Raw genomic sequence first — 72,089 nt, 5'->3', positions numbered from 1 at the left:
AAAGACCCTCCACCTCAGCTGCACGCATCAAGACACGGCAGCAGCACAAATCAGGTGGCAGCACAGAGGAGGGAACATCAACAGGCACCCCAGCAGCCAGCATGCCCACAACACCACCACCACAGGTCCCCCCAACGGATGCCACAGAAGGCACTGCCTCTGGTGGCAGCAGCACCATAGGTGACACCCCATTGATGGCAGCATGCTCCGACACAGAAGACGGGGATGTCGAAGTCAGATCCATCCATGACCTGTCCCAATCCCCCTGTCTGCCCCATCCCGTACAACATGAGGATACCACGCAGGGGCACCCACAAGACGACGACTGGCCATCCCCCACAAGCCCTGTGGCAAGGCAACATGAGGACAACAGCCCCTCTGTGACACCCCCACAAATGGCCATGGCCCAGCAGAGGCAACAGTCCCTCGACCAGTTAATCGTGCAACAGCAGCAACTGGCCACGCTCCTCAAGGACCATGCCGATGAATGTGGGGGCACTAAGGCAGACATAGAAACATCAACTGAGACACTTAGGGCAGAAATGGAGAGAGGTACAGAGACACTAAGGGCACAAATGGAGAGTAGCACCGAGAGCCTGGGAGTCCAAATGGAGAGATGCACCGAGAGCCTGAGGGGGGGAACTGCATGCGACGTCCAAGGACGTATGTGCCGAACTTGCCGCAGTGCGCCGTGTGCTCACTGAGCTCTCGCAAACCCTTAGGGACATGCATGGACGTGAGCAGGCAGAGACATCATCCGTTGCAAGTTCCGTCCAGGGCAGCCCCAAACGTAGATCTGGGAGGAACCTGCGCTCCACAGGCAGGGGTGCCCCTGATACCCGCAGAGGGGGCTTGCAATAGCGACTGCCCACTGACAATGAGCATCTTTGGACACTGGTGTTCGGGGGGGAGGTAGGAGGGTGGAGGGGGTGTGTTGGGCTCACTTGGGTGGCGGGTCGATAGGGTGTACAACATGATATCACATATGCCATAAACAGTGCACGATCAACCAATGAGATGTGTGGACATTGATCTTTGTGTACTAGGCCATCATAGGCGTACAGTCCATATTGTGCATGTCCCAGACACACACAGTGCCACGAGTCCCGTGTCCATGTATCAGCCACCAGGCGTGAGTGCTAGAAGCATACATCAATGAGATGCTGACGAATGTCACGGCCCTCCGGTGCCTCGCAGACTCCATGAGGTGCTGCCACATCCCCACCCTCATCATGACCATCATCAGGTGCTTGCAGTTCTGCGTCAGGGGGCATGGGCACATTTCTACGTACGCACATGTTGTGGAGCATGACACATGCCATCACCATCTTTGCAACCTTCTCATGGCAGTACAGGAGTGCCCCGCCAGACCTGCTGAGGCAGCGGAAACGACCCTTCAGTAGGCCGAATGCCTGTTCAATGACTACACGGGTACGTGAGTGGGCATGGTTGTAGTCCTCCTCATGCTGGTCCCGTGGGTTCCGGACTGGTGTGAGGAGCCATCTCTTCAGTGGATATCCAGCATCACCTGTATGTGGACGAGAAACGTTTGATGTGGAATGCCATTGCTACGTACGCACACCCCCCCCCCTTCCTGCCAGGTCATTGCCGAATCACATACCCCACATTATCATGCATGTAATGAGACTCACCGAGTAGCCAGGATCTGTTCCCTGCGTGTCGCTCCATGTAGCGTGGTATTGTAGAGTTCCTCAAGACCATAGAATCATGGGTTGATCCAGGGAATCGGGCACAACAATGTGTAATGATCCTGTTGGAGTCACACACCATTTGTACATTCAGAGAATGAAATTGTTTTCGGTTGCGGTACTGGGCCTCCATGGCATGTGGGACGACCAATTCCACATGGGTGCAGTCGATGGCACCAATGCAACCCGGTATGCCGGCAAGTGCATGGAATCCCACTTTTGTGTTGGTAATTTCCTGCTCCGAGCGTGGTAGAGAGATGTAGTCGTCTGCGTGCTGCAGGGGGGCATCGAGCACTTGCAATAGTGTCCGTGAGAACAGTGGCTGAGAAATGCCATGCAACTGTCCGACTGTGTGCTGGTAGGTGCCTGTGGCCAGGAAGTGGAGTACAGACACCACCTTCAGTAGGGGTGGGATGGCGGTTGGGCTATCTATCATGCTGACAAGGTCAGCCTGTGTCATGTCCACAATGGCGGCTATGGTGTCCCGGTCCAGACGGTAGAGGGTGTGGATCTGCTCATCAGTGAGGTTGAACGGATGTGCTCGGAGGCGTGGGATTGCGGGCTGCCTGCGTGGTGGTAGTGGCTGTGCTGGCGGCCCTTGCTGGCCCTGCCTTGGCCTCCTCCTCCTCCTGCGTCTCCTCCGTGCGGCCGGTTGTAGTTGGTGTTCGTCTTCTTCTTGGAGTTGGAGTACTTGCAGTGCTATCAGGTCCCCCAGGGCCAACATCGCGAGTCCTGCCGGTAGCATTTCGGTGTGGTTGTGGGAGGAGACTGGCTGTGCAATTTATGTGTTTTCAGGCTGTATGGCCTCCACCTGTGGTGATTAATTCCACCTGTGCAAACTGCTCTCCCCTTTGGCCGAGCACATCCCGCGCACAACGCTGCAATTCGGGGAATGGCATCTTGCTATTGCAATCATGTATTTGTACCCGATGGCCGTGTAAGATTGGTTGATATGTTCATTCTGCTGTGGTCCCATTGTTTCACATACTATCTGTGCAGTCGCGAACAGACTTGTGAAGGGTCAGTGGAACGTAGTACTCGAGTAACGGTGGGCCCTCATGCATCACTGTACCGAGTTGCAACGACGGGCGGGGCGTCCCATTTGTGGGTGAAGGCAGTTGCCATTTTCACACACAGCCGCACTCGATGGAATAATTAGTGATTTCAAACGGCCACAGATGCCTCTTCGACGTGATGTTGCAAATGAGGAATTCGAAGGGCGGCGCTTTCGGTTTTCAGCTAGCGGCGAGGAAATGCCCACAGGTCTGACTGCAAATATAACGTACTATTGTTCAATGTCCTTGAGACAGGGGCCATGGCGAGGATGCAATGATTGATATGAATAGTTTGGGATGCGCAATAGCGACGTGGGCGATGAGGCCGGACGTTCCCAAATACATGTTACTTCACTACACTGGAATTACGGGCTGGGGCACTGTGGATTTTGCAGGCTGCATAACGCACAGACTCAATGGATATTTCTAATGTTATGTGAGTAAATATTCAGGCGTTTTAATCCCGGGATGAGGGAATGATGAATGGATGCATGGGCAGGTGATTTGATACAGAGTTTGCCATGTACAGGGCTTCTTGGGATCTATCCGCCTCCCCTACGCTATGTGATGCAGGGCTGCCATAGTGGGACCATCGTCTATCTGGCCTTGTTGAGCCCTCCCTGTCTCGACGCGCCCTCAGACACTTGTGTCCATGCACGTTAACATTCCCATCTGATGGATTCTGTTTTGACAGACGCATGCACAGGTACACTCGTTTGTGATGGTGTTTGCACCTCGATATAGATGGTTATGAGTCGCAAGTGGTTTTGGGGTGGTGATGATCCTTTGGAGTGGGCTAGCATGCATATGGCTGTGGATTTAGTGTGATCATTGAAGTGAGTTGTTCGAATGTAGTTCTGATGGCCATTCTGTTCTTTTTCTTTTCTTTTGGTTGACAGGTATCTCCTCCCCTTTTGCCACTGCCATCTGTATGCCACTCCTGCAGATGGGTTTTACTCCCGACACCTGCTGCTTCGTGTTAATCAGTGGAGCAGCATTACGATCTTATGGGACGATCGCCAATGGCCCACATGCCCTTACGCAGTACTGGTGGCTCGGAGAAACATTTCGGCTTTTCAGCTGGACTAGTGCCTCCCCATTGGGACGGCCCTGCAGTTCTGTGCGCTTCCATGTTGCCTTTTCGTACGTGAATGTGGCTCTGTGTACCATGAGGGAACAGGGCGTCACACAAGTAGTGGCTGGTCATTTCTTGCGGATGCAGCCCACAATGGTGAAAAGTGTTTTGGAGTTCATGGCCTGATGGCTGTATGGGCTTGGTGATTTTGATGTGCATTAAATTTCTATTCTGATTTGGCCCGTGTAGCGTTCTTCTTTGCAAGTGATGTGGCATATGCCTATTTGGGGGGCGATGTATTGTGAGGAGATCTGCATTGGGTTCCAGCTTCGGAGTTTAGTTGCGTGGTACTGTACTGGGCGCGTTTGCCTACGAAGCCCGTGAGGTCAGGGATGGGGGCTGCCAATATGACAGTTTGAATGTTGTCATGCTCAGGGGCGGGGGATTGGGTTTTGTGTAACAGATGCCGGTCAGCCAGGTGGACTGGTGGAATGATGTGATTCTCGGAATATTGCTGGTCACAGGTGCCTGTGTTTGCGTGCGTTTCTTGGTGGGGGACTGTGGTCATGTCCATTGGGATGGCTTCTGTATTCGTGCCATCTGTGCCCTGCAGCTCCCATTGGCCCCTGTTGTGTTTCTTTTGTTCGTTGGCATGCATAGGTGACTTGTACATTTCAATGGTTGCATTGTGACTTCATTGCACCTACGGGGAGTTGTACTTTGTGGCCAGGGAGCGGTGTACAGGCACTCAGTGGGGCCGTTTACGGTTGATTCGCGATGCCGTACTTCTCACCATGGCGGAATGGTACATTCCGCCATGCTTGATGGCGTTAGGTACATGTCCGCTAGGGTCGGAATTGGCGTACCCTTGCGCCATGGTGGTGTTTGCGGTTTGGCATGGCGCGCGCGCGCGTGCTTGGTGCAGTTAGCGTTGGCGTTCACTACGGTGTCGCTAATGGCTTCGTACTTTGCGGTGACGGGTCATAGTCGCACCGAGCGCTATTCGATGGCGGTATTGCATTTCCGCCATCGTTTTCCGAATTCCGCAAGGGTCGTAATGAGGGCCATTGACTTGAGACGAGGAGCGTCAAGCAATTAAGGTATATAGACAAGGAAGGATCTATATGATAAGCCACAGATCCTACATCAATGGATGTTTAGAAGGAGCTGTTTCAGAGTCCCAAGGTGGATGACGTAGACTACCAACAGAATGTTCTGTTATAGGGAACAGCTCACACTCCGTAGGAGTAATTTTAGGGGCAAGAATAGTCACGAGGAGCGTGGACTGAGATATATGTGGGACTGGGCCGGTCAAGTCTGTCAGTATTGTCTATCTGTTTATATGTTGTATGACATGTATGTGGTGAATAAATAGTTAAAATTGAAGAAACGATAAAGAAAGCACAGAGATTTGAAAGTTAATTATGTATTTATTTATTTAATTGATGGTGTTCAGTGAATAAATTAGATTTAAATAGAACGTGACATAAATGTCTTGGAGCTGCGACAATTGGTGAACGCTCATATTGTGTTCTTTTTCTGTAAAGCATTTATAAAGTGTAAAAACAACAGTGACTATTGACAGTCAAGTGTGACTAGTCAAAATGTAGGATATTACTCAGCCTGTACATTTGTGTAAATAGTTGCCAAAACACGCACCGAAGCTTAAACAGTACAGTGTGGAATGGGGTAAGGACATGACAGATAAATCGTTCATGCCATTGCCAAAAGGGGGATCACTAGCAAAAGCAGTTTTGCAACACATGATGACATACTTGCACGCAGCATACATGGGAAAATAGTTAGAAAAGAGGCTAGCGAGCTTAGAGCTCTGGAAAATGTATTAGGAGGAAAGGGAAGACCCACCTCCTGAAGACTGGATGCTTAACCTGTGGAAAGAGGGGATGAGGAGCCTTCTGCTCCCCCTCCGCGCCTGAAATAAATGGTGAGAGTATGAAGGATGACAGAGTGTACCCATTAAGAGAGCTTAAGGCGGCAATAGGTACAGCAATCCGACATATGAGTCGCCTGCCCAGAGCAGCGACGAACGTCCAGAAAAGACTCCAGAAAGAGATGTGATTCCTAAAGTCCCACGGGACAAGGAGGGAAGTGATCGACCAAGTAGGTCCCTAGACATAGGGCAGGAGATAAAGAGATGGAAAGGAGAGAAAGATAAGACTGATGAGAAGGCGGTCTTACAGAACAAATGGATGGGCGGTCAGGTTTTGCTCAAACTTAATGGAAAGAGCATTAAGGAACTAAGGCAAAGAGAAGATCAAGACGAGCAAGATAAAAAAAGACAGGGAACGAGAGAAACGAATGAAAAAGGACAAGGCTAAAACTAAGGATAGACAAAGACGGGAAAAGCTGTATCAAGATGAGCAGCTGAAAAAACAAGAAAGAGAAGAGGAGCAAAGGAAGTATGATAATAGGTAGAGAGCAATCAAAGAACAGGATAAGCTAGAAAGGAGAAGAGAGGAAGAGGAAGAACAGAAATTAAGAGATAAAAGAATGCAAAGACGCAGTGATTAAGAAATACATAGGGCAACCGAGAGAAGAAAGATGAAAAAACAGGAAGAGGACAGAGTTAGAGAGGAAGCAAGGAAACAAAGAGAGCTCGATGAAGAGATAGAACTCAAAAGAAGGCAAAGGGCACGTGACATTGATCGCATAGAGAAATAATTAATGGAACCTAATCCAGTAGTAGCATAGGAGGACATAGAAGAATTCTTCCCGACACATCAACCAATGCCAGGTCCCTCTAGAGCAAATCTAGAAGATGATTTTGACTTAAGAAGCATTGGAGACAAAATCGATAAGGTCTATCATGATATGAGGACCAAAAGAGAATAAAAAGGGAAGGGAAAAGATGATCGATTTGAAAGTACGCAGTCACAAGGCAAAGAGGGAAGTCTGTACAATCATGAACATAGAGCTTTGTCTTTGGACAAGCTCACTCTTAACAGAGATGAAAAAGAGGGAAGTCACACGAGTTGGGGACAGGATATGTCAGATGAGGACAGAGAAACCTTCCATGGGGAGGAGGAAGCTAATGCATGTGATCCTGAGGGATGTTCTCCGATGGACAGAGAAGTAAGATGGTCTGAACTGGACCTACCCAAATTACGGATGTCAGAACCTCTGACGCGTGCAGGTCGACCCAAAGGGCGGTCCCATTGTGAGAGCGGGGACTCGCCACCTTATGTGAGTAGGCTAAGGTCACTACCGGGAAGAAGACGGTGCAGAACCATTGTCCCTGCTGTGGACAGACAGAGATGATGGGGGATGAATGCGATTTTGGGATCTTGCAATTTCCTTTGTTAGAGAAAGGAGGGGCCAGACCGCAGTATATACTGTGGCCAAAGATGGATAAGGATAATCTAGGGTGTAAACTCCCCAGTTTAACTTCAGGGGCTGGGAAATGGATACATGAATTAGAGAAAATGACAGGAGGAAACACGTTAGCTATAGGAGACATTAAAGGTCTTCTAGCCACGATGGAGCACCGTTTACTAATTGTAGAGCGGCAGTCTGGAAAGCGCTTAGAGTGCAGAATCCAGATACGTCAGATATGGGAGCTATAATGACATGAAAGATGCAGGAAGGAGGGGTCCTCTCGTTTACATTCAGAATTTTCAGGAAGAATGGAGTTTGTAAACGTGGGAACCCATGGGGGAAATCTATACATGTACTTTACCATATATTATGTCAATGGCTGCCAGATCAAGTGCAGAGACAGCTCAAGAAGCTGGTGGATATGGAGGCAAAACCATGGTCTGAAATAGAGCTGACTATTGCACATTATTGCCGACTGTTGCAGGAGAAAAATCGAAGGAAAGATGATGTTAGGAGAGTTGAAGAAGTAAAGTTAGTACAGACAAAATCGTCAAAATACGCCATAGAAGGGGCGATGTTGACTAGTGGAGAAGGGCCTAGATCAAAGCAAGCAGCAGGCATGCTGCAGGTGAATAAACAAAGGCAGTTGGATCAAGGTAATAATGGATTCGTACCAAGGGGTAGGGGAGGTTTCTGAGGAAGAGGCTTCCAGAGTAATCAGGGAAATTTCCAGAATAACCAAGGTGGGTTTAAGGAAGGATATGCAGAATGATAATCAAGGCATGCAGGGAGGGTAAATTAGGAGATTCCCTCCTGTATGTTGGACATGTGTAATGACAGGGCACCCAGCGCACACCTGTGGGAGCCAAAGGTATGTGCAGAATGGGCAGTTCTCAAGAGGGGGGACTGCTCATCCACCAGCATATAGCCAACAAAGTAGGTACGGGTTGGCCCAGAATCAGACAGTGCAACAGACACAAGCGCTGAGAATGCAAAAGGCAGATATAGCAGGGCCAAACATGGGCAGTTATTGACTCCTATGATAGGGGGTGTCACCGTCGAGGGAGGGAATCCTTTCATGGGCACAGGAGTAAGCCTGTACCTACACTAGGACAGCTCACTGGGTGACTTGATGTTTTCAGTGCCATCTGTGACTCCCAATCCTCAAGAGGAACCGACGGTTGACCATGCTAAAGGAGGCAAATCTTTTTATTTTTTGGTAGACACGGGTGCAACGCGCTCATGTATATGGGAGGGCAAATTTACATTATCGCGAAATGCCATGAATGCTCAAGGTTTCACAGGAGCTACAAGTAGAGTTCCTGTTACTGAAAGATTGCCAGTCTCTATAGGAGAATGTGATATGCATGTGACATTATTGTATTCAAGGCAGACACCAGTTAATATATGAGGCTGAGATTTAATGACAATGTTAAATATGACGATTTCTTTAACTGATGAGGGTATAGTGTGTTCAACACCAGAAATGCATTATTTAAACATGAGTGAATTTATTATGGCATTTACAGGGCGAATGGTCATATGAGGGGTACCGTTAGAGCCAGAGGTCTTTCACTATAGGGTACGCATCTTGTTAACATGGCTACCTGGTTTAGTGGGCAAGACTGTGAAAATACCTGATGAATTTTTGTTCAGGCCGAGGATACCTATGGATGAAGAGGGGGGACAAGTCTTTCCCTTAGAATACAAGCAGCTACACTGCGAGGAGAGTTAGCTATGCTTGGAGGAGTTGATATTGATGGCACGACATGGAGCACAGTGATTGCCATTGGAGGGGGTTACAGATTGACTGACGTCACTGACGAGGATATGTTTAGAGACCACCTATCAGATGACAAAGTAGTATTTGAAGTGAGTATCACTTATTGGATTAGGACAATAAGACGTGAAGTTTCCCAGAAAATCATGATAGCACAGCAGCGTCCCGCATTTTTTGATTAAGACATGGCGAAAGTGCCAGTTTTATTATGGACTACAGGGCCTTATGACGTAGGCCTATTAAAAGGGGTTGGAGAAGTTAAGATTAAACTGAAGCCAGGAGCAATTTTGCCTCGAGCACAACAGTATCCCATGTCTCGAGAGGCAGATGAGGGTATTTTTAAGACAATATCCGCCATGATGGATCAAGGAATCTTAGTGACGTCAGAGTCACCATGCAATACCACAGTGTACCCTGTGAAAAAATCAAAGGGGAAGTTGTGGCGTTTAGTGCAAGACATGCGCCCAATTAATCAGATTGTAGTGGCCAAGTTCCCTCTAATTCCTAATCCAGCGATGATCCTATGTAGTATCCCTGTTGAGGCACGATATTTCACTGTGATTGATTTGAAAAATGCATTTTTCTCAATCCAATTGCATGAAGATTCTCAAGATCTGACGTCATTTACATTCAGACAGACTATGTTAAAAAGCACAAGATTACCCCGGGGGTACTGTGACTCCCCATCGACTTTCAATAGAGTTCTGCAGATGGACTTGAGCAATATTGATTTGCAATGTGTTGTGTTGCAATGCGTGGATGACATTTCAGTCTGCAGCACATCAGAGGAGAAGTGCAGTCATGACTCAATTCAGCTAATGATTATTCTAGCAGAGAAAGGATATGAAGTGGACAAGGAGAAATCGCAGTATTGCCAAGAAGAGGTGTTATATATAGGTCAGTTAATCTCGCATGAAGGAATGAAAGTTACACATGAAAGGGCTGAGGCCATTTTGAAAATGGCGAAGCCACACACGTAAAGCATATGCAACGATTTTTTGGACTATGCAATTATGTTAGAGCATGGGTATTTAATTATAGTTCATATATAAGACCCTTGTTACAGGCTCTGAAAAAGGCCCAGGCAATTCAGGAAAAGATTGTCTGGACTGAGGAAATGGAAGAAGGGTTTGACGAGTTGAAAAAGGCAATTTGCACAGCTCCAGTTTTAGGGATTCCCAATTATGCTGAGGAATGCTTTTTGTTTTCGCACACAAACGGCACAGTCATGACAGCAGTCCTCACGCAAAGAACTATGTTGGGGTACAAGCCTTTAGCATATTACAGTGGTATTCTGGACCCAGTAATGAGGGGTCACTACCCTTGCGTACAATCTTTGGCAGCCGCCGTGTTCGCCATTGAGAAAGCTGCCAGCATAGTGATGGAGTGTTCCATGACATTATTTGTCGAGCGTGCGTTATTTGCTATTTTGGAGAAACGTAAAGGTACTTTGACATCTCAAAGGGCTTCTGCTTATGAGGTGGTCATTTCGAATCCAACAATAAAAATAGTCAGATGCAAAGTAGTGAACCCTGCCATGTTTGTAGCAGAACCACTGGCAGAATATGAGCATGTGCATGATTGCTCAAATTATAAGGAATTTTTTGATGAGATCCCAGGGGTGAGGGAAAATGCTTTAGCAACTGGGGAAATTCTCTTTATTTACAGTTCTTCAGAAATCGATCAAAATGATGGGAAGAGATATACAGGTGCCACTGTGGTAAAACACAGGGCTAACAGAGAATTGGAAGTATTGATAAGCACATGACTACAATCTCACTTTTCAACACAGGCTGCAGAGTTAGTGGCGTTGATTGTCTCGCTCGAGAAACATGCAGACCAGGAAGTAAAGGTGTACAGTGATTCTGCATATGTGATGTCGACAGTACATGCAGGGCTAGCACGTTGGAAAAGGAGGGGCTACCTCCAAGTGGACGGCACGGCAGTGCAGCACGCAGCATCATTGGAAAGACTTATTAGAGCACTACAGCTCCCAGTAAGCATCGTGGTCGTCAAGTGCGCAGCGCACACTAAAGTAGCAGACTTTATTTCATGCAGAAACCAAGCCACAGACGAAGAAGCAAAACGAGTTGCATATTCAGTGGAAATAGTGAGCTTTGATACAGCTGATGTGAATGAAAGAATGGTGGTGATGATGAGTGTGAATGAAAGTTTGAACAGGTTGTCGAAACTCAATTAATGGAGGCTCAAGAGAAAGCACCACAGGATGAGAAAGTTCTGTGGACATGGAGGGGGTGTTCATTAACTCCTTCTGAAGCATTGTAGAGACAGGAAAGCACTGGTAAACTGGTGATGCCTGTAGCCTTATTAAGGGTGGCTTTGTAACAGCTACACTACCATGTGCATGTCACTAGAGAAAGCTTTGCATCTGCTATTGCGGAGGACTGGTTTGTACTGAACCTGCTAGAACACATTGCATTTTATGTAGTAAATTGCATTGCATGTCAAATGTTTACTGCTGGGCACACGCTGCAAATAATCAGGGAAATTATCCTGCGACCTAATGATCTCTTCTAGCATTTACACATCGACTATGTCAATATGCTGCAGATCTGTAATGGATATAGATATATGATAGTGGTAGTATGTCCCTTTTCGAGAAGGATTGAAGCATGTCCTTGCACATACCCAAACGCCACTTGTGCTGCAATATTTTTAGTACAAGAAGTATTTCACAGATGGGAAATATGTGAAGTATTAAGATCAGATAATGGCCTGCATTTTGTAAATGAAGTATTCGAGCAAATCAGCTTGCTGCTTAGTATAAAGCATAGGTCACTCTTCGGCTTATCACCTGCAAGCCAATGAAATATGCAAGAGACTCAATGGCCTGCTTAAGGAAAGTATAGCTAAGTTGAAGCTTACATTGAAAAAAGGATGGTAACATTGCCTGCCTCTTGCATTATATACGTTAAGGAATCAGCCAGACTCTGACCATCATCTTACACCCCATGAAATAGGCAAATGAGGACACCCCTCACTCCTCCAACAAGAACTAGAAGTGATGCCCAGACAACAGCAGAATTGTTAGGAAATTAGTTACATGCCTACGTAACGTGTATGACTACAAGTCTCTCTGGCATTTCAGAACAGCTCAAACGGATGGGGTGTCGGGCTCAGAACACAGATGAGGACCATACAGCAACCAGACAAAAATAACTATTACTGCCTAAGATTTTCCCAGGAGAACAGGTGTTGATCAGGAACTTCGTCCGCAAGTGGCATGAGCCACGATTTAATGGTCCTTTCATTGTGGAGGACATCACACCATCGGCAGTAAAAGTCTTGGGAAGACAAACTTGCATATTCCTCGATGACGTGAAGGTCTACACCGGAGAGTCCTCCTCACCCCCACCCCAGTCGGAAGCCAACAATGTAGAAGAAGTTCAGCACATGCAGACTAGATCGATGATGAGGAAGAAAGATGCAGAGACTGTCCAATAGACAGATAAAGAGTGCACTGGACTGTGGTTTGTTCGAGACACTGTTTGTAGCTGCTAAACAGGGAGTGAAAGAAGGAGTTATTGCTCTTGAGCCACAGGAGCTTGCTATCATCGGACTGAGACATACTGAAGTCTTGAAAAGAAAAGGAAATGCCAGATCTAGACTCCATCTTCAATGATTGGAAGAGGGAACAGTTCTCGGATTCCTTTCTCACCGAGTTTTGTTTTGAAGGCACCCATGGTAGTGCCTGATGACCACGTTCACCGGATCATTCTTACTGTTTTTCTCTTCATTCTTCGTGCATACCCTGCACTTGTAGGGAGAACTGTTAGCGTTCATCTGTTCCTGCAAGATCCTAAAAATGGTCCAATCGTGAGGAGATTGCTTGCATCTTAATAGAGCAAGTTGTCCAGCTTCCTGAGTACTGTTTGGAAAACATAAATGCCGCTATCGGAGGAAAACGCTAATAGACTAGTGGGAATGGTATTTTATTTCTTGATTGAAGAACGTCCTCATCTTGTTGGAAGACAAACTGACGTTTGTACTTTCCTGAGATATCCTAGGAATATAGTGGCAATCAATCAATTTCTACGTGACATTATAGAGCAAGTCCGTCTATTTTCGGAAGCAACACAGAGAGCATCGTGAATGAGGCTTTCGAGTGAAGACATTCAGAACTTACTGTCCTTGGTCTTCTATTATTTACTGGAAACACATCCTCATTTTGTTTGGCAAAAGGACGACTCCTTTGTGTTTATCAGGAATCATGTTAATCGTCCTGCGATCAGCAAGCTGCTTGTGGAGCTCGTGGAGCAGATACAGTTATTACCAGAGTATTTTATGATGTTGCCCGATTAAAAGTTGTTTTTTCCTTCCTTAAAAAAGATTGAGAATGGGCAACATCGACAGCAATAACAACGTGGCGAACAACGAGAGACCACCATGCCATGCAAGAAGCTATTGCTGTGTGAAGTGGGCCTACTGGTATGTTATTTACACATGCATCCTATTCATTGTGATTCTTCTCTCACGCACAGTACGTACTGTTTATAATGTTGATCCAAATAAAGCAAGGACCCCTGTGTATCTTCCTATGCAGCAGCAGGGTACAGATGTGGCAACTACGAGACAACAAAGACATTATGTAATTGTTCCTACTCCAGTAACTTATGTAAGGGCGCCTGATTCTGTGGCAAGTATCACTAGACATCCTTATGCAGGGAAGAGTATTTTATATATTGTTGCTGAGCGCCAGATACATATTCTGAAAGAAAGACAAAGGAAGAGATCTTGTGTGATAACCCCTAAACTAGTAGCACATGTAAAGACACCAAGTTCACTGACACAAATGTTCCTATGATTCCCCCAGTGAGGAGGAATTATGCTGATATACTTAATGAGAAGATTAAAAAAGCTCATGAGACAAGAGGGAGACCAAAGAGGAGTACTAGGGAGGATGCTCAAGACTTGAATGATTACCTGGATAGTACAGCACATTTGGGAAACAACATGGGGTATCAGCACATGAAAGAAGTGGGAAGGAGAGGGGAAGGAGGAATGCTATGTATGTGCACTCCTGCCTTATGGTATGGGGAAGTGATAGTTTTCATAGCTATCGAAATAGATGTCCAGACGGCACATTGTCTATATCACATTGCATTCTGCCGAACAAGAGGTCAGTTCATGGGCCGAAAAGCCTATCTAAAGTGGGCAACTGAATGGACAGGTCCAAAAGAAGACAATTATGTTCAAGACACAAAGACAAGATTAGGAGCGCATACTAAAAATCACATGTTAAAATACGAACATCCTGGAGTGAAAGGAGCTGGAATCAGATGGGAAGTAAACAGAAAACTCGAGAGTCCAGGAAATTCAGCAGAAGACATTCGAAGATGGAAGGAAACAGGACAAATGCAGATCTGGGTTTCAGTACTTTCTCCAGATGGATGAGAAGGAGTGGTTATCTGCAAAGATTGGGTAATAGTTGGTCATTACCAGCCAACTGTTGAAAATGCGAAAAAACTGTGTAAACCATTATGGTCAAAACTTGCAAAACTATTGACTTGGGTCAAAGAAAAAGGAGGGCCATTGCAGATAGTGACTCTGGAAAGTGCAAAGCTGTGTTTCAGAAACAATGGCACAATAAAAATTGGAGTGTAACAGAATTGTGGTCAAATCTTTGAGGCACCAGGAATGAGCATTGGAGTAGCAGTGATAATGGATCACTACTGGGCTTGCGGATCCAGAGCTTATATGAAGCTGCCCAAGGATTGGGGAGGACTATGTTCTATAGTGAATGTTCATGTTCCAGCATTGGTGATTCCTAAAAGTGACTTGAACATTGGTGACTTTCCAAAAGCAGATGCTCATCTCAGGAAGAAGAGATCTGTGGAGCTGATACATCGAATGAAGAGAGAGAATTATTTCTCAGCCAAGTCAATAGAAGCTTTTGACTCCATTCCATATGAGCACAGATTATTCAGTCAGACTTCATCGATATTCACGATAATCTTCATGCCAAGGATCCAGACAGCAGCAAATACTAAGTGGTTACAAATAATCAGATGGGAGTTCTTGCATACGATCAACAATACCATAAAGGGATTCAATGCTATCAAGGAAGAGCTGAGAGCCATAGGACTGATGACTCTTCAGAATAGCTACCTTTTGGACATGATTACAGCCATGGATGGAGGTGTTTGTGCCAAAATTTGAGAATCATGTTGCACATTCAAACCTTCTCATGATGACGAAAATGGCACCTTCAAAGAGGCCAGAGAGATGTTGACAAAGCTACACGTCCAAATGGTAGACGAAGTGTAAGACATTACTGATGATAGTTGGTTTGGATCACTCTTTTCATGGGTTCCACAATGGATGGCAGATATGTTCAAGTTCCTTGGAGCCCTGATAGTGATGCTTTTGCTTGGATTCTGTGTAATCTGATTAGCTATCTCACAATGCAAGAAGACTGCAAAGAAAGCAACAGGAATGAAGATTATGATTGATGTTGAATCTGGATGGAAAACTAAAGAGCTAACAGATGAAGAGATCAGAGGCTATAACGAAGTTCCTGTACCCAAAGAATCACAAGAAGTATGTGGGGGAGTGGTTCTACTGCAGTCCAAGCAGACAGTGCATGCTTATGACTTGGAACAAGGATGAGCATGTGAAATCAGCTGGATGCATGAAGGGAGTCATAAAAATATGGGTCCCTAAGAAGAATTTCTTCAGACAAGGATGTTTATATCTGAAGGATGATGGGAAAGTGGTCGATGAATCGCCCAGAGGGGGGAGTGTAGAGAAGGAGCCAAGTACCCCCACCTCAAGCACTGCTCCCATGTTGCCTATATGTTGGGAACCAGAGTGTGAAATAGATGCAGTGCCAGTGATGATACCAATACCAAGGAGAATCCTGGAAGCAAGGTTCCCATTGAGAAAACCATACCTGCATACACGCCAATATGATGGCCATTTGAATGAAATCCCGGAAGAAGTGGGACAAATGAGCAAAAGGGAAGATTGGTGACATCACATGAAGCAAGGGCTGACATACCCAGAAGAGATGAAGAGGCAAGAGAACATAAACATGCTATATGCGTTAAGGAAGTGTCGAAGATAAGCAACATTTCGAGTTCGAGATGAAGATGTTTTTGCACAGAAACGATGAAGATATTAAGTCATTTTACATGTGTACAGATGCAAGAAACACAAGCAGACAATGTATACTTAAGGCTAGCTATGTAGTGAATAGATTGCGGCATGCGCCAACATATATATATATAGCAGTGAATGAACTATGTACGATTCCACTATGCATTTTAGCAGAGCTGGACCCAGAAAAAGTAAAGGCTTTTCCAGTGTGTCGCAGCTGAAAAGCAATCGAATTACATAGGTGAATCAAAGAAAGGTGAGGCTGGACCAGCACCAAGAAGCCAAGGCCACTCTGGGCCTGAATAACCAGACAGTAATAACAAGCGTGTGAAAAGAACAAACTCCTGTTCCGAAGACGGGCACGGAAACAATGAAGATGTCAGAGGTTCATTAAATAATAGTTTTTTAAATGCAGCAGAGCTCTAAAACATGGTCTTCAGTCACGTGGATGAGTGAAAATAGATCATTGTGATATGCTACACCAAATCCAGGAGACAGAGTATGATATACTCCCTCTTATTCCCAGGCATGAAGAACAAACTCAAGGCCAATCTTCAAAGGGCTAATTGACTGGCAGACAGCAGAGTGATGATGGATAGTAGGCTAATTGGTGGGAAGCTATGGTCAAGACCAACCCACCAGCACCTGAATGCCAGCATGCGTACTGCTGGCGTATGTGGAAAAGTACTGACGGATACAAGAGTGCCAACCAATTATAGAGGGCCACATAATAAAGAGCCCTATAGTTAGTGTAACCGTTGGGATGTTGTGTATTTGATGACGTTCATAGTGACCTGTATGAGAGGAGGGCTTAGTTGCCCCACCAGATGTTAGAGACCCAATCACCTTCCCAACATGTATGGAATGTATACCAAGATGTTCCCTCTGACCTCATCACTTTTCCAAAGAGGTTTTTGAAGTTTGCCACATAGGATGACGTCAATAGTGACAGGATTTTATTTAGTAAATAACCTGCTTTTTTCATATGGTGCATCGAGTGAGAAGATTGAGAGAATTGTTGATGTTCATTGTAACTCCCTGTTTTCGATAATTACAAATAAAACAGATGTGATTTGACAACTTCCTGAGTTAGTCTTATTATTGATGTTTGAGTATCTTCTGCATCCCCATCCATCTCAAAGTATTGCTATCTCGTCTTAAAGGGCTGGGTCGATAACCCCACTTCACACACCTTCCATGGAGGAGGCAAAAGTAGTTTACTACCAAAGGCGGGAAGAAATCTGACAGCATGAGGTTCATATAGGCTGATTGCCCTAATTAATGTGGAATACAAGATTTATACAGAGGTGCTAGCGAATTGTTTAGACCAAATTCTCCCTTGTATCATAGGTTCAGACCAAGCATGCTTCAACAGGGGTAGACAGACGACAATACAAGGAGGATAGCGCATTTTACAGAAAAAGTTAACAAGAAGGAAATTCCTGCCTTTCTTGGAGCCTTGGATGGCGAAAAGGCCTTTTATAGGGTAGAGTGGTGGTTCTTGAACCTCACTATGAAGAGGATGGGTTTCGGCGAAAGGTTTCTAACAATGCTCAAGGTCAGCTATCAGGACCCATCCTTACGGTTAGCAATTAATGCCCAATTGTCAGAGTCCATTAAAGTACAAAGGGGCACAAAGCAGGGTTGTCTCCTTTCACCCCTGCTCTATGCAATTCATTTGGAGCCACTTTTGGCTGCAGTAAATGCCAATGGGGAGATAATTGGGATACCATATGGGGGAAGGGTCCACAAAATTGAGGCCTTTCCGGACAGAGCCAGAACTCTCTCTTAACGCTATGGAGAGGGAGATGCAACAGTTCGAGTCAGTAGCAGGGCTAAAAATAAATACCCACAAATCAGAAGTCCTGAATCTGACGATACAGAGAGAAGCAGAAAGGGAGCTCAAAAGGGCACTCCTGTATAGATGGGTCATCTATTGAGATTATATTTTAAAACCTATTTTAAAAGTTATCAGACGCCTCACTACCTAGAGATCCCTTATGCCTTGCAGTGGTGTGCATCGTCTGTATTCCTTAAGGGGAAGCCACCAACCTAGTTGTTGTACAAAGAATTAAGTGAACAAGTCTTTTTTAATAAAAAAAAAGACAGATGTAGAAAGACCTCTCTGTGACCGCTCAGATCGGTCTTTCTAAATCTAACTGTCACGCCCCTGACACACACAAGTGCGCACAGGGGCGGACAGGCATGGCCGAGACGAGCACAGTAAGAGGGAAGATGGAGCTCAGGTAAATGTGTGTCTGTTTGCGTGTCTGTGTGTATGTTGTGGGGTAGTTTGGGGAGGGGGCTGGGCGAAGATTTGTGTGTGTATTGGTGTGTGTAGAGGTATATTTATATATGTCTGGGGGTAGCATAAGGACGTTTAGTAGTGGGAGATAGTGCAGGATTAACTGGCAGGGTCGGGGTTGAAACGTCCCAATTTCAAATGTGAGTAGGGTGGGGGAGTGGGTGAAAAGAGATTTGTTGAATATTAAAGGCTGCACCAAATCGGCCGTCAAAAAAGTATTTTTAGTGTGCAGGCTTAAATATTCGACAATATCACATAAAACCGTTGTACAGTGATATCGAGGCTGGACTGATTCTTTGATTTAGGGTTTTTGCTTAAATATCTGTGAGATTTGGTTGACAACAACAAAATAACACACTGTAAATGAAAAAGACAACTATTTTCTAGCAAGTTTACACAGTATGACAAGAAATCATAATGGATGTGGTCTATCACACAGGCTTGTTTCAGCAATAGCAAAAGAGCAAGGGAAAGAAGGTTCCTGACCACTATCCCCACTTCAGAGTCCCAGGACACCACAGACAAAGAAAGGCGTGTGATTGCTTGTTTAGTCAAAACAAACAAAATCCCCTCTCACTATATTTACCACCACTGGGTTTCAGATGTATCAAAAATAAATGTTCTTTATTATAGTTAATTTCTCTTTTGTATAAAACAAGTATATTTGGAATATTTATATGTTATCAACATATCCTTGCAGCACATCCCAAAACACGTAATGTGAACCATTAGTGATGACAAATTTCCACCACCACCACACCAAAATATTCTTTATAAAAACATCTAAAAAAAAAAACGATTCCTATGTCTATTTCTTCTAAGCAATCCAAATGCCCGACTCGTTTTAGATTCAAAAAGCAATAATGGATGTTACAAGACAGCAGCATGCCCCATATTATATCAGCCAGTTACACTAAGACCACTAGTATGGCTGGCAGTCTTAAAACGAGACGTTGCTCCAAACGTTCTAGCCTTTCCTGTCAGTTGGGTCCCTGCATCTGAACTAACACTGTCCATGTCACATCATCTACTATGTCATTATTCGATATAAAAGGTGGTACGAAAGGGGCATTGTCATTGGCTGTCCTTATGCAGCTGTGATGTTCCACTATTACCGTACACATGTTGCGTGTAGTCATCCCAATGCATTTCAAGCGACATGGACAGTTGGCCAAATATATCACCATGGCAGAGTTGTAGATAGTATACGGTCTCTGTTGCCATAGTCATGGCAACCCTAAATCCACCTCTGTGGATTTCTTGGTGAGATGGCAAACACTACAATAATGGTTTGTGGGCGATACTTTTGGACGCTGGTGATATCATTTTTCACTAAGCTATTTTTTATGTTATTGTTTTTTGATGACTAAAGATGTGAAAAAGTCGAAACACAAACCTATCTGTCATTCTTGTCACATTTAGTGTTTTTGTTCCAACATGATTTTCTGGGGTTATTGATAGCCCGCTTTTTAGCCATTCTGATTATTCTTTTGGGGTCTTTTTTTAACTTTCTTTGTAAGTTTAGCTTGTTCAAAATGGGCTGGATCGCTGCTATTACGTCTCAACCTAATGAACTGGCCGCATGGTACATTTTTCTTGAAGAGATTTGGGATGGAAACTGTGAAAGTTCAACAAAGAGTTGGTGGCTTGATTTTAAGTAAGTCTGTATCGCAGTATCTGGTAACATCAATGAAATCTATCATTGAATTGCTGCTGGACATAGTGAAGTGTAGCTGAGGATCTAAATTATAAAGCCAGTGCACAAAAATGTGAATCTTATCCATCCGTCCATCCCAAATTATAATAAATGTCATCAATATAACATTTCCATATTTTTATATGTCTCTGCAACTGATTATCGATGGCATAGATGTGGTGTTCTTCAAAGACTTCGACATATAAATTCGCCAAATTGGGTTCCACTGTGGAGCCCATGGCTGAGCCTTTAATCTGATGGTATAACCTGCCTTGGAAACGAAAATAGTTTTTATTTAGAGTCACCTCTGTACACCAAGCGATGAATTCTCTGTGTTCGGGTGTCAAATCATTGACATGGAGTTCCAAATGTTGGTTGTTCAGTCCCACTGGTCTGCATGCTAACGTTGATTCCTCATTTTGAAATGAGCAGCAGACACAGGGGTACTGCAGTGGTGGGAGCAGCTGGATAATGTTTGGAAAATCTGAGCTCATTTTAAAATCTAGTTCATGTTTAAGAGCGGTGATGGACAGATTTCTAAGATGTCACTAGATGAGCTTTGTAGCGCCAACGTGCAGATGTTTCAACTATGCTTATTTAATGGGCTGTAAACTCTGTTAAGTAACAATAACAAGATTTAAGAAACAATGTAACATTTTCAATCAGAAAAGAAGAGAGCCTAATATCCCCCTTTGAAGTTCATGGAACTGAAGGGATTGCTGAGAGGGACAGGAAGAAGAATGCGTAAACATGTTCGTGAATGCTAGTCCTGAACATTGAGAAGGCAGGGCAGTTATTTGGGCATCGTTTGTTGAACACATGTCAGATTTTTTGCCTTTTTTTTCTAAACCAGAAAAAAGTCCAGAAACATAATTTTGTTGGCTAGACTAATCTTGCACACGTGTTTGCAGTGAAGCGCTGAAAGTAAATCCCTGTGTCTTCAATGAGAACTATAATTATACAATCATCCCAACAACATCTGGCGTCACCTCAACCAAGCAACCAGAAAACTAGCCTGCCATCCACCCGCCTCATCTGTTTTTCAGAAGGGCCACCAACTCTGTGCAATACCTCAAGGAAGCACGCCTCAACCACGTCCATGACCATGCCATGTGATTAGACTGGACAGAACATGTATGTGGCTCACAGCCTTGGGTAGCAGGCAAATGAGATTGTCGGGTTAATGTCTACCTGCTTTAAGTAGCACTTGATTCTACGCGAGGGCCACTGGAATAGAAAGGTTTTTGTTTTATACAAAAAAAAGCGTTTTGTTCTTCATGTCTGCATGTGTACTGGGTGTTTTTGCAAGTTCCTGTGTAAACAGAGGGAGATGGCAAAGCATTTGTCTCCCCATGGCAGAACTGTTTATTTTTGTGCATTACGTGTTTTGTGGGATGGACAGAATTGGCTGGAGATTTGTGATTTTGATACTTTGTTTCATACTACACACCCAACACACATTCATATTAAAACATGCAACGAAATAAATGGAAGTCCTACCTTTTCAAAAACAGCAGACACATGGACAGTGGTGCGAGGCATACCCGTATGTGGCGCCATAGACAACAACATATAAATACATATATATACTTGCTGTACCAAGTTGCATTTTTAATTTGTGCATTAAAAACATGAAGACTTTGGGCCGGATTCCTGGACTATTTGCACGGTTCAAAGTGACTTTGCACTGCTGAAAAGTGATTTTGCACTGCTCAAAAGGGACTTTGCACTTCCGAAACAACCCCTGCTATGGAACTGTGCAAAGTGTATTTTTGCAGTGCAAAGCCATGTTGTACTGCTTGCACTGACTTTTCCCTGCAAAATTACACTTTGCACAGTTCCAAGAAGCAGGGTTTGTGTCGACAGTACACGTTGAACCGTGTACCGTGTAAATATTCCATGAATCGGGCCCTTTAAGTTTGCCTTTTTATTTTATTTTATTTTTTAAAGTTTGGTATTGCATGTGTTTTGAATGTAAATTGTAAAGTATGTGTGGGTATTGTGCACCACAGTGCCTAGCCAGCATGCCCGGGACCCAAGCATTGTATATTATGCAGCTCCTCTCTGCCTCGCCCTACCTCTATTCATCAAAATCAAAAAGCTCATAGCATATTGTCCATAACCTGTGACACAACCCCACGGTGCCGACAATATAGTGAATGGCATAGATAACCTGTTATGGCAAATAGAAAAGCCTTTATAGCCACATTCACAAAGTTCGTGTTGAATGAACTGCGCCAGGTGCACCCATGCCCCTTTTCATGACCTTGAGTTCCTTTCCCTGGCCCCAGCATCCCCCACTCTCTCTATTCTTCTGCGCCAACCATTGGCCACTTACAAATAGCCAATCGCAGATGCTCTGGCCTGTATCTAGGCTGCATTCTCTTGTGTTTTTGACAAGGTAGGACTTCCATTTATTTCTCTACAATTTGTAATATAAATGTGTAGCGGTGGTCCCAAAATCCCAAACAGACCCAGAGGAATCGAACTCAGTCCAAACAAGACTCAATGACGGAGTAGACAAAGTGCACGGCAAAGCCCAGCTTTATTCAAACAACAAAACAAAGCCAGGACAGCTTACAAGCATTGAGGTCTCGTTGCTCTCTCCATGTTAATCAAACAAAAAGTGCTTAAGTACTGAAACCTTGCCATTAATGATGTCACAACATGATATTAGTTCACAAAACATATGGGGAATGGGGATAGGTTTGTGGGTTTGGCTACCCTTTGCATTGCATAAGGGTCAAACATGTCATTGTACTACATCTATCTGATGGCTCAACCTGGAACCAACCCTATATTGATAAAGGTTATAATACATCATCTCTCTGACAAGTGATTGGTTGGAATAATACTTCATGGGTGGCATGACACCAGGGATTTCTATTGGTTGGCACTTTGATAACCAGCCTTGGCCACTTGGCAGATCATCAGGATACCAACCAGACAGAGTAGGGGACGAGAGGCCTATGGGCTGCTCTTCTTCCAATTGATAGTTACCATCCCTCATTCTCAAGCCATGAGACAGGGCAATCCTGTTGTACTTGACTTTGTGTGGGAATTTGTGTATATGTGTGATTTTAGGGAGCATTGCAGATGCCCTATCTGTGTTTGCTTCTAATGAATGTTCAGTGTTCTCCATGTATGAGTCACGTGCTAACAGACCGTGTGTGAAATTGACTTACCTTCTATTTACTGAGGTTTTAGCTAATATTGATGTGCGTGTCATGTTTGCCACTGGGGACACACTTGGGTTATTCTTCATGGAAAAGACGCCTACTGCTCTAATGCACTTGACTTTCTAAGGCAGTTTGTGCCTGTCTGAAACCTCAATTGATCTGGGAGTATGCTGCTTGCCTCTTGGCAACCGTTATCTTGTGCTTTCATTTCGCCGTCCCAATCCTCCCTTATTTCACTCCAACCTTGGCAATTGTTGCCAGCTATTGTCTGAGCTCTGCACAAATATGTGTTTCTGTGGATTCAGCCTTTGAGTTTTCCAAGTCCTTGAGGCCCTTGCTCATTCTGGAACATGCTGCAGCTTCCATTTTGGGAAATGGCTGTCCCTTTACACTCTCGCTTCCATGTGAGCAAGCTATATTCACGTGTCTTTCATGTTGCATTCACTTTTATACAGTCTTTCTTCTCTGCCTTTTAGCAATTCATCTGTGTTGTGCTGTGCTCCTGTTTACTCGATTGGGGGAACAAAATGAAAAAATACTCTTTGCCTTGGCTCATTGATGTCTTCTCCACTGCAGTCTTCAGTCCTGGCTACAGCCCCTGCAATGAGGGAAACAAAAGAGAGAAACAAGAACAACAAGAAACTCATTGTTGTCCACCAACAGACCTTGATGGGGTGAAGCAAGCTCGCAAATTAATATCCGGGTCAGGCGAAAGTAGATGAAGCAATCTTGCCGGGCTCCTACGTCACACGCTGCTGTCCACTGCAGCAGGTTGTCAGTGCACCAGGCCCTGTGCGCCCTCTCCTTGCCACAAGTCTCCTCTTTTCCCCAGCCTAGAGGCCCATGCCCGGTGGGCAGAATCCTATTATTCTCTGATACCTCCTCTGAATTCATTCCTGCCTGGGTATAGTGCAAGGCTGCGACCGGCTCAGTAGAAACCAAAAGCACCAAGGCATATTGGCATTGTGGAGTGAGCTACCATACACATAGTGACAGGCCATGAAGGGAGGGGAGATCAGTGGCAATCGCCCCTACTCTATATTGCCACAGGATCTGGCACTTAGCCACTTACCCACTGGCTATGGAAGAGGCAAAGGGCCACATCTCGTCTCCCTCAGCAAATAGAAATATTAGAGAGACGGGAATGCCCCGTCTTTGCGTTTGTATACAATTGTTCTTGTATTTTAAAACACACTTGCTGATAGAAGCCACCCTGGATTTCTACAGCTATCCCAGTAGTTTCATGAGCAGGAGATAAAGATATTTCTCCCTTGAGTATTTGTGACAAACGGATAAAACAGGTGTAAAAGGAGCAAAAGTGAAGATCTCCACTCAATATGTATTGTATGATATCAGCGTCGCCTGTACTGGATATCCATTTCTGCCTGTTCTCTCCCGCGGCCTCACACTGGCCTCTGGTAAAAACAAATGAGAGTCTCATTCTCAGGACCACATTTCACTAGACCAACGGCAACCCACATTCCTGTCTATCCTGCCCATGAGCACACCTGTCTCGTAAAGGGTACGGTTTCTGGTTGGAGAACAGGTAAACATCCCTGGATGACAATCCCAAAGCACCCGGGCACCCTCTGAAAATTGTAGGGTCCCTTGAAATCTGCTGGTACAACTTGTCCCTGGCATCTTGCGCAGTAGTGCTCCAGCTCTCTAGCGTTGGTGGGTTCCGTAGACTCGCTTTTGACCTCTGCAAGAGACTTCCATCTGCCAAGCCCTCAGCCTTGTGCCCTTGCCCAGTGACCAGAGAACGGCAAGGGGAAGTAAGACCTCACCCGTTTCCATCAACTTTCCTCTTGTTCCGACCTTGACATCCACCTTGACTCTCTTAAAAAAGGGCTCTCTGCCACCTCAACATCTGCATGACCCATCCCCACCTTGCATGTCACCAAGCCGAACCTATGATCAACATGGACAGCTACCTGGACTAATGTATCATTATTCTCATGTGTCACCTTGACACGCTGAGAGGGATTGCACACCTTGCCATCAACACCAAGTCCATCCATGCACCCCCTGACATTATTTCAGACACAGGCACATAGAAAGGACGGACAATAACACAAAGCAAGGCACTGGACGAATGACTCGTCATATTATTCACATCCACCAATGGCCTAGGTCCCCACCACTTACTCAAATCGTGTTCTCTTCAGCCCTGTCACTAAATCCAACAATGTGCTGCCTCCATAGTCTGGCCATACTCTCTTCTAGTATTCCTCCAATGAAACACCCTCTCTCTTCACCAGTGGGTATCATTCTGCCTGCCTTCACGGCTACTAAACTACCATCAAGTATCACTTCCTACTGTCTGAAGCTTCACAATGGATACATAACCCAACAGACCCCTAACCGCAGTCACTATTTGCATTGACATAAGCAAACCTGTGAACCTCTATTTTGAGAATGTTTCATACTACAACGCCTTACTCGCCACTCCTCGGCTATCGTGCTTCGGCTATCGTGGTTAGTGTTCCACCAATAGCATAGGATTCTATGTACAACTTTATCTAAACCATGCTTCACGCATGGCAATTCTGGTCATAACGTCCCTACCTGAAGTAAATATGCGAAAAGCGTAAATTATTTCATTCTTGTCCCATGAGGCCATACATATGAACCATGAACCAATGTCTCCTCTGCGAGGGTGTGTGGTATTACCCTTTAGGTGTATCCTATAACAGCAATAGAAACGAATTACCAGCAGGCATTTGCCCTATGCCCCCGCCAATCGCTCAGGAGAAACCTAAAGACTGAAGACTTTCCTCTTCTGCAAGTACTACTAAAGCTCAGGATCTGTGGCTGCATCTCTCCTTGTCCTTCCAGTCAAGTCCATCCTTCCATCCTTTTCTCATTGCCTCCATCTCCAATTGGTCGAATTTAGCTCTACTGTTATTGTAAAGACTCCCCCCTCTAACAATGTTTCCTTGTTGACTATATCTCATGCGCCTTCATACCCTGGATCTTTGGTGCTATCGAAAAGAAACAAATTAATTAATGAAATCCCCAGCATGGTTACAGGTTTGCAAGATAACCCAATATTACACAAACTATACCTTTGGGGTGTATATACCTGAAGAGCAGGTGGAGGTCTATCTCTGCTTGATTTGAGGATCTGCTTTAGCTGCTCTGCATGTTATCATTAGATGATTCCAAGAGCTGCTCTGCATGTTATCATTAGATGACTCCAACTAAGTCATACTCTTTGCATGGGACAGTTTGACCACCACACATGTCCAAATGCAAAGCACCGGTACACGCTCCCATTTGCGGAGCGCATTATCGCCATCACCAATCAACTACCCGTGCACTCAGGCTGGACTCTGCTGAATGGATATCATCCCCTCACACGGGAGGACGCCTACCAAAGCCCTGGCAGCCCATGCCACACACATCAGTGCAGGCACCACCTGCATCACAGCCTACATATGTGTAACTAAGCCGCAGTGCCACACGAGTACAAAGTGCCCCTGCAACCCGGCTATACCCTTGGAAGTCACCACACGCATGCAGTCCACATCCAATGCATAATGCATTCAGGTTCCGGCCTACTTGGATATGTAGCGTATGCGCCTTTGAAGCACTATGAAAGGACAGCGATGGCCGCCTTATGCTATGTGAAACTCTTTTGCCATTGACATATCAGCAGGCCCTTGATAAAGAGCCCTCAATCTGTGGTTCTTCACTATAAGGAGAAGTCTCCCCTGCTCTTTGCTGTCGGCAGTTTTGGCGGGCAAAGAGACAGAGTTGAGCATCCCCCCCTATCTCTTTCCTTAGCTTGGGGACATTGAGTGCGCCTCATTCATTCGCTGTAGATTCTGCCTTCTGTTTCTCAGGAGGTGCCATAAGGTGAAGCTGTGGCTGTGTTTCCAGCTAATGCATTCCTCTAGCATTGCAGCAACTTCTCCGTCGGGTCTTTTTATGTGTTCCTCTGTCAGTGGCACCCACCCCAGTAAGGAGCCATGTGCCAACAAATGTTTTACCAGAGCTCATCTCCACCCTACAGACCCAGCACTTACCAAAATCGAGTGTTTTGAGACTAATGTGCCCTTCACCCTTAGCTCTGCCTCTAAAAGACCCTATTATACAAAAGGCATCGACCCCGGGGTACGCCCGGATTTGTTCACTTTTTCTCCGCCGCTTTTGGCATTGGCTATGTACCTAGCCCACCCTCTTCTGTTTTCGACATTGCCTTGCTAATTTGCAGCAAGGTTTAAACTGTCTAAATCCTATGCACACATTGTGTTGCAATCCTCCCTGCAGCGGCAGCTTGGTGGAACGTTGGCAGACCCAGCAGTGCAGAGCCCACTCCAAGGCTGCAGAGCCAGTGGGCGATCACTGACGCTCTTTTCTCTGCCGTGGCGGGGATTCCGGGGAACTTAGGCGGCCTTGAGCCGCGCTGCTTCAACCCTTCTATAGGTGCTGCCTCTGTCCACATTACTGCACGAGCCACATGCTTGTGTGTTGACTGGCATCTTACAAAAATACTTGGAGCCCATTTTATAAAATGAATACTCTGGCAGCGGAGAGCCGTTCTGTTTGCACTGCAACGTACCAACAACCTTTCATCAAGTGCACGGCCGGGTGCAAACGTGCAGGATAAAAGGCAGTGCACACAAGTGCATAACCCGCCTTTTGCCCTGCACGGTTGCACTCTGACATGCAAAGTGAGTAAAAGCTGCCTTGCATGCTTGCAGCCCAGGCAGCGTTTACTTTTCATTGTGAACACCATTTACCATGCTTGCATGGCAAGCCTGCTCACAATTACAATCAAACCATGCCCGACATGACCATGTGGCAGGCTGCATGTACAATGGATCCGTTTGGGTTCCGCCTGCTTTATGCTGAAGCATAAAGGTGGTGTACCCCATAGTGATATCCAGCATTTTCACCGGTATGAAAATACATGCTGGCGGAAATGCTGCAGCCTTTGTATGGTGGAGAGGAAGGGTGGTGGCGGAAACGCTTTCCAAAGCTTTTCCACCTTCAATTAACCTTACGCCCCCATGGAACATGAATGAAGGGGTAAAAGCAAAGCAAAATGCTTTCATGTCTCCATTTAACGCTCTGCCCAATTTTCCAGCTCATTTCAGGCATAGCAGGGCAGAAAAGCAGACTTAGCATCTCGGCTGTGCTTTCCTCGTGCGTCTTGGAGGGGCACTCAAATTTACGCCTGCATGAGATTTTCATGCAGGCGTAAAGCAAAAGGTTCCAATGAAATACGTCTTGCATTTACACCTGGCAAACAGAGGGCAGATTCCACTGGCACCCATTATCAAAATTCACCCGCAAAGCGTTAGCAGACAGTGTTTTCCCTCAAAGCAGAGAGTGCACTCACTCTCCTGGACACGTCTGCAGCCCTCAACACTATCACCCACACAATCCAGCTAAAAGGACTCATGGGCGTGTGCCTTCAGGCCTCCCCACCATGTTGGTGCCCATCTTTCTTTCCTGTTCTACCCACATGAACCCTTTCTAATGACCAACACCCGAAGGGCGGAGTACCCAAAGGATCCAGCTCACCTCCAACACGCTACTTCCTGTGTATGACTCCTCTATCCCCCTCTAAAATCATTAGCAACACGTGCCTCTCATGCCTCAGATACGCAGATGTTGCCCAAATCTCCAAACTCACCCACAGTGCAACATTAAACCAGGCGGTCCTTTGGCACCGGCCTCTCGCATATTGACTCTGGGATGAAAACAAACCCACTAAAATGAAGCCAAAAGAGAACTTAGGATCTGAAGCACTGCTGCTACTGACTGCACAACTATTCCTTAACCTGAACAAATGGGAATCTGTCACAGCCTACTGTGTCCATCAAAATCCTCAGACCCTTCAAGGACAAGAGACACAAGTGCAAACCATAGTAAGAATCTGCATCTTCCACCTAGGAACCATCCAATTCCTCCTGCCACTCCTAACCTTCCCACACTGAACCATGCCAAGCATCTCACTAGTACTCTCCTGGCTTGATTACACTAACAGTCTCTAGCTGGGCCGTCCCAAACATTTGCTAAACCACCTAAAAAGCCCAAAATGCTGAAGATAAATACCCTAAGGCTGAGAAGCTGGCAGAACATCATCACCTCAGTGCTCAAACACTCCACTGACTCCCGGTAAAATACTTCCACACCAGGCACCACGTATCCACCAATTAGAACGCTTCGCCCAAAAGTCTGGCCAGAACACCAACATTGGCCAGACCCTCTCAGTCCACCTCATAGACAGGCCCAACACACCTATGCACAATGCCTAACCAAGGACACTTGGGGGGCTGACTCAGTCGGGTCACTCTCCTCAACCATTCCCCACATCAGAATTAGGAAACTGTCACCCAAAAAAAAAGAGACCAGCTCATCCCAATGAATTACAACATAACGGGTTCTCTGAACTCAATGGCAGACTGGAACTCTACCGATTCAGCCTGGCCTTAAACTTTGACAAGATTACTCCTTTAAAGTCCTCCAACACGCTCCATTCCCCGAATAATCAAGTCGCCTTTGAACCTAACATTACCCTTACTCCACACACACACACACGCCATCGTTATGCTTGATAGCACCTACCCAACCACATTAACCTTAGAGAACCCACAGATGGGTACAGCTTTAGCACTATCAGGTGTTCCTCTCTTGAGACCAGCCGCTCTCCTGGAATCTCAATGCTGCCATCTAATAGATCTCTGATTTTCCACATGGAAAACACATGCTCAAGTGTCACTGCCAAAAACTACACACAACTGTAATGGTACTCATGGCTCGAGTAATTGCTGGCTGTACTCATCAACACCAAAGGAGTTGCACCTGACTGTCCTTCTACCCCACGAATTGCCTACTCCACTCTACAGAACTACAGGACAGATGCGCCATACAAGGCCACTTTATATGACCTTGTCTGCCACCTGTAGTTTGAACATTCCCACCTGTGGAGCTGCCTCTAGACGGGCTGGACGCGCTTCAATACGCTGCCACCCTGTGCACGAGGTGTTAGGTTTTACTGTGTTGCTTTTTCATGCGCCTCATATATATGCCTCACTTGCTTGTTTGGGAAGGAGTGTCGCTCGAACATTAGTGTGAGTCCAGCCCTTTAAACAACCATTCTCAGAAACGCACACAAATGAAAATCTGTACTGACACATAGAGGTGAACCTGCCAGTGGGGTAGCTGCAGATTTTGTGACATTTCTGTGGTTCAAAGGTAATCAGGGGCTTTGGTCTGCCAAATAACTTCCAGATTTCCCCACAGGACGATCCCACGGTTCCAGCTCTCGGGATCATCTCGTGTCTGGACACTCCCAGAATAGCATGCATGGCTGTACCCAGATCCGTTTCTTGACCTGGGCAGTGCGGCTAAATGGCCTGGGGTGCAGAGCTTAATAGCTCAGGAGGTGGGCTCAGTAAAGGCCCACTCAGGATCCTGCTTCTGAGCTTGCTGGACAACAGATTGAGCAGAGTGCTGTGCCGGAGAATGCTCCCCTGTGGTGTGCGTCTGGCTGCTCTCTGCTGACTTGTGGATGACTGCAATGTGGTTCGGAATATGCCAACAAAGGAATGCATATTCCAAATGCAGCATGTGAGATGCCTTGGAGTCACACACCCTGTGCCCCTCATTCTTTGTGCTGACAGCCTTTCAAGGGCGCCAATTTATAAGTGATGGCTCATTTAACCAGCCATTGTTTTTACACATTCTGTACTTAACATTTCAGTGTTAAGAGCTGATCATGGGGCATTTCTATTCACCAGGCCAGCACAAGTATCAGTTGGCTGACCAAACCTATGCATTCTTCAAAGAGAATTAAAGTGCCACACAGAAAAGTTTTAAACTATTTTCTTTATTGTCATGTCCCTTTATTTGACACCCCAACACTTTTGTTTTTTGTCTATTACTTTTTAGTTGGATATGGCGCATCCCTGGGAAGGTTAACTCTAATTGTCTTGCTTAAGTATTCTAGTGGCTGCTTTGGGACATTGCCTAAATGCATCAGCTTAGCATCAAAGGTATTTTAATTGTCTAAACAAGCCAACCACTGCCCAGCGCTCACCAGAGGGCAACTCAGTGTCACTAGGCACTTTGATTAGGAAAGCAGGGTTAATTCTGTGTCACCATGCAGACAGTAGTCCATGGCAAATCAATGCAGTGATATGTGTGCAGCAATGATTTGTGTGCTGCACAAGTCACCACCCTGTTGGTTAATGGTGTGTATGTGGTGCTCCCTTATGTAACCGCACATATAGCTTGTTTTTAACTGATCCATACAAGAGCACACTAGAATGTTTTGTGTATGTGATTCTGACGAGCATGACATACTGTACCCATGCTTAAACACAAAAAGCAATCAAAGAAGTTGCCTCAAATTACATCCACTAGGCCAAACGCCCTTTCTACACTGCCACACTATGATTTCCACTAGCTGCAGGCCAGCACTAATGGGAAATGCTGCCAGCTCTGTTAGATAAAGCATGGGCCGGCTCTTTTTTTGCTGAAATAACCCCTGAGGCTTGCGTAATAGTGAGGAAGTAGTGGCTGAGGAACTGTGGACCCTTTACCGTGCATTAGAAGCCGTCTTGTTTAAAATGCTTCATCCGCTTATTACTGGTCAGGCTAAAGTTTGAAAGGGGTACAATCATTTCTGTGTAGCCTTTCTGTGCATTGTTTATTGGATCCCTCTTGTGCAGTATCCTGCCCTGTCTGCAGATATAACTCCCAAAAGATGTTTCTGTATTGGGGTTGGGCATGCCCACACTAAGACCCAGTCCTTCCTCCTCTATAATTCTTCAGAAACAAGAAGCAAAAGAGCCCTTGTGCCCCATTTGAGAGGCTGATGTTGCAGCCATTTTATACTTGCATCAAAATACGTAAGCTGTCCAAATGTGCATGTATGGTTCATGGTTACAAACTTAAAGTTAGGGTGAGTATTGTGAACCATGATGTGAGCAGCAAACCAAGCATCAGATATGCATTTAGAGATTCACACGTGCAATCCTTTCATCACAGACTTGTTTATCAAATGTAGAGATCTCTGATCACTGTTATAGCCCTGAAACGGTCTGTGATTTAATGCAAGGCATACAGGAATCCTCATTGGTGCTATTTGTCCCCTTTCCCACTCTAAGAGAGGTATTTTGAAAGAGTACAATAAGAGTGTACCAGACTGTCCATCTTGGAATGATAACCTTCTATCAGAAAATAATTCATATGGTTAGTCTAGTATTGCCCCTTGCGAAATACAAGTGAGGTGGTACGAACAGAACACCTGCAATGCAGGGCCAGGTTAGTGGGCCCTCGGACCCCGCTAGGCTGTTCACACTGCAGTGTGCCAGTACGCAGTTTGAAAGTGCATTCAGACAAGGCCTTCCCTAAGAGCAGGTGACAGAAAACCCATGTACTCAGGGCAGCAACAGCTGTGTTTTCACCTTAGAATTCTTCTGTAAAGAACTTGAATTACAATGTAACGAAACCAGCTTCATTTATATAGGAATTATTTATTCATAGTGAGGAGGGGGTTTTGTCGCATGACAGAGGTGTAGTTTGGGAGTGACGTGTGCCAGTCGGGGCGGGGGGTAAGAGGGGGTCCTTTTTGATGTTTCTCCCTGGCCATCAAGTTGGCCAGAAGCTGCCCTGGCTGTACCTCTATGGGGGCATTTTCCACCGAGGCGTGAAAGCGCAGCATAATGCTTGTACGCCTGCATGTAACCTTCTGCCCCACTTCCCAGCGCGTCTAAGCCGTGGGAGGGCAAGAGATGGAGTGGCTTTCGTGCTCCCACTTGAAGGAGCACTTGGGTTTAACGTCTGCATGAGATTTTCATGTTGGCGTAAAACTAAAAGATTCCAATGGAATACGCCTCGCACTTACACCTAGCGGCTATCAGGCGGATTTCATTCGAATCCGTTATAAAATCCCGCCTGCAGAGCGGAGTAAAAGTGTAGACTACGTGCGATTTAGCCTTGCTTTACTCTTCACGTTCACACTCCTCATTGAGAGGGATGAAAATTGCATGGACTAATAACACGCAAGTGCAAACAGTGTTGGTTCCCCGCCTGCAATTACCATTTTATTTCAAATGACCTCCTTTGTGTACGCTTGCATATCTTTGCGCTCACATATATGTGTTACACACTACATGTCTGTTAGCGCATTTTACGTGTGTTTGGATGAGTGCTTTTGAAGATCTGTATTTTTTAGATTTGTGTAAGAGAATAATGTCTGTTTTCGTGCGAGAGTGCCTCTGTATTTCTTTGCCAGTGGGTGCATGGGTGCATGACTGCGTGTGGGTGCATGTGTGTTCTTCGTGTGCCTATACCTATTTCCTGTCGCTGTCTGTGTGTGGAAGAGTTCGTGCATGCGTTAAAGGCGTATCTGTGCGTCCATGTTTGTGTGTGTGTAAGTGTATAATATGGGTGTCTGCCTATGTGTGTGTACGTTTGTGCCTATATGCGTGTATCACGTTCTTTGGGTATGTTTATGTGCTTGTGTACCACTGTTTGATGCCAGCTTGAGTATGTACATGTATGTATGTATGTATGCGTGAGTGAGATTGCCTATGTGCGTTTATGTGTTTAATGGTGAGCGAGAGAAGAGTGCGAGTGTGTGCGCCTCTGCGTTCCCGTTCGGTGCCCTCATTCAGCAGCAGGTTGCAGTGTGGAAAGGTGCCAGCCACACCCAGCCCTGAAATGCTGTAAACTGATCTCCCTGCCCCTGCCCTTGTGCCGGAGACCAGCCGCGGGAGCAGATAAAAGGAGGGGGACTGCGCTCGCAGTCCAGAGGGCTTCCTTCACCTTCCCAAACGCAGCACAGCTAGTTCCCCCTCCGTCCCTTCACGTCCATCGCCAGCGAGCCGCCATGCACAGAAACTTCAGCTCCAGCTCGACTGGTGGTCGCGTGGGCAGCGTCAGGCAAATCCGGACCACCCAGCGGCCATCCATGCAAGTGGGCTTCAACACTGCCTCCAGCCTCAGCAGCATGCCCATGATCGGCAGGAGGACGGCATCTGTGGTTGGCAGTGCCAGGTCTGGGTCTGCTTACGGGGCTGGTGGCTTCGGAGGAGGAATGGGGGGCGGTTTCGGTGGTGGAGCTGGTGGCGGCTTTGGTGGCGGAGCCGGCTATGGGGGCGGTTTTGGTGGCGGCTCTGGCCCAGTGGGCATCCATGAGGTCACCTTCAACCAGAGCCTCCTCACCCCTCTGAATCTGGAAATTGACCCGACCCTCTCTGATGTGAGGAAAGAGGAGCGTGAGCAGATCAAGACGCTTAACAACAAGTTTGCCTCCTTCATTGACAAGGTAAGGTACCAGAAAGGGAGCGCGCCCTTAGAGACTACTATGCGCGTGAGGGGTCATTGTGCTCAAACTCCTACTTCCACTGGCCCGTGTGCCATCTTTCAGTTGCTCATACTCCATGTTCTTCTCTGCTCATGCTCCAGGTTCCATTTTCCTCATGCTCCATGTTCCACTGCTCTGACCTCCTTCTATAGACTCTGCTCATGCTCCATGTTCTACTGCTCTGACCTCCTTCTATAGACTCGGCTCATGCTCCATGTTCTACTGCTCTGACCTCCTTCTATAGGCTCTGCTCATGCTCCATGGTCTGCTCTGCTCATACTACATGTTCTGCTCTGCTCATGCACCATGTTCCACTGCCCTGACCTCCTTCTATAGACTCGACTCATGCTCCATGTTCTACTGCTCTGACCTCCTTCTATAGGCTCTGCTCATGCTCCATGGTCTGCTCTGCTCATACTCCATGTTCTGCTCTGCTCATGCACCATGTTCCACTGCCCTGACCTCCTTCTATAGACTCTGCTCATGCTCCATGTTCTACTGCTCTGACCTCCTTCTATAGGCTCTGCTCATGCTCCATGTTCTGCTCTGCTCATACTCCATGTTCTGCTCTGCTCATGCTCCATGTTCCACTGCTCTGACCTCCATCTATAGGCTCTGCTCATGCTCTATCTCTGATTCTGGTTATACCCCTACAGTCTGGTCAAACCCCCTTCCTTTCTTTGCACGGTAACCCACTTCCTCACTACACACGGGCCATCTCCCAGATTCCTCATTCTCCGTCTTCCGTTCAGAGTGCCCTCCATCTTTTACTCAAGTTCACACGCCCTTATGAGGTTGCTCCATTTATTGGGGGAAGCTCCACTTGTGTGCCTTGGTTTGGGCTGGGTAAAGCTCAGCGATGCAGCGGCATACTCCATGAAATACACCCTGCCTCCCATTACCACCTCAGGGCCCGTGAAGCGAGCGGCATTCACACCTCAGCCTGATCGCCTCTCGATTGACCCATGTCATGGGGCAGCCATCACATAAGGGGTCGGGGAACATCTGACGACTGAAGATGTTCTGTGGGACTGATTCCCACAGGATCTGTGCTGTGCGCAAGAACTGGAGCCCCGAGGCGGGTCTCCTGCAAAGTCTCTAGACTGTTCATTGTGATATTAGCAGGGATGTACCACCATTGCAGAGGGAATGAGATTTCGAGACCACGCATGTTTGTTTTTCGGCAGCTCCATTCTTATGAGAAGCTGTTCATTAGATTTGATCATAAACTAAACAAGGGGCCATTGTGTTGGTGGAAGCTTATGCGTGGTGCTATGACTGCACGGCCTTTGTTGGTCCAATAAGAGATATAAGCTACAACATGCAGACTAGTGTCTTGAAAGCCCACCAGCATCGCTCGTGATATTATAACTGTGTAGCCAGTTCTCATCATTATAAAGTTATGTTCTGTCTAAAACTGCCCTTTGTAGAGGCATCTTTGCAACTTGCAGAAGGTCATAGTTACTATGTGAAAAAGAAAACTGTGACATTCAATGAGACATGTTTTATTATGATATGGCATTTATAACGCGCCTATACACAATTGTTTCAAGTGCTTTGATATTTTTGTAAGTCCCAAACCTCAGAGCGACTAGCATTTGTTTTTATATGTGGGCGGTCTTAGTTGAAGCAGTGTTGATGCACAACATGAGCGTCCTGAGGGCAGCACTTCTCCGCAGCAGTTTGCAAAATGGAGCCACACCGTTACGGTTCCAGACCTAATGGCATGCGTGCAACTGACTAACGCTATAAATGTCCTACGTACTCGCAGGTGCGATTCCTGGAGCAGCAAAACAAGGTCCTAGAAACGAAATGGGAGTTGCTACAGAACCAGAAGTCCTCCAAGACCAGCAACATCCCAGCCATGTACGAGCAATACATCAACAACCTGCGGCGGCAGATGGACGGGCTGTGCAATGACAAAGGTCGCCTGGACGGGGAGCTGAGGAACATGCAAGATATGGTGGAAGACTTCAAAAACAAGTAAGTGGCCGGCCAACCATGTTATTCCAGAAAGTTCTACCGTAATTAAGGAATCAAGGTGTCGGGCTGAGCATGTAAGAATAAAGCAGGGGATCCTGTAGGTCATGTCTAGGCATACCAGCTGCGCCCAGGGGGCCTTATTTGAGTTGACAGTCTACATTCATAGCCGTTGTGGCATCAGTATAGGGTGTGTCCATAAGGATGAGGCCAGGCGCTCCCTGACCTGGCACAATCCCATGCCAATGATCCAGTGAGTGCCAAGAGGTCTCTCTTGGCCCTTCCCGCTCTATGACGAGCTCCCTGGCCATTGACTGGTTGTATCTCTGTAAATAGGCCTGGGGCGGCATAAAATGCCCACGCCAGTCTAGGGCGCATCTCTTTCATAGGGATCTGTCAATCTGTAATCAAGTCTCCCATTGCGCCCAGGCCTGTCAGCGTAGCTAGCCCACTTTCGGCTCCAGCGTCGCCATTGCTTCCCTGGAGACCTGCCCGCGTACCCTGCGGTGGCACAAATCCCGCTGCGTTCTGCCAGGGCGTGCCATTGTAAACAGGGCTACAGGTGCTTTTCGAAACGTTACAATCCATCCCGGCTTAGTTCCGCTTTCAATAACCGGTCCATGGAACTGGATGTACCTGTTTCCCGAGAGGACGCACGGTTCCGCGAGCTGCTCTGCCAATCCTTATGGCTGGGTAAATGAAGTGGCGCGTTACCGATGTGCGCATGTGATGGAGAGCTGCGAGAGGGAGTGTTTTCTCTCGACCGAATGAAATGATCTGCTCTCTTGAGGCTCCCCGGTGGCGCCTCTTGTTCTGTTATCTTTTAAATGTAGCCTCATTATCCCGGCTTTTTTTTCTCTCTGTCATTCCTTCTATCTCACTGCCCGACACCACCGCCCTCACCCCTCTAGGTGACGCCCCCCTCTGTCTCCCTGCACCTGTAATGGCTGCTCTGGTAATCTTGCGTTCTCCCGTTACTGAAGAGAGAGAGAAACGTAAAACCAAGGCCCGCGTGCGCAGTGTGGCCGGGGAATGCCCAGCCGTATTAGAAGCAAACCTTGGGTGTGGGCGGAGGAGCAGAAGGAGAGACGTGGAAATGTTTTGTAAGAGCCAAAAGCAAACTTGTGGCGGCGCGGGATGCGCTTCCGTCATTTCCGGGCCCTTCGTCGAACCACAGTAGAGTCTGCCAAGGAGACTACCAAAGACTCCAGACAAAAGCCCGTGTAGCACAACCGCATCCTTTCAAAGTGGGGGATGGTGGGTGTCGTGGAGGGGACGGGTGGGGGCGTGAGGCAATAAAAACTCAACCTGTCAGCCGGAGCACAGTGCACAGACGGGAGCAGAGAATATAATACCGTGGATTAACTGCAGGGTGTGGCCTTCAAAGGAAAACCAATAGGCGATCCGGTAATCTACACCCAGGTGCAGTGTAGACAAAGGGACTCGCCTCTAGAAATCTAACGACCAAAGGCTAACAAAGGGCCAGGGCTCATCCTTTCCATCTCAGACATCAGCCAGCGCTGCACAAGGGGTCATGCCTATGGCAGTGGTCTTCAAACTGTGGGGCTGGCTAACCAAGGAGGGCCCAAAGGTGGTCCGGGCGGGTTGGGGGGTCAAAGATCTTCCAAAAGGGAGCAGAGTTACTGCTTTTTGCAATATAACCAGATATAGCATCTGGGGCGACCAGCAACATTATGTTTACTAAAGGAGGGCTCAGCAACAACATTTTTGCTCAAGAGGGTTCAGCATAAAAAAGTTTGACTACCACTGGCCTATGGTGACAGAACCAATTCACAAGCCCTGGAGTAAAAGCTGGTCTAACAAACCTGAAGTGAACAAGGGAGATTATCCGGAAGGCCAGCGCCTCCGAAAGGCAAGTAGAGCTGGGCCAGAGTCAGTCCCTTGCCCCAGGGCACGTTTAATCATGTGTCCTCCTCTGTCTTAATGCCCCCATTACATCTGAAATTGAAGTAAAGGAATGAACACTGGGAACAGGAACAAAGGACTGGGTTAGTTTAGGATTACAAAACCAAGGATTAGATGGGAGGTAAAGAAAGACTAGATTTGAATGGACAGAAGAGGGCGGGGAGTTATGGTAAGAGAAGAATGGTGGCTGAGGAAAAGCAGGGAGAGAGGGGAGGGCAAAGTGGAAGGGCGAGGCAGAGCGGGCTCAAGCATCTAGACCGGGATCATACAGGGATTTCTTCGCTGTTCAGAGACCAGGCCCTTCCCTCTCTTACGCCACTGTGGAGCAGTGAAGAGCTGCCGTTATGTGATGTCACAACACATGGTGGCGACACCCTCTTTGTGCCGTGTGCCCCTAATTAACACCTTTCCTTGCTTCCTGCAGGTATGAAGATGAAATCAACAAGCGAACAGCAGCTGAGAATGAGTTTGTGGTCCTGAAGAAGGTAAGTGATGCAGCTGAACGAAACATGGTTCTAGTATGCGCCAGGATAGGCTGCTTGATTAGACAAGCCGAGTAATGCTAAGAGTCCAGAAGAAAAGTCAGTGCACAGGCGGCAAGACTCAGTGGGGTCAGGGTGCATTGTGTTAGCAAGAACAGAGGCATATATTGACATCTTTAAGATTTTCATTTGGGCGGGAGCATAGGGGCTTCGTCCTGAACCTCTCATCGTGTCCCATGTCAGGTGTCCGATGTGCTCGCTTTTTAGATTACTCTTTATTCTAAAACCTGAAGTCAGCAATTTATTCTGGGAAATAGGAAACTAAAGGTAAAGTGATGTGGGCATCGGCCTCAATATCTCACACCTGACAAGGCTGGAGATCAGTGATGCAAAGAGACTGGTCCTGTCCTTGACAGGAGACAGGAATTCTGGGGCCAGACCCTCCTCAAGGTCACCCATAGAGTCCTGGATAGGCCAAGGCTGTGCGTGGGACCTGGGGTCACACACCTCATGCCTACAGATCTCCTACCACAGGCAGCCAAACATCACTCGACTGGAGATAAATACGTGTGAAACAGGAGCGAGCTGGGGACAAGCTTAGTACGCATGTGTCCCCCTACAACTACCTGTGACTTGCCCTACAATTGAGGCGTGCCCCTGCCATTCCTCTAATCCGTGAGAGATTTGGAAATCTAGTCCTCCTTTCTTCAATGCCTCTGACCACCGACCCACTCAACGCTTCAGTCCTGACATCTTCTGATTTTTTCCGCAACCGTCGCCTAACTACGACTCATCCTTCAAGCATCCCCACTCCAATGCAATCAGGCCAGATCCCCATCCCCTCCTGGCTCTCCGACTCCCCTCCCTACGCAGACTCTAGCGATGGAGTAACTGCACGTGCCTCTACTGCACTGGGCCTGTTGTGATGCTTGGTCCCCGCCCCACTCCCTGTACAGCACACACATGCTTCAGAAGGCTAAGTTCCTTCTTTATACACATCCCATATGAAATAATAAACACAGCTGTCCATCTGCAGATACCACAGGGAGTTTTTAGTAAGAACTTGCCAGCCTCGCCCCTCTGCAAACGCAGCCATCACATAATTCCCCTGAATATATGTCATTGGATCACATCGTTTTATTTTCACTGGCCCTCATTACGACCCTGGCGGAGTGGGATACCGCCAGCGGTAATCGCGGCGGACCCGTCCGCCGTACTACGAGTTCCCTTAGCGCCATGGAGGTTTTCTCCGCCTGGTTTTACCGGGCGGAGAAAACCATGGCGCTAAGGGACCTCGTTGTTAATTACGCCGCCGTACTTTACGGCGGCGTAATTAACTCCTTCCCCACTCCCATTATACCCTATGGGGCAAGAATGGGAATGGGGAAGGGTAAAATGGGGATTGGGGATTTACCGCTCCGCCAAGGTCGGCATGGGGTGGTAAATCCGCCAACCCCCATGGCGCTATCGGCGGCTTTCCGACATGCTCCGCGGTGCATTTTGCACCGCGAAATCCGCCAGGGTCGTAATGAGGGCCACTGTAATCTTATTTCATGTCAAGCGTTTCTTTGCTAATTTATATATGTACTGGATCCACTGATTGAATTACATTTAGTAGACTAACAACTGTCTGATTATTCGTGTTTATTTAATTTACATATTTGATTTATTTAACTGCCTCACCTCCCCCCAGTTACCTGGCCCTCAGACTACCCGAGCCCTCGTCCAACAGACCTACCCGCCTCCCCTACTGCAACCAACGATCCGCCCCAAGTAGGAGAGAGCCAAAGCGGCTGATGCCAGCTTTCCTATGTGTGCCCCTGTGCTCTGGAATTCACTCCCGCCCGCCTTGAGGGCTAAACCATCCTTTGGCAGGATCCGTACACAGCTAAGGACTTACCTGTCCACCTGACCTCCACCGGACAGCACACTGCATCTCCTTCCCCGTGTCTCCATCTGCCTGTAACTAGCGCCTAGACGCCGCTCGGTTCAGTGCGCTCCTACAAATGTCAAATAGTAGATGTTTTACGCAACATGTGACCCAACACGGCTTGCTAGAACTCCTTCCTTGGGGGCTGGAGTTGTGGCTACAGGGAACAATGGGCAGGCCTGAAGGACAGTGTCCCCAAAGGTTTCCTTCTTGCTACTCTGCCAGGCTGTTCTAGTTCACCCCTTGCCTGTGCACTGGACACTCATGGTCCATTGGTGTTGCAGGGGGGCAACATTTTAAAAGGCGTTTTCCCTGAAATCCTTTGTTCCTCCTCTGCACTTCATGCTTTCAGGACGTGGATGCTGCCTTCATGAACAAAGTGCAGCTGGAGACCAGTGTGGATGCTCTGAGCGACGAGATCAACTTCCTGCGTGGCATTTACGAGATGGTAAGGACACTTCATTCTCTTCAACTACGTCTGGTGTGGATGTGGTGGCTTGGCACTTGGACAACTGATAGTCAGTCCATCCCGCAGATTCAGGCTGTCCATCTAGAGAGGGAGTACACAGGGCACTATTGTTAAGGCAGTCTGATCTGATTAAAGTGTGCATTAAACGATAGCTATAATAATGGCGCGTATTTATTGAATTGTTTTTTTTAGAACGTGCTCAATACCTGAGTTAGGTTTCTTAGCCGGGATGGGGGATTCGAAACCTGGTTCCTCTGCATGGTCTTGCTTCCAAGACCAGCGTGATGCCCCTGTGCTATCCCCCCTTCACCTCCAATGCTGTGTGACTACTTCTGTCAGAGCTGTTCCTGCTATTCAGAGGTGCTGGTCTTCCATCTTTCTGAAAGGACAGTGCCTCCCTGCCTGCTCCATGGGCACAACTCGCACAACCTTCTAACAGCACCTTTGCTCACTAACAGGAACTGCACGAGATGCAGGCAAAGGTCACAGACACATCTGTGGTCCTCTCTATGGACAACAACCGGGCCCTCGACTTGGACAGCATCATCGCAGAGGTCAAGGCCCAGTATGAAGACATTGCCAACAGGAGCCGGACTGAGGCAGAAAGCCATTACCAATCCAAAGTAAGTGCAGTGGGTGATGAGAAATCTGTGGCCTGTGGCCTGGGGCGGGGGAGGTCTATGATGTTCTCTTGGACAGACACTTGAGTAGCCTGCACATTGCTGTTCTTCTCCACAGCACAGGCACATCACAAGGCTGGGTGCCACAAACATCTCTGTTAGGTTTACACCAGTATAGGCTCCCTCTTGTCATTCACTGACCCAATAAGAACGAATAGGCAGATACAAAATGGTCAGGTATAAAAAGACTCAGCAGCACTTTGCAATCATTCTCCCACTCCACTTTTGGTCCACTGCTCCGTCTCTATTTCCTCTATCGTGACTTAGATGCACATGATTCTGGGGTGATCACTGATGGTCCTCCTGTCCCCCTGGCCGAGTAACCACCACCTACCGAGACCTTCTGCCAACACATGTGTGCTCTGAAGCCAGGAACCACCTCACAGTAAAATGGCCACACCATTAAGGATATTGTAGGGTTTGCCTTTCTTATCTGATATGGGGAACCCCCACTGTGTCGCAAGCCACACTATGCACCTGCCAACACTTGGCTACTTGCAGCAACATATTTTGCTTAGCTTAACACACTGTTTCCTAGTGATTTACCTCTCATTTCCCCCACCCCCATGTTAGTACCAAGAGCTGCAGGAGAACGCCGGCAAGCATGGAGATGACCTCCGCACCACCAAGAACGAGATCTCAGAGCTAAATCGCATGATCCAGAGGCTGCAGGCGGAAATCGAAAATGTCAAGAACCAGGTAATGCATGGCCATGATCGCCCAATCCTGGTGCCTTCCAATGGTTCACACGCATGCAAACCGCCACTAAGGGGGGAACTGGTGGATCCACAGTGGCGGCAGCCATGCAAGGAGCTTTGTTGGTTTGATCTGAGGGTTCCAAAGAGTACGGAGAGCATAAAAAGATTCTGATTTCCAGTAATGGCTTAACATCCAGTGGCGGGAAAGCATAGCCAGACAGAGAGCAGCGCATCTTACTGTGGACACAAATGGCATCTGACATATTAATAACATGATTTGCGAATATATTGCAAAAACCATCTAGCGGCATAAATGCCCCTTATGTAAGAGTTGTCAGTATTGGTTGACTTCATATTTTACTGTCCATGAAAGGTCAAAGATTGAGTCGACGCACCAGGATTCATAAATGGGGTTCAGGCAGATATCTACATTAGATTCATTAACCCACTGCAGTACTTTAGCCTCTTCAGAACGAAGCACTGCACCCCGGTTCCAGGTTTGGATAGATTAGAATCAGGTGGGACCTACAGCAATTGCGCTTTGCCAGGCGTGGTTATGAAAAGGACCTTCACATGGACCACAGCGCTCTTATTGACAGCAAGCACAGGTAGGATGAGTAGAGGCCACAGTATGCTCCACTGTCCCCTTTCTGGCTGGTCTGTGGGTCTCTGTAGGAAAAGGGAGATGTTACATTAAAGGTTCATGTACCACGCGCTGTCACCACTTGTGTGGTCTTCTGGCACTCTGGTGGATCTGCAATGGGGTGGTTGGAGGTTTTTTAGTGGGGTTGAGAGGGAGAAGAACAAGATAGCTTTGGCATGCTGTTGGCAGCTTCAGTTCGGAGAAACCGGTCACTGAACATTCATGCGTTTTCAGTCGGTAACCGTCATGTGGTGTTGAGGTCTGGTAGTGTGTGGTTTGGTTCCATGTTGGGTGTTGTGAAGTTCGTGTGGCTTGTGGTGTGGTAGAGGTATGGTTGTGTTTAGTTCAGAAATTGATGGTGAATATGCAACATTGTGAGATTTGTTTTATGAATAGCTAGTAGCAATGCATTTCCTACCCCCCAGCCATCCATTTAAGTGTGACACATTAATGCTCCCAACATTCTATCTGTGTGTGGTAAATTTCCTACCCCCAACAATCCATCTAAGTGTGATACATTTGCTACCTCCAACCATCCATCTAAATGTGACACATTAATGCTCCCAACATTCCATCTAAGTTTGGTACCTTTCCCACACCCAACCATGCATCTAAGTGTGACATATTTCCTACCACCAGAAAACCATCTAAATGTGGTACATTTCCTACCCCCAACATTCCATCTGAGTGTGGTGCATTTCCTACCCCCGCCAATCCACCTAAGTGTGATACATTTCCTACCTCCGGTAAATCCATCTAAGTGTGGTACATTAATGTTCCCAATAATTCATCTGAGTGTGGTACATTTCTTAAACCCGACAATCCATCCAAGTGTGATACATTTCCTACCCTCAACAAACCATCTAAGTGTGATACATTTCCTACCCCCAAAAATCAATGTAATTGTGGTACATTTCCTACCGCAACAAACCATCTAAGTGTGACGCAGTGTTCCCAACAATCCATCTAGGTGTGGTACATTTTCTAAATGCAAACTATGGCAACTTTATACAGATAGGCTAAATGCAGGATATGCCTGACTAACACAGGGTGGGCTAAGAGCAAGGTAAGGCTATCTTACGCTGTTAGGCTAAATGCATGTGGCTATATGATATTAGATAATAAGAGTGGAGGGGGTTTACTGGAGTACAGTAATGGCTGTATTGCCCACCCACTCTAAGTGCGAGATATGGCTAACACAAATGGGCTAAAAGCAAGGTAAGGCTACCTTACAGAATTAGGACAAATGCGAGATATGGCTAACACAAATGGGCTAAAAGCAAGTTAAGGCTACCTTACACAATTAGGCTAAATGTGAGATATGTCTGACTAACACAAATGGGCTAAAAGCAATTAGGCTAAATGCAAAATATGTTTACCTTGAGCAAATAAGCTATATTTATAATAGGTAATAAGAGGGTGGGGATTTAATGGAGTACAGTAATGGCTGTACGTCCTGCCCACAATGCACTTACCTTATCAGTCGCTGTAGGTAGTCTATGTAAGGCGTTCCAGGGTGAACATGGGAAAACATGGAATGGAGCTGCTGAGTCAGGAGCTGCCCTTTGCCTCTGACCCTTAGCAAAGGGCTGCCCTAAAGTGTGTCAAGCTGTTGGCTGTTGATCAATCAAGCAAGAATTTATTGTGAATTATTACAAATGTGGATTCGATGGAAACAATATACAAAACATCATACAAATGCAATGTTCTAAGTGTTCAAACCGACAGGCATTAAGAACCCAAACTTTAAAAGAATTAAATACAAAATGCATTTGCATACAATAAATGGGCAACATCCGTACTGAAATGGTTTCTACCAAATGAAAGGGGGGAAAACACCCAGAAACTGGGGAACAAATCATATTCATCCTCCAAAAATTTCCCATTTCTCACTGCGGGCCTGTAGCTTCCATGCCCCTCCGAGCTACTAGGAAACTCTGAAGACTGTTAATGTCTCAGCTGTTGACATGATGATCTATTTGACCTCCTTAACACTTATTATGCCCCTCAATTTGAAAGGTTGCCTAAGCCGTGTTTCCCTCAACCAGGAGGTTAACTGAGAAGGGAGGAAAAAGTACATCACAGTCCCCAAAGCCTGCCTCTGCCGCACCCCGATAGGCGCACAGGGAGTCTGCAGTTTCTCTCTTCTGCCACTTTCATACAACCACTGCTAGAGGATGCTAGCATGGTGTAGGGTCTCCTCTCCGCGAGAAGTGAAATCTAATGCTCAGAATTGATAGTAACCTGAGAACTGCAGGCTGCCTTTGCCTCCATCGTGACTGTCCTGGAGACACTATTCTGCAGCTTGTAAGACGTCTATTTCAGAGTTGATATTAATACCTGGACTTATTTCATAACACTTTCCGGACTTTCCCAGATTCGTGACAATTCCCAAAATGTGCAAGTGTTCCATGGGATCTTGTCTGCTTATTTGGTGCTGGTCACTGCCACCAGTGCCTTCCTCTATGTGGGTATTACCCCACAACCTTACCCAAAAGAGCTGAGAATGGGCCCCAATCAGCACTTCTATCACACAGATACTATGTGTACCCTTCAAAGGAATTGCTATGGTTCCAGTTGGGACTTCTAGTTGTCTGGCCAGAAATGTGTTCTCTGATGCACAAAATGATTTCACCAATCCATGCCCTCATAGTTCAGCTGTCTTTGGAGGGGCTGGTGGATCCTTCCCATGGTATATTTGCAGGGTCTCCTTGACAGCATGTCCCCCAAAGCGGTAGTCAGCTCCAAAATGACCCTGCTTTTCCATCCTCGCTGAACCCAAGAGTAGGACGTTAAACATCCCACTACTAATTAATAGTAAAAAGGAGCTCTTTGGGGGAGTAAGGGGGGCCGGGGGGTGAGGGTTGCCAGCAGTCTATGTGCAGTGTCTCCCCGGAACATGATTTGCAGATTTGCCTGGAAACATCCCGAGTGTGAGTGCCTGCAGACTAACATGGGGGCAGGTGATAATTCAGCTCTGGCTCCAATGGCCAAGTCTTAGTCTGGTTTGGAAATCGTCAATGGGCATGGGCTACGAAGTCTTGGCACTGGGCGGAGAAGTTATTGGCTCCGGTGGGCTTCAGGCAGCTATCTGTTGAGAGCTCACCCAGAGGATCTTGTCCTTGTTTGGGCCGAGGGACGGAAGCTCAGCCTAGTGTCTGCCACTCCTTTGCAAAGGGCAGTAAGAGTTGGGGGGCGGGGGGAGCAGCCAATGTAAAGCAAACATTTAAGTAGGTTCCCTGGGTGCTGCAGTGGGCAGGGAAGGTTGGCATGATGTTCATTTTCTAGCATCATTTTCTAAGATTCTTCGAGCTACTTCTGTCTTCTGCTCCGATACAGAGTGTGGGAAGAGGCTTTTGTGACGTGGCCCCTTTACCAGCCGAGGAACTCCTGCCAGAGCCTCTTCGCCCTCCAGCTTCACGCAATTTGTCGAATGGATGTTAATGAGCGTGTCTGATTAGCCAAAATGGTGCCTGGAAGGGACGTCAAGTGAGCAGCAGACGAGCACCGCGAGGGATCCGCCATGATTCATACTCCCTTTGAAAGATGTGCGCCCAGGGCGGGGTGGGGCTCTTGTTTATAAAATAAGCTTCTGATCATGAAAGGGTACCTCTGAATAATACACGAGATGAGAGGCTGAACTCCACGCCCAATAGCACTCGCTCTCTGTTGTCCCGCTACGCCTCCATTGGGGTACTGCAGGAGCGGGCAGGCATCGCCAAACAGATCCATGTCGGGCTTAAGGCGAAGCAAGGGGAACGAGCTCAACACAAGGGAATGGAATGAGGGCCCGGGTCAGAGAGGGTCTGTAGGGCCACAGTACAGATCTGTAGGGGCAGACCTGGTGCATTGCTCAAAGTCTTCGAATATTACAGTAATGCATACGAGGCAGCGGTCTGTGGGGCCACCCAAAGAGGCAGAACAAGAGCGCCACTTTTGCCCTAAACACGTACCACATAGCCGTGTTTCAATGGAGTGCCATAATGGCATTTTACCAAGCCCTGAAGCCAGCTTTGGTCTGGGTTTTTCTTGTCTGCAGCATCGAGCTCAGTCCGGGGGCCCGTATCTCCAGAGGTAAAGTCACTGAAGAGCAAGGTTAGCAAAATGGTGCAAAACATACATATTGCATGAGTAGCCCCTTAAGACCAAACGCCTGTAGCCTGCAGCGGGGGAAGTGGGATATGGTAGTTATTTAAATCTTTAGAGGTAAAAATGTGCAATCCGTGAAAATGGGTTGTAAAGTATAGGGTCTACAACAGAAGAGTGTGCGGTGGAGGCTCAGAAGTCGATAAGTATGTTTTCCATTAAAATAAGGACAACTGAAGCCATGTTGCAGGAAGCAAGGAGCCAAAAACTCTGCCCGATGTAGAAGTAAACCCAAGGGAGCTAGTAGTAAGCTAGTAGTAAGCTAGTAGTAAGCTAGTAGTACGATTAAATGCTACATCCGCACATCTGCATTGCTCCCACTGGCCATGAGAGCGTTGCAGGCCAAGCAGCGCAGATGCAAGGTTGCAAAGCCGTGTGCCAGAACAGCCTGTGGATCTCAGGTCACCTGTTTCATGGCCATCACTTTGTACCTAAGTAGTTCGACTAACCAGAAAAACAACCAAAGAACGGTTTTCAGAGATTCCGGACTGTTTTCTGGCAAGTGGTAAACTTGACATTGAGTTGCATGCAAGAGCTTGCAGAGCTCAGTAGCTTCACTGAGGATGTGTGCAGCCTTCTTGGCTCTGATTCTGATTATAATCTATTTGTAGAAAACATGAAATGGAAGTAGGTGTTCTACAGAATAGTGGGCAGCAATTAAAAGTGTTTTGAAGTTGCTTCTAAACTTTCCTTAAAGCCAGTACAGTCGGCGTGTGTTCTGCGTTCCGGGGACTCTGGCGAATCGGAGGGTGAGCTCCCTGGAAGATGGAGCGCCCAATGTACCGCAATGCATGGACCTCCATGTCCAGTCCACAAACCAAGCACGTTTTCAGGATAATCATTTACTATGTAAATAACTTGCATTGACTGCATTCCAATATATTTTGTTGGGTTAACCCGAAAGCATGTAGTGGAGTTGGCTCTCGTGGAATGGATTTGGGAAAGTTAGGTTAGTAGTTCCCTTAACCACTGATCTAAATGTATCTGACTTGTCTGACTTGTCGAGTGTTTGAGCAACCACACACACACGCACATCTGCCTTCCAGTATAAAGTCCAAAATCTTTTCACTTCATTTTTTACACAATGATAAAGCAGTGTGGAGAGGCCACAGTTGAGGATGGGGATGTAGGTCATAGGTGATTGCTGTTGGCATATTATTGAATATAAACGATGCCACAAAGGATCTTTATATCTCTAACACGAACGGGGGAAAGAGAGCCACCTCAATGAGCATTCCGTTGAATGATAAGTCACATGACAGACCGGGAGACAGAAATTCCAATAAGACTGTTGTCAGATCGTAAAGAACTTTCCCAAGACCACGCCAGAGACACCCGCTCTCTCCTGGAGTCTGGGCAGCAGGAACTGGTGGCCACTGATGCCAAGGACCACATATATGCATAGCCAGGCTGACCCATAAGGGAATCGAGACATTTACTTATGGGCCATTGCCTGTGAAGGTAGGTAATAGTGGGACAGATCCAGCCACAGGTCAGGTGAGCACAGCGTGACAGAATCTGCTCCAGTCTGTCACCCATATCCCCTGTTGTCCTCTTCGGGTCTGGAAGGCTGTCACCCCCTCCCAGCGTCCCCATCATGCATGTTGAATAGGTCATTCTAGATCCTTCTGAAAGCAGGGTCAGTCTGGCAATGATTCGAGAAGTTAACGTTTCCCAGAAGTGTCTGCAGAGAATCACCCTTACTCTTTCTTTCCAATGGCCTTGCCAATGGAGGGCAGTTTAGGGAATGGAATATTGAAGGAACCAGGCCTGCCTGCGCCCTGGGGTCCCACTAGGCTGCCTTTGCTTCCAGCTGAGGAGACCTGTTGTCAGGGAGAAGTTGATGGAAGGAAAGATGTATTGGATAGGAGGAGCCGTCGCCCAATTTGGGCTCCACCAAACTACCCTCCTCGCTTGTTACTTGAGATCTGGTAAATAAATGACTGAAAGAAGATATTCAGAGGAGCTGTCAAGCTATCCCTTTGTGATCGTCTGAAAGGGGGTAGGGCGTACCTTATTCTGGAAGAATGGGATCATGTCTGTGTGCTCAATGACGTCAGCAACGGCGCTCTGGGCTTCTGTTCTTGTGAAGTCTTTAACACACCTTAATTGTTCGAGTAACCAACCACAGACAGTCTGACAAATGTGAGAGGGAATTGCGTACCTCCCACTCCATTTTGTTTTCTTTACTCAACAGCTGGGCATATTGGGTGTGTTCTCTAACAAGATGGATACGTTGCTAGCAGTTAATTGTTGGAAGTCATGCACGTTCAGAAATAAACACCGTTCCCTCGAAAGATGTGGACTGGCAAAGACCCATATGAGATGATAATGCCAAGCCAATATGTTATTTTAATGGAATAAACAAAAACATTGAGCGCCCATCACAAAAGAAAGGCCAATGTTGGAATTGAGGCTCTGGAGTCAGGAGGTTTCAAGTGAATGCCTTTATTGGGTAAATTACAGAGGAGCAGAAGATCACTGGGAAGATGAGAGGACCAGGCATCTGTTGCCCCGGGAGCTAGATGTGGCACACACTAACTGACACTCTTGGAATGCAGGGAAAGAGAGAGAACACTGATATGGAATGGAAAATGGATGACATCACAGCTGCAGACATTACATGGATCTAGGTTCGATAGATGGCGTAGATATAGGGAACAGACAAGGTAGGATATAACAGCCAAGCAAAATAAATATCATACCAATATTCTGGATAGCAGGGACAGGATGATGGCATTTTGACTGCTCAAAAACTGCAACCATTGGTCAGTAATTGTGGATTAATAAAACGCATCAAACGTCACTGATGGGAGGTGGTGTGGTTTGTTTTGCAGAAATTATAGTAATGTAATGTAATGTAATATGGCATTTGTATAGTGTCTTTTCCCATTGCTATTGCCTTAAAGGGATGTAGGTGAACACCCTGGGAAGACGGAATGTCTGAGGTATGAGATGTTGGTCAGAGGAATTTACAGTGCGTATGTGCATTTCTGCCAGTAGCTACCAATAGGTAGTGGTGGCTAAGACCCTGCTAGCGACCCATGAAGAGCTGGCTTGTGGATGGATGCTGTGACGCATGTCGGGAGAGAATACAAGTCAAGGCGACTGATTACGTGTCAAACTAGACCGAATTGTGATCGTGAGACTGCATTCTAGCGGCAGAGGTGTTGTGCGATGTGTCATCATGTGGTGTATGATTTCAGATGCGTGCGGGTGGGTGGCTGTGCCTGTGGCAATTTTCCCTCGACTTGGAGTGTGATACGTAACCTTGAGTCCTGAGTGGTTTTTTGCTTCAATGAATTGGCGCGGATCCTGTCTTGTGGGCTGCTATAGTCCTTTCTCTGTGTTGCTCAGTGCATTATTAGAGGGATTCATGGATACCCTCGCCTAGTTGGCAGGGAGTTGAAGTAACCTAAGGGGTGGAGTGGTTCGTCAGGATGCAGGGGGTAAAAGTCAAGTCTTGAGCGCCTTCCGGAATTCAGGGTGATCCTCTATGCAGCGGAGGCTCAAGGGGTTCGCGTTCCAGATAGTGGGTGCTTTAGCAGAAAAAGAGGTTCCCCTTTTCTGGTCAATTTGAAAGGGGGATGAGAAGGATGAGTGCAGTGCCTGATCTCAGATTTCTCTTGTGTTTGTAAGGCGTGAGTTTGTGTGACAGATATTCTGGGCCTGTCTTGTGCAGAGCACGGTTGGTGATGGATGGATAATATAGAGCCTCGAAGTGTAGCGGGGGGGGTCTCATGGTAGCTTATTGAACTAATCCACCTACTTTAGAGTTTCCTTTCATTGAAGCGATCTATGCCTCTCACACTCCATAAATCAATAAAATGAGTTCTGCTGAGTTGGGAATTAACAACAATGGTTTTTAGCCTCGAGGGACAGCATTGCTTGCAGTGTGCACTATAAAGGAGTTCACTGTCAGACTGTAGAACATCATACGATGATGATGATGATGATGGTGATGATAATGATGATGTAAACTGGCCACAGTTCAAGGAAACGGTAAGGGGATGAATGGATGGGAAGCAGAAGGGCGATAAATAGAGGGAGAAGAAGGGACTCCATGTGGGAAACAGTCATTAGGGCAGATTGTTTCATATGTGCCTACATTTCAGTGCAAGCATCATTAACAGTGCTGTTTTCTATTTCTATGGGTAGGAAGAAAAAGGCAGATGGTGAATTAGATTTCAGATATCTACTATCAACTTAGAGCCACTATTCCTTAGTAAGTTGCTGTCTTTCTGGAGTAGACATGGTAGGGCCCGAGCGGGCAAGGCCCATCCAAAATCTGTAAATGCCCACTTAGCAGTGCTGTGTGAGCCTTTACAGATGTTAATGTCACTGCACTGCGCCCAACTACATTAGTGTCAGGCCCCACTTGTTAGACAATTCTGGCTACGCCTCTGCCTCTTTCCATGCAACCCAATAAGCAATCATTTACCTCATGTAACCGTTTCTTTTCAGCGAGGCAAGATGGAAGGTTCCATTGCAGAGTGTGAGGAGAGGGGCGAGCTTGCCCTGAAAGATGCCAGAGAAAAGCTGGCTGAGCTGGAAGCCGCCCTGAACAAGGCAAAGCAGGATTTAGCTCATCAAGCACGCGATTACCAGGAGCTGTTGAGCTGCAAATTGGCCTTGGACATTGAAATCGCCACCTACAGGAAGCTCCTGGAAGGAGAGGAGTCCAGGTGGGTGTGGTCTGCAGGGGCCTCTCAAGTATTTATCTACTCCACATCGCACCGTATTGCGGCGCATTCGCCATAACAATTGCCCTGTTGCTATGAGCTATCTGTTCCCGGGCTCCAGGAGGAACTGTGGATGTCAACAGCCTCAAATCCACAACTTTTGCCTGTACCTCGATTCTGGCCTGTACACCCTAGGTACAGAGCTGCAGTTCACTGTCTGGTGTGCAGACAATCAGGGAGAACGTTTCTTGTCTGCAGCGCTTTACCATGCGCGCATTTTATCATGCGCGTTGTGTGCTATGTATCACAGATGTCGCTCGGCATCTTGTATTGAACAAAGCAGGGTTTTCGACACCCCAAGCAACATCGTGCTCCTGGCCCGATGCATTTAGGGCCACCATACAAAAAGTGTGCAAGCATCACCACATCTCACTCAACTTCCCTTTATTCCTTCCACATCTTCACTGCCCCCCCACCCTTCCTCCCGCCTCCCGTTCCCTCCCTCTGTCCTGTGTCTTCTCTTTTCCTTAAAGGGGCCCTGCCCTCATTCCCTCACAACATTCATGTACTGGGACCGCTCTTACTAGACCGTGATCCAGACCGCTATGCCCTGCAACCACTTTACTCAATAGGTTTGGAAAGAGAATTCTAAGTGCCAGTAGAGCAAATGCTTCTGTTGAGTTTTAAGGGAGGGATGGTTACAAGTTTGCATATTTGCGTAGACCCTGTACTACAACGTTCCCCCCAGTGAAGTTGACACATTTGGTGACTCGGGAATGACGTAGAGGTAGCCTGGTACTGCTACTTCTTTTTTCATTCTGCCAACACGCCTTCATAGCAATGATTGTGTTCTATGATTGTAATACAGCATTCGTGTTCAGCAAAGGGATATGCATCATTCGGCTCTCCATATATGTTGGACCTCAACTCCCATCAACCCAGTGCCAGCATAGTCAATGCTGAAGGATCCTGGTCCAACATCGAAGTCCAACACATATGGAGATCCGCAGGTCGCAAACCCCTGTAGTTGTTGTTTGCATCATTAAAATGTGTGCTGTTGTTGCTCAGGACCCACTATCAAGAAGAAATAGTGATTTGTTTTGGAGTTTTAGTTATTTAAGTGATCAGTTGCTGGCTCTGAAATGTTGAGAACTTACGTGCATTGCAGTCCATGGCAAATCGTTCTGCAAGCTGCAATGTGGTATCTTCTGGAGGGGTGCAATGTATGCATCCCACTGGATGGCAAGCATTAGCATCTGTCACAAGGAAGAGTCTGACAACTGCGGGGGCAGTAATATCCCTACTTCCTTTCTGTGGGAATCCCTCCATTCCAAGGTGTGCCTAGGTGAGAGGGGAGGGTAGCACATGGCAATCCTTTGCCACTGGCACCCTCTGTGTGAGAAAGCATGCGTTCTGCCATTGTGCAATGTGCACCCCCAGGCTCTGCCATCTGGTTCCTCTCTATTGTCCACAGAATGCTCACATAACACCCATGACAATGACAAAGGAAGACAATATTACATCTGGCACCCCACCAATGTGGGGTTTGAGGGCCAAGAATAAGAAACTAGGATACTGGGAAATAAGTCTCTTGTTCCGGGACCAATTGGTGGTATGAGGTATTTCGGGGGCATGTGGGACTCTAAAACTGGAAATCCCTGGGGTTAGAGCACTAGGCCTGCACATCTTTGCTTCCCTCAGCATCAATTGCTGTTACAACCCCTGACGCGGGTCAGCTTTATCTCTGCTAAATCCCCAAGAGGATTACTTTCAATTCGTGTTTGATTGTCAAGCACCAACAAATGCTCTGGGCAAACGGAGGCTTGGCGCAAGAAAGTAACTTTCCTGATTAGGTTTCTGCATGCACATGGGCACTGTCCGTGGTCTTTAATCGTGTGTAGTTAATCCCGCGCAGTCTCACCTTTATGGCATGTAAAGGAAAGTGGGAGGAACATCCACCATAGTTGCATGCTCCTCTACCTTCTCTTCCACAGCACTTAATTTTTATTTTTTATTATTTTCTTTTATTTTTATTTCCATCAAGGGCGTACCCCTCAGAGCCCAAATCTGAAGTTTTAGGTATGCACGTTTCCGCTGAGGAAAAACTCAAAAGCTATGCGGGTTTGACTGCCATGCCCAATGCAAGGTGCCCACCTTTCCGTCGTGTGGGCTCATTATGAGTTTCCTGGTGACGGGATCGCGGGGAACTACTATACCGTCTCCGCCCGCCCCGATATCCCGGTGTTACTATCACGGGCGGCAGAGACGCGGGTAACTCCCCATTCCATAGGACTCCATGGGATGTGGTTGCCTGAATCACCGGCACCGTTACTGATGGTGCCGGTGATTCAGGCATTTATCTGCCGGTAGGGGCCTAGTCTACCGGCAGGTCAGGCCTGCCAGTACATCAGAGTCCCCACCACCAGACTTGTGGTTTGCCGGTCCAGATAGGTGCTGGTATACGTTATTACCGGCACCTTATTTCCGGACCCGCGGACATGTAATGAGCCTCTTAGTCTTGGTTTTCATACAAGGACAATAGAGATGAAATTCTTTAACCCCTTTGGGGCCAGCTCCATGTGGCCTTTGAAGCAGGAACATGGTGTTGTCCACCCATTCAATCGGTGATTGGAAACGATTTGAAAGCAGCCCACCTGGTGCGCAATGTAAGGGTAGATAAACCACTCCATGGCAGTACACCTAATGCCCCTTTTTCAGAAACGTCCACTTGTAGACAACTAGCCGAGTTTGTCTTGCCAACCGCCACTTGAGAAGGGATGTCTCTCTGCGGTGGCTCTTCTTTTGGATACCTTAACTTTGAGGATATGTATCACGTCCAGGGATTATTGGCTCTGGAATTGTTTGCTAGGGGCCTCGTAGCCAGCTGTTTCCAGGGCTAGTTTAATGATACCCCCAAAACAGAAGTTTGTGTCCACTGGTCGGTAGGGGATGGAGGCGCACAGGGTCCATAAATCCTTGTCCGCTGTATAATGGTTCTTCTTTGCTTTGTTTTCCAGGCTGAATAATGACCACATGAGCAAAGTCAGCATGTGTAAGTATCTTGAGCCTTCCTATGGCCTCAGCGGTAGTTCTCCCCCTTCCTGACTATCCTATATATGACTCTGCTGTTTATAATACACTGTGCATGATCAGTCCTCTCGCACCACTCTCTGCCATGTCTTGCTTTGTCCCTGGATTCTATACCATGTATTCCCCACCATCTCCTGGTCAATTACCCACTAATGTGTGCTACCTGATTCAGGAATGCCAGGCTGACTTTTGTTTTCCTTGGTAACTTGTTATGGGAAAAACACTTTGTACCCTAAATAAATAGAACACAATACAAAAAAGAGGAATGTGCTCTGAGCCCGTTGTCACCCAATCTCTACCTTTGTTTCTCTGCAGCTGTTGTGAACAGCAGCGCTGGTGGCAGCTACGGCGGTGGGCATGGAGGTGGCAGCGGCTTCGGCAGTGGTGGCAGCTATGGCGGTGGGAGCAGCGGCTTCGGCATGGGCCCCTCCATGTCCAGCAGCTCACTCAACTTTGGAAGTTCTGGCGGTCATGGCTTCGGAGGAGGAAGCAACGTACAAACCTACGCCGTAACAACCTCCTCAAGCAGAAGCATCAGGAAATAAGTTTGACGATAAAAAGCAACCGTGGCTCAAAGCGGAAGACATGTCCCCTGCCTTTTGACAGCACGACTATAAACCACATCACCTCAATTGTCACATAAGTTGCAGGGCGCACTGTTCTTTGAGATATCCAGCCAAGTTTAGCCCCCTGAACGAAATGAGAAATATTTTAATTTGGTGGCTCCAACCCCATTGGAATTGTGGAGCAACGCCAAACAAGCACGGGTGTTCCTTGTGACTGTTGAAAGGGGTTCTGGCTCTTGAATGCCACCAGTCTGGCTTCAGGTGTGTGCAGAGGAGGCATAAGTGAACCAGTGCATGGCTGATTCCACTGGCAAGCCATTTCTGTTTCCATTTGCATCATGGCGGTACCTTTTCCCATAGTGTGACTGGAATGGGTGTCTGATATCTCAGGTGCCAATAAAATGAAGCACAGTCCACAGACACAGTATGGGAGCGGCTGATCCCAAGGCAAGTGGTTGTATTAAGCGCTGGCCCTATTTGCGACTGCCCCTTGTCCCCTTCTCCCAAGCCCTCTGGGGAGAAGGGCTATTCCACCATGAATAGCGTGATTGGTTGTGGAAGCTGTCAAAAGGACTTTCTAACTCCCAGCCCTCTAGCCCCCCAACCCTCCAAAAACTGTTGTTCCCTTTTAACTGTCCTCTCTTCTGCTACATTCCTAACTCGCACCCAGGAATCTGCAGTGTCCATGGACACTGTTCTGGGACGAAAAGCAAAAAAGATGGCTGTTTCTTACCTTCCTGTCGCTCAATCTGCTTCCCAATTTCCTGTCGGGGTGAAGAAGCATCTTGAGCAAAGAGCTGCCCCGGGAGTGGCTTCTGCCCTGGGTTGAGGGCTCCAGCCCTGGCCTCCCTTACGTCCTGCTGACTCCGCCAGGCAGACTCTCTGGATGGCGCCACATGCGTTTGTAGGGGAGAGAATAAAAAGGTGCTACATTTACAAGGCATGCTTGTTTAAGTCGACCAGCTGATTCAGATCGCGTGACAAAACCATTTCCCGCCCAGATACCCTCTGCGTCGTGGCAGCCATAGCGCCTCGCACTGGAGGTGGCAGGGAACCGTACCCCTTTATTTCTGTTAGCACAGGCCCTGGAAGAGTTCCTCCCTGACCCCCTGCCTAAAGTCGGTGTACCAGTGTAACTGACGCTGCAAGTTAAATGCGCATGTGGCCCACGGGCCTTCTTGTTTTAATGTGGGATTTTACGTGCACTGACAATCTTGAATAAAGTTGGCTCTTTCTTTCCAAAGTGTTTGCTGTGTGTTGTTATTCCGCCACCCCAGCCAGAATGTTCCATGAGCGCCAAGAAAACAGGTAGGATTGGCGGGTCCGAGTTCCTCGGCGAGGAAGGAGGCAGTGTATTAAACAGGCACTAGGCCACGTGTGTATGTAAGAGGGGCACTGCCAAACGCATCGAGGGCATCCTGGGGTGTCCATAGTGGTTGTTGAAGGTCACAGTATCAATATGGTTTCCACATCAATGGGTACAATAGCACATTTACGGTTTGCTACTGGGAGAGGCAGAGAGCATCAGAGAGAGCGCACTTTAATTTCTATGGCACAATTGTTTTGAACTGCAGCTTTAAAATAATTTCTCTGTGTAGCAGCGTGAAACATAATTATTAAATTAATTATGTAAAATAAACATGCAAAACTGGCGATTGGGAATTATAGCCATGTAGTTGTCTTTCTGGGTGAGTTATGCTGCTATTTATACATGTCTTAGGCCTTGTGGTGTGTTCGTATCATCAGAACACCTTTCAGGGCATTATAGGGCAATAACGCACAGTGTTACCATCTAGTAGAAGAGGTAGAGGCAAGACCAGCTGATGAATTGAACTATGCCTGCAACAGGCACAGGCCAGCAACAGCACAGAAGAGGGCAGCGGCCAAGCTGCACACCATATAGGGTCTAGATTTAAGGACTGGCTAGGTACGCTGGTAGAGATGGCCGCCTTGGCCATGCGCATCTGCCATCATGGTCCAATATGTTCCATATTTACCTACTATAAAAGAGAAACACTTTTAACTGTTTGGCAACCCTCCCTTTCCAAAATCTGAAATTTCTACACAATCCAGTGTACTAGAGCAGCCACCCAGCCAGGGCGGATCTTTTCCCATTTCTCAGGGTCCTGGTGTCCACATCACTGTGCAGTCCCAGAGGACACCCATCAAACAGGAAGGGAAATATGGGGGCTCCTGCACTTACGCAGGGGGCTGGAGGGAAGGGGGTGCCTGCATCACAATATTCCCCAAAGGGTCCTACCCGCACCTGTGGGCCCCTTTGTAACCATTTGGGAGGTTTTATGAGACGAGGTGGCAGGGTTGAAAAACTGGAACGACAGAAAGTTGGGTTATCCATACTCAGCTGTTTAGGGGTTTATAGAAGTGATCTGCAGGGATAAAACCAGTTTGTTGGTTTCCTAGATTGGGATATAGGTCCGCTGCTAGTTGACAAGCACTTATCCTCAAATTCCAGAAATACTTTTCACAAGCTGGATTATCAACCAGAAGCGGGCGGACCGCGGCATGAGTGATGCATGTCCTCCCTCCTCTGAACCGAGAGCCCTGGGAGATTATATCGGGTATTTCTTGTCTATGCTTTCTGGCAACTGCAGCGGACCCATCCCCTTGAGACTGCCAATGAGGGGCATCATCTCGTGCAGATGCCCAGAAGCCATGCTCGGATCATTCTATTTTCCTTTTGTCTTGCTTTTTGTGTTTCCCCTTATCCCACCTTACATCGACTCGGTCTGATGAAGCAGGCTGCCAATGGAAAGCTGGGGTTTGGAGAGACTTTGATTGTGAGAAGTCATACAATCTTCCGTAAGCTTGGAAAAGATGTCCAGGGAACCTTAGCACCTACGCTCCAAAGTCAAGGCCTGCTGCGGAAGTCGCAGAGGTTTTCGGTTGCTACGCTGGCACTTCTAGACCACCTACCTGGCCGATGTGAGAGGCAGCGAGAGTCTGGCATCGCAGCCCCGGGCCAATATTGATCCACCACAGCCAGTGTGAAAAAGAAAAAGACAAGCTGAATTGGCAAAGGCTATTTTTTTCATCCTTGCTTAACAAACATTATAATAGAAAATACAGAATACATATATTACCTAGTGTAGTGCTGCAAATGATAACAAATTGCCACCAAAGCAAATATTTCCGAAGTTCCCATGTTAAATAGGACAGCAGTCACCTCTACACCAATTATCACACGAATACTGCCACCCTATCTTGTTCCTCCACCAGAACATCTACAATTAGGTTGACAACAGGATATATTTTTACCGCTAAAACGTGCCAACTTTGCCCCGTTACATGTAGGCCCTCCCTCTAGGTGGGATAAGAAGCAGTACTGCTTAGAAGGGGCATAGAGATGCTGGTTGCCAGGCCATGGACTCTGGAAGGCCAATGAGGCCTGGCACGTAGACCTCACATGTCAGGCAATGACCACTTTAATGATGGGAGAGGTGGGTGACAATGATTGGGAGAGGTGAGAGAATGAGCGAAACTTCAGACAAACTTCAGATAGCTGACATATAGCTCATTGGAAGGTGCACTTAGGCAAATACTAACATCAAACTCATTCCGCTCCATCCTCAATGAATGGCCTATCAAGAAATGCCCCCATTTTTATTTTGGCTATTAGATAGCATCTATGCACCATCAATAAGTCGAAACAATTCCATAGGAGTACAGAAAGGAGGGAGACAACATGTGAGGAGGGACACACAACTTGCAAGTGTTCTTTGGTTATTTACCCACCCATTGACTGCCCATGGCCATGCACATTCCTTTGGCCGTTCACACACACTACCTGCCCTCCCTGCCCAAAACACATACTCCTGGGATCTCTTTCAAGCTCTATCAAACATTAACTGTCACACGTAGACCTGCCAGTGTTACCTGCGAGCAGACTTCTGAGATGTAATGGCCTAATAGCAGCTATAAATGCGCTATTGCTATTGCTCTAATGGAGATGTTTTACCGAAGTGTGCCTTCAGCCACTTCATTAATATCTCTTCCTTCGCTAAAGTTCTCTTAAAAATAAGTATTGACCAAGCCAAAACCTGTGGCTTGTGCATACCTATTAGATACATGTTCCAGGTAATCACACCATTTTGCAGTTGTTGCCATCTTCCGTCAGGTAGTGCCATTCTGGCAGTGCTAGCAAATGCTTTTCCTAGGCCTACACAAAAGCCCAAGTTGTTGGCTTTGCTATCGCTTATTCCTACATGTCTGGGTGAGAATATTCACTTAACACGGAGGGCTCAGAGGCTGAACAGAGGCTAGAGGGACAGCCTGCATAGCGGGCCGCCCCTCTGACCACCCCCGCAGGTGGAATCCAGCACCTCGCCTCTCCTCCTTGGGAAGCAGGAGGGGTGCTCCCGGGCCGGGCTTCTCCCGGGCGCTGGCTCGGGCTACGGGAGCACTCTTATTTACGTGGCTTGGGCCACCCCAATTTCTTTGCTCCAATAAAATGTGATCTTCGTGTTTCCAAAAATATACAATTGTTTCTATGGTTATTGTGATTGGAGTGGTAACCATAGCATCCATGCCCTGGATACCGGGGGACAGGGGCGGGGGCAAAGTGGGGGAGGCCCCGCTATGCTGTGACAGTTGAGGTGGACTGAGAAGGCACTGTGCACTTGCACTTGGAGAGGGAGCGGTTGGGGAGTTGCCTTAGGCACACAAGTCTTGTTTTCCTCTTCCTGCATTGCTGCATGAGCTGCGACCTGCCAAATGAAGGCAGTCATTGTATTACCTCTGTTTACGTTTCACATAAAGGCAGAGGGAATCAATTGTTTCTAGAGACTCCTTTCTGGGAGCGGCTGTCCCCTTCCCTGTGCTAAATTTCAGGCCGCCATTTCCTTTTCTTCCAGACCACCTGAGCACTGCATCAGCTAATGTCCTCTAATGTCAGTTGCAAACTTCTTCTAGTTGAGTTGGCTGGGACTCTGCGGCCCCAAGCAAATAGAGACTCCCAACACCCAGAGCGTCCCGTCATCAACGCATGTTTGGAAAGTGCCCCAGCACACACACACGGCTGTGGGTTTAGCAATTCCTTCGTGCAGAAAGCGGCCTTGTCTGCGGATTCGCCACAGAACCACTGCATTGTGATCCTAATGTGGGACAATATTTACTCTGGGAGCCAAGGCCTAGAATTGTCATGGCATGGGAACTTTGATGAACAGTCGCATTGCTTGTGCAAACAGCAAAAGGGGTGAAGTGGCCTTTTTGTGTGGGCTGGGCTGTGTCCTTTCTTGTTTAAATCCTGCCTTATTTGCTCTGGGTTTAGTAAAATTCTCTGATTTGGTGACCCTATGGAAGGAGTGCAAATGAACTGTAAATATCTAATGGTAAAGCCATAACATTTCCAGGTTTCTGCTTGAAAAAACAAATAACACTACAAGCAGCTATTCACAAACTATTATAACACATCTTCCACGTGAGACTGGCAACACCACCACAGCACACCATATTGTAATCCACCCCTGTGTAATGCAAATGAATTACCCGCCCGCATATGCGCTTAAACCGAGTTTCTTTAATATCTATCCAAAGTCTTTATTTAGAGTATCCCCATTTCCATTTTTAATCAATGGATCGCATCACAAACCCAGTCTTCAACAAAGAGTTGGGCCTTAGAACTTAGAATGTCCCTGAGTTTGTTTAATAGCCACGATAACACCCTATTAGGGGGCTGCCTTTAAGCCATTACACACTGTCAAGGAACCAAGGAAAGTCTTTGAGATTGTCACAAAAGAAGTAAATGGAAATGAAAACATTTAAAGCTACTTTAAACCAGAAAGTCTTACCATCTGGAAGTCGTCAATATAGAAGTTATAGTGTTCCCTGCAACTGCCCACAAAAGCAGAAAACACCACCTGAAAACAAACACATGTTAACTAGGTGCACCGGGCACCTATCAAGCCTCCAGGTGTGTCATTGCTCGGTGTATCCACGATTCTAGGCAATTTTGCGTTTAAATAATCTGATAGCCACCGTGACCAGTATACATGCCCAGTTCCAAAACCCAACTCACATTCCAACTCTGCACTGGCAGATCACCCATAGCTGGCAGAGCAACTCCACTCATCTTTTGAATACACGGAGCAGCAGAAGGGAAGGTAAACACGAGTTTCTGAAAATTATGAAAACCAGACCCGGCATTCTTTGCCATAATTGCCAGGTTGTGTATCAGATGGACAAGTTTCAGGAACCTTGTTTTCTCACTTCTAGATGGATTGCACTTTTACTGAAAGAAACCAAAAAACGCCATCAAATTAACTTTTCAGATATCCTTAACCTACAGATATTTATGAGCTTATAATTAATTTTAATTGCAGACTTATCCCATAAGAAGTACAATCATGACATCAAATAGCAGAACGAACCAAAGCTTTCTGACATACCTTTTAAGTAAGTGACCATATTGGGCATGGTATAAGGGAGTTGTAGCCAATACATACAGAGAACAGCACCTACTAAGAACACTTTAGCTAGTTACATCTCAAGATTAAATTAGTACATATATTCAATTTCAGAGCCATCATTAATCAAAGACACTACAGCACCAATCACAGACCCTTCCTAAGAATACAGCATCCCAAAAGCCACCATGAGCAACACAAAATGGTTTAAGGGACCATATCTAATGTTCTACCACTAGTGACAGTCACATGGTGTGGATCTAGAGTAGTGGGCTGAGAGACCATGGGGGCTATGGGAGACCCCCCGCTATTTGAAGTTGAGCCTCAGATGGGTGGATCCATTTGGGCCTCTTCCTTCCTCCTGGCCCAAACCTGCGTCAACTAGTAGATCCAGCAAGACACTGATGTAATCCCCTTCTCTCAGGTGCAGCAGTGTACATGTTGATTGGTCACATCATCGGCCAAAACCCCATGTTTCTAAGATCCCTCAGATGCACATTAAAGGCCTGCTGAGCGGACCACAACCCACACCAAATCTGAGAATATCAGAAGTTATAAAATTTACCTCAGCCAGAGTTTGCAGAGTAAACCTGAAATTCAGCAGAGATGAGATACATAATGCCATATTGGGACTGTAGGACTCCAAGATGGTGGACCACAATCTGATACCATTGGCTGCAGGCTGCAGAGCCACAACACAACAAACAGCACAAACACTTGAGGAGCAGACATGTCAACCAGCCCCCAGTCAATCATACTGCTCAGACCATTACCACACATAGGTGTTCCCACTCACAGGATCAAGTCCCCAAATACTGAATGGGAGGTTTGTTAAATAGGGCCATTTTAGAGCCAGGGCGAGGTAGGTTGGAAGGAGACAGGAGTGGGTGAGTGCACTTAGAAGAACAAGAAACAGTGGGAGGCATGAGACTGAGAAGGGACAAAGGAGGGTGGAGGAGAGAGGCAGAGAGGAGAAGGAGAAGAACGGCAGAGGCAGGGATCAGGTGCTATATAGGAGGGAGAAAGGAAGCTGGAGGGGTGAAGTGGAGAAAAGAAAGGGGTAAACTCGAGTGGCAGGGAAAGGTTGCTGGACCCGGAGCAACAAAGGAGCTTGGATGACAGGAGTTGAGAAAGCAGAAACACCAGGAGAAGGAGGGACAGCGTGGGACAGAAACCTCCAAAGGACCTCAAGGGTGGCCAAGCCAAGAGGGTAACAGAGGGGAAGGAGAGACAGGAGATGATAGGTGGTGTCTGTGGGGCCTACAGTGGATAAGGGCCAAGGGAGCGGAGCAGAAACTGAAGGAAGTCTGATTTGTCTTGGGAATAAGCTGATGGGGCACACACCTAAGCCTGCCTCTCTAAGTAAAAGAGCAGGACTAGCCAGTATCCAGAGAAGGACAGCTTCTGGTGAAATTCGTGAGTCCATCAAAGAAACCAATGAAAACCTGCTAGCCAAAGAGAGAGAAAGGAAGTCTGAATTCAATAGAGGCCACCAAGTAAGCCACTGGCTACAACACTGTAGACGGAGAAATTAGCAAGTCCACCAGCAACAATAAATAAAACATGCTCTGCAGTTCATAGCCAACGACTGTTGACCTTGAGGCTTACTGTGAGATCCAAGACCTGAAGAGGTCCCCAAGGTTAAGTTTAGGTATAAAAATAACTAGAAGGAGAACCAAGCTTGTGAAGGGGTACTATAAGCCAGAGAGATTGTCCTGGGCAGGGGGCTATAATGACGTCTGGTTGAGAATTGACCCACCATTTATAAAGAGAACACTGAGCATTGTGCGAGGTAAGTGCCAGTGTGCAAAGTTGTAGGTGCATAGACATAGAGTGACAAAGTGGAGAAGAGAGGAGGGTATGTTTGTATGTATTTGTATGTATTTTGATTTATAAAGCTCGAAACCAAGGCCCGAAGGCATTGGGGCGCTGCTAAAACAAAGGCTGCCGAAGGTCCTCTACCATCAATTTAGACAAACAGAAATATTTTTAAATCCTTACAAAAACAAGAAGATGGCCCGATAGCGCCTGAAGCTGAAGCAGCAGAGCATTCCACAGCTTCTGAGCCAAAACTGAAAAAGTGCTTCCACCAGCACGTGCCCTACAAAATCTATGAATAACAAACAACATTTGGGAATCAGAGCGCAAAGTTCTAGAAGGGGAGTAACAAAGAGGTTTATGCTCAACAAGGTGGGCGTGGCCAGCAGCCGTGCCGTAAAGAAGCATCCCTGGGAGCTCCTGTCTGATCCAGATCGTGAGGTTTATCAGTAATGCAGGAGTGTTTGCTTGTCCCGCACAGACGTGCACACTGAAAAGGCAGATGACAGACAAGATGGCGGACGTCACCTCAGACCAGTGTGTAATGTCCTGGCCTGGGGGAACCCAGGCCAGGCAGACCAAGGCTGGGGGCACCCAGCAGACAGGCTGGGGACACCCAGCTGACATACTTCGGCAGGGGGCACCCTGCCAGCCCATGAGCACACAGGCTCTTCCGTGGCCTGGGGGCACCCAGGCCACCATGACAGACAGCGCCAGCGTTGCCCAGCAGGGGCACCAGTGCCCTCCAGCAGGGTTGCCCAGCAGGGGCACTGTGGGTTACACAGGTAGAGTTGCCCAGCAGGGGCTTTACTCAAGGGGGTGCCAGCAGTCGTGGACAGCGTTGCCCAGCAGGGGCACAGTCCTGGTGGAAGGCCCTGCAGGGCAGGCCCTCAGCCAGCTACACAGCACCAGCATGGTGCTGGCAAGTATGACACAGCACTCCTGAGTCTGTTACTTCGAAGACTAATGAGCGGGAGGCCGCTCATCTTTTTTATTGAAACATGAGCACGGGCACTGGGAGATACCATGCTCCCAGGGGGGTGACGCGTTACACAGTGAAGATCTGCCCGCAGCACCCCGTTCGGACATTGCTAGACAGGGTTTGGCTCAGGGTAGACCCCCTCTTTCCCCGCTGGCCCCGACAGTAACAGCTAGAACAAAGAGCAGATGGCGCACAGCCTCATGAACCGGAGGTGGTGACAAACGCCCCCATATGTTAATTGGGAACGGGATTGCCGAACGCCCACAGGATTAAGATGCCTGCCTCAGAATCCGAGCACAGCCTGATGGCGGTCCTTAGACATACCCTTTTGATGCATTGATTAGTCAAACTATGAGCTGTTTGGGACTGTATGTTCACCGCACACGGCACAGGACCCATAACTGAGCAGTGGTTTCAATGTGGTCATTTTAAGACCTCAGAAGCTAATAGGCAGAACTGCAGCTCTATATAAAGCATTACTGTAAGTGCACGCCCAAATCAAAGGCAAACCACACTTACAACAAATAGTCCTGCCGTCACAAACCTGCCTCCACAAGATTGTCCACAGAAAGCCCACCAATCTCATTGTGCATTGCACGGAGCAACGGTGGATGAAAGCACTACACAGCCTGGAGGTTGCCCCCCTATAGAGCACATCTTTATAATTCATGATCAAGACAGCGGAATCGTCACTCTCCACACATTAAATTGTGATCCTTGTTGCAGTGCACGGTACCCAGAAGATATTAAACTAGCATAGACTGTGCTCAGCTGACATACACTTTGGTTTGGTAGAGAAGGTTAGAAGTGCAATTCAAAGTCGACTACCACACATCCATATAGATTACAATGAGCAAACACGGTAGCTCAGAGTGACCCTTGGCACCCCAGGTACGTCTGTCAGTAGGGATTATACAAAATTAGTCAGCAGAAAGGAAGCAGCACCTGCTATATTAAAGTGGGGATTGACCGAACCACCAGAGACAGACTTCCGTCACGGAATACTCGCTAGCCAGATGCCTAATAAATCTGCCAAGCTCAAGGCAAAACAGACCACGATAGCGTGCTACACCAAGAGACCTCTCACTACGCAAATTATGGACACAATGACCACACTGTTGGAGAAGGCCACAGACCGAAATGTGTGTGACCACAACTTCTTGTGGCCATAGCTCAGATAAAGACTTTACTGGAATTCAAAATAGACTCAGTTATATTGGATATGGGGCTGTTGCATCAGACGTCCAAGCACTGGCAGAGAAAACTGGAAAAATTGAAAAACAAATCAAAGACAAAAATGCAGCACACTACTCAAGAAGACATCAAGGCACTGCAACAGAAGGTGAACATACTGGAAAACAGAGTAGAAGATGCAGAAGGCAGAGTCCGTAGGAATAATAGTAGGCTAATTGGCCTGCCTGAAGGAGAAGAAGAAAGAGACCCTACAGGTTACGTGGAAAATATGCTGCAGCAAGAAGTGGGCCCGGGCAACCTTTTGCAAGGCTTTACAGTCGAATGTGCACACAGATCTTTGTCTACGAAGCCCCTGCCGGGTGCACCCCCCTTCCAATAATAGCATGAATAATGAATTACATACACAGGGATTCCTTTTTATCCTTTTCAAGAACTGGCGGGACTATCCAAAGAGCATCAGTCAAACTAGCAGTTTATCTGTACTACACTCTTCAGGTGCAAAGACATAGGGCACAATTCAGTCCCGCAAAAGAAAGACTGAGGAAGGCAGGCCTTAAATACATGCTTTTGTTTCCAGATCGTTTGAAAGTCTTAAGCAACGCTCATTTTTCTTCAATTACCCCAGAGATGCACTGGACTGGAGGGACGCAGAGAAGATTGCGATGGTAACAAAAGACACTTAAATACGCATCGTTGCCAAGGGCCCATGATCACTGTCTGTGGTTGTCTCCCACGTGCAGTCCCAAAATTCTGCAAGACAGCTGACATGCAACCTCATCGCCATAAATCAACCTCTCTAGGCAGACCCATATCCGTGTCCTCTAGAAGACAGACACCTGTTAGTAAACAGGCCAAGAAGTCAGGAGCAGAACCAAGTTGGGAATTGCAACACTTTGGCATGGAGTAACATTCATTGTCTGCTGCCACCCCGAAACAAGTCATTTTTGTGATACTAGTTGTAAGGTATCCAACTGCTGTGCGCTAACCACCCGGACTAGATACCGGGGGCACATGTGCGAGAAGCGGTAACACCTGAGCATGCCATGTATAGCTGGGCTGTTGTTGGGAAGTTGGGTATTTTGGAATGGTGGGGTAAGTCCTACCGAGTTTGTTTAGGTTGCCTCTAAGTTGGTCTGTATGACCCCCCCCCCCCCCCGACGCGTCTAACCAAGTCACTACCTTCAAGTTCTGGGGCTGTGTGCATGTAACCCACATACTCCATAGGATTCAGAATGTACTCTGTGTTTTAATATGTATGAACGAGAGGATTAAATTTAACAGACATGAAAGAAATGCATAATACGAAAAATGACATGAATATACTGACATGGAATGTCAGTGGCCTAAATAATCCTATTAAGAGAAACAGTGATGACATACCTACGCAGACACAAAATTGACATTGCACTGCTGCAGTAAACACACCTTACTAAGACTAAGCAAGACACGCTCGCACTGAAATGGTGTGGGACTACTGTAGGTTCTACATACTCCGCATACGCCAGAGGAGTCTTGATCTGGTTGGCGCCATCAGTACCCTTGAGGGTGCTGCAGACTAAAACAGATAATGAAGGTAAGATGGTCATTTTGTATGGCTTTTTAGAAAATAAAGAAATATGTATTATTAATACCTATTCCCCGAATCATGACACCACCACCTTTTTCCGTTCATTGTACACAGATTGAGCCACTTCCGCAACAGCACCCTAATATGGGGTGGAGATTTTAATTGCATGCTTAACTCGATCTTGGACAGGTCAGATGATACATTTATATATGCTCCTCACCAGCCAAAGCACTACACACTTTACTGACATATTTCCAACTGAATGACATATGGCGAACATTACACCCGGCTTCACAAGACTACTCCCATTATTCTTAACAAGCACAGAGTCGATGGGTGAGTTTACAGCTGCAGAATATAGGACACAAGTTTTGTCGGATCATGCTCCACTCCTCATCAAATTGCAGGTACTCCCCCCAGGGCACAGATACCAACATGGAAATTAGGAAGTTAATCCTTGCAACATAGGGCATTTAGGAACTATTTAAGAGACAGCATTCAAAACTACTTTGAACAAAATAGCGGCAGTGTAAAAGCAGAGAGTTCACTATAGGTAGCCTTTAAGGTTTTAATCAGAGGAGAAGCAATTTCCAAATCTGGCGGGGTGCAGGCAGAAATCACCCGAGACCTGACCAAAGCTGAACAGAACATGGAATACATGGAGAAAGACATAATAATATACTCTTTTGCCTTCCACATAACATAAAGGCTAGACAAAGCTGTTTACAGCTCTGGGAGTGGCTATGCAAATTTAATTACACCAAAAACACTGAAAAACAACATGCTGAGGGCGACAAACCAGGCAGACCTCTGGCATGGCTTTATACAAGTGATACCAAATGGGAAATGATGCACTCTGTCTTAAACAACCAAGGTGTACTGTGCAATACCCAAGCTGATATAAATGACACCCTTTATCAGTACTACTGCTTCCTGTACAAGTCAGGATCTGTTCTTAATCTTATAGAGGTAGAGGAAACTTTAGATCAGATTCATCTCCCCTGTCTAGATGGGGAAGAGGGGGAGCGGTTAAACGCCCTTATAAACTTAGAAGAAATAGTGGCACAATCAAGTCCCTGCCAACGGGCAAACCCTACAAAGATTCTAGAAATAATTTGCAGATGACCTAGCACCGCGTTGCTAAGATTGCTCACTGAAGCATTCGAAGTAGGTAGCCTCCCCATGAGTTTACGTGAGTTGTTTATAATACCACTGCCTAAACCAAATAGACCAGCAAGGGAGTGTGGCTCTAGCCTCCTACAGACCCTCGTCCCTTCTGAACCAGGACAACAAGATAATCAAAGCGCTGCTAGCGAACAGGCTCCAAGGGGTAATACCAAAACATATACATCCAGACCAAACAGGCTACGTCTCGGCTGGAAGCATATTATGGAGGCTAGGGCGCTAGATCACATCATAGATTATACTAAACATAGCACTAATAATTATGCAGTTGTTTCCTTAGATGCTGTTAAAGCATTTGATTCCATTAGATGGGAATGGTTGTACACTACTCTGAAAAGATGGGTATCGGCCAACACTAAATAAGATGGGTACAGCTACTATACAACAAACCCGCAGCCAGAGTGAAAATGGCCAGACGTTTCTCAGAGTGGTGGGAACTGGAAAAAGGTACTAGACAGGGCTGCACACCGTCCCCTATGCTTTTATTCCCAGCCTTAGAACCTATAGCTGTGTTCCTCAGAGAAGAATATCGAGACACAGGTATTAGAATACATGCAGTACCACACCTAATATCCATGTACGCAGATGACAGGTTACTTTATATACAACAACCAGACACTAACCTGCTGTATTTGATAGATGTCCTGGACAATCAGTTGACAAATATCATGCTTGTTCCAGCTGGCAGGCTTAACCGATCTCAAACCAGGCCTTCTACCCACCCTGGCACTAAAATGGAGCACAAACTCATTTAGGTATTTGGGAATAGACATAAATCACAACCCTATTGCTGAACACATTCATAACACACAAAAGTCTCTAGACGGCGTGGCACAATCTATGGAATGGTGGTTGCTGAACACATTCATAACACACAAAAGGCTCTAGACGGCGTGGCACAATCTATGGAATGTTGGGCACAACTGCCACTATCAATACTAGGTAGAGCAGCACTTCTAAAAATGGTGGTACTACCCAGGCAGTTACATTATTTTGCTAACATTCCGTATAATATACCCACATATTTATTTGGCACAATAGACACACTTTGCAGGATATTTCCCTGACAAAATAAGCGATGCAAGATAGCCCTGAGTACACTCCAGAGGACATATGAGGAGGGGGGCATTAGAGTACCCCAGTTTGAATCCTACTTCCTACAAGTCAACTGCAATTTATGACAGGTTGGTTGGCTGATGAACCTACTCTGGACACATCACTGTTGCAACCAGTGGTCAAGCCTGGTTTGCATTCACACCACCTCCTTTTTACCTAGAGGAGGTGGTGTGAATGCAAGCCGCCCACTTAGGTTGTAGATCACACTTGTTGTCACTAGGCACACAAGTCTGGAAAAGAGCGCTTAAAACACTTGGGTGTACTGATCCCTTTTCACCACAGATTCCAATAGCCGCACTGATGTCAGACAAACAACAATGGGGGTCCTGTGGCATAGTGACTGTAGGCGATCTGTTCCACGAGGATAATTATATTATAATTATTTATTTATAACACGCTTACTACCCAGAGGTTTCCAAGCCCAGACCTGAGGATCGAACATGTGTTGCTCTGCATCATCTTGCTTCCAATGTGAGCGTGTTGCCCCTGAGCTATCCTCCCGATATATTGACAAACCTTAACAGACACACAGACATGCATAAGGGACAGTATTTACTGTACCTAACGTTTTTCTCGCACAGAATTACTAATAGATGGCCGTCCCTGTGCGGTAACATAGAAACTGATAATATGGTTGACACTATGTATAACATAGATGAAGGGGGGCATGTAGTGTCTAGGCTGAATGACCTGTTGCTGTCGGGCCATTCCATTTCTGAATTGATGGTACGAAGTAAATGGGAAAAGAATTTAGGGGTGCCCCTTAGCGACGAAGAGTGGTCGAAAGTGATAAGGGGACACAAAAAGGTTTTCAGAAACGCCAAATTACAGCGTATACAATTACAAATCATACACAGCGCGTACCTAACACCAAAAATAATTGACAGCTCCGGTGCGCAATATTGGCCCAAATGCAAATATGAAAATGCTGGGATGACGCACATGTTCTGGCCCTGCCCGCCCATGCAGCGATGCTGGGGAGAGATAGCATATAAGATGTCTAAATGTGTTGTGATACTAAACGTTCAATCCCTACCAGCTTGCCTGATAGGTATCTTCCCAAGGCCGAAAAATAGCAAACAGGTATGATATGATATGATATGATAATGTATTTGTATCGCGCTCGTACACAAGTGTTTCAGAGCGCGACAAGTGTTTCAGAGCGCGACTAGGCAAGAGAGGGGAACAGGGGAGAACACAACACAACAACAACAACGATCTTACTAGGCCCAGTAGCACTGAGAACGCGCAAGTGCATGGGAATGGGAAAAGGGAGAAAGTGCATGGAAGGAGGAGAGTGGAAAGTGCAGAGCAGAGGAGAGCAGATAAATAATAATAAATAAAAAATACATAGAAAATGGAGGCAATAATCAGTGGATGTGAAGGCAGCACACTGGATAAGTCTGATAAGTGCAGAAAAAGAAGAAAAATGGGGGGAGGGCTGTAAGGGTACAGATACAGTCCCCGGTCCAAGGAGTGGCTGGGAGGCAGTGCAGGAGGGTGTTAGGGTGAGCAGGTACTTGGCCCCGGGGACAGAGGGTGGCCAGGTGCACAGTGCCAAGAGAGAGCAGATCAGGAGGGGAGAGGGGGTGCGAAGGCAGAAGCAAAGAGGAAGGTTTAGAGGTTCTTCCGGAACCGGAGATGGTTTTCCTCAAGTTTTAGATTGGCAGGGAGGCTGTTCCAGAGGAAGGCCCCAGCCGAAGATAGAGATCTACCCCCAGCTTGTTTCTTTGAAAAACGATTGACGCGGAGGGAGTTAAAGGTAGAGGAGCAAAGAGGTCGAGAGGGGAGGTATTTGCAGAGGGATAGCTGAAGGTATTTTGGACCCAGGCCCCAGAAAGCCTTGTGGACAATGCAGAGGGTTTTGAATTTCATCCTTGCATCCACTGGGAGCCAACTGAGAGATTTCAGGGTTGGAGAGCTACGA

At 46.9% G+C, this 72,089-nt stretch overlaps 1 protein-coding gene across 1 annotated transcript; it reads left to right on the top strand.

Annotated features, from left to right (window-relative positions):
• Positions 1–33,893: 33,893 nt before the first annotated feature.
• Positions 33,894–57,121, top strand: LOC138582392 (keratin, type II cytoskeletal cochleal-like). The gene is made up of 9 exons (XM_069653658.1): positions 33,894–34,547; positions 36,358–36,569; positions 38,917–38,977; positions 41,257–41,352; positions 41,832–41,996; positions 42,627–42,752; positions 52,005–52,225; positions 55,240–55,274; positions 55,628–57,121. The coding sequence occupies exons 1-9, from the start codon at positions 34,110–34,112 to the stop codon at positions 55,855–55,857; spliced, it is 1,584 nt and encodes a 527-aa protein (XP_069509759.1). The 5' UTR covers positions 33,894–34,109; the 3' UTR covers positions 55,858–57,121.
• Positions 57,122–72,089: the final 14,968 nt, after the last annotated feature.

This window comes from Ambystoma mexicanum, chromosome 3q (assembly GCF_040938575.1).
Source record: "Ambystoma mexicanum isolate Mex_15411 chromosome 3q, UKY_AmexF1_1, whole genome shotgun sequence".
Taxonomy (NCBI): domain Eukaryota; kingdom Metazoa; phylum Chordata; class Amphibia; order Caudata; family Ambystomatidae; genus Ambystoma; species Ambystoma mexicanum.
The sequence above is the reverse complement of the archived record's forward strand: the minus strand, read 5'-3'. Positions and strand labels throughout refer to the sequence as shown.

Excerpts from the sequence above, each read along its gene's own strand:
- LOC138582392 (XM_069653658.1), top strand. The coding sequence starts at position 34,110 with ATGCACAGAAACTTCAGCTCCAGCTCGACTGGTGGTCGCGTGGGCAGC. Across the intron at positions 34,548-36,357 it reads TTGCCTCCTTCATTGACAAG|GTGCGATTCCTGGAGCAGCA; the intron begins GTAAGGTACCAG and ends ACGTACTCGCAG. Across the intron at positions 38,978-41,256 it reads AGTTTGTGGTCCTGAAGAAG|GACGTGGATGCTGCCTTCAT; the intron begins GTAAGTGATGCA and ends TCATGCTTTCAG.